Source organism: Chinchilla lanigera, unplaced genomic scaffold (assembly GCF_000276665.1).
Source record: "Chinchilla lanigera isolate Chin_1 unplaced genomic scaffold, ChiLan1.0 scaffold00022, whole genome shotgun sequence".
NCBI classification, from domain to species: domain Eukaryota; kingdom Metazoa; phylum Chordata; class Mammalia; order Rodentia; family Chinchillidae; genus Chinchilla; species Chinchilla lanigera.
The window spans coordinates 7,656,771-7,718,021 of record NW_004955423.1 but is presented as its reverse complement, the minus strand read 5'-3'; the positions used below and the strand labels follow the sequence as shown (position 1 = coordinate 7,718,021).

Here is a 61,251-nt window from a genome sequence, read left to right as displayed (position 1 = left end):
CTTTTCCTTTTGCATTTTGGATCATTTTGCTTATAATTTAATTCAGTTTATAGATTTGAAAAGCATGCTTCCTCTTGGGCTGCCATCTGATAAAAATGATGTCAAAATAAGTTTTTTCATAGATCATAAGAAATTGTGAAAGTAACTAAATGGGGACACTTCAGGCTTGGGGAATTATTGGTTAGGGCTCCTTTTGGTGAATAAAGGAACAGCTACCTGGGGGAAATCATATCCCAGCCTTTGTTCATTAATAGAAGGCCCCAATGATCTCCATAGCCTTATGGGAGATATCCCAATAAATGTTATTAAAAATGTATTACTGTCATGTGTTTACGCTGGTCATCACCAAAAGGTTAAGTTTTCTAAAAATGAGACAGCAAGGTTTTCTGATTTAAAGATGCTTCAGTGCAAAACTAAATTAAGAAACAAGATAAAATTATAATATTAATCTCACTGCACCCATTGCAATGTAGTGTCATTAACCTTCTCTTCTAGATGTTGAACACCTGAGGTTTGCAGACCAAAAACTAGAAAGATAGATGGGCTAAGAGGACAGCCAATATTTTGTCCAGGTCCTCCAAGGTCAATGAGGCCCCAGGACATAAGACAACCTCCTCTGGGACACTCTATAATGCAGTGAATTCCTGATCTTCTAACCAAGGAGGCTGTTGGACCACAGAGGAAGGAGATTAATGGTGTTTAGTGTGCCTAAGGAGAGTCACCAGCACAGAAAATTCTCCCAATCTTTCACAGAAAGCAACTTGGTCAAGCAATAGCCATGACTCATCCAGACAGCTGACATTGACAGGAGAACTAAGAGGTGCTGTATATGGTTCCAAGGTAAATCCTGAGGAGACTTAATTCACTTTTGAAAGATAACAAGAAATTAATTTTAATTAATACAGGTCTCACTTTAACTTGCACTTGAACATTCAGCAGTAAAATATAACCATGAAATATAGAAAACAATGCCATGGTAATATGCTAGCTATAAAAGAAACTCAAAGCACCAACGTCTTCTGACAATTTCCAGCTACACTGATAATTGACTATTGTTATGGGTTAATAAACTGTATAGAGTGAAATTGCTGAATGCAGGGACCTGAAATCTTTGGACTGGGAATTTTAGCCTAAATGAGTAAGCTCACTCAGAATGGAAAGTGTTCAAGAAGGAGAAGGTTTTCTGTGCAGTCTTCCAAACACAGCTTCTCCAACTCCTATTGACCATCACTTGCAACTACAAACAAAAAAATGAGCAGATGTGGGGAGTGGCTGAAGCTGAGGATTGATCACCCATGTGGGGCTAGAGCAAGGCCAGCCCCAAATGCACAGAGGGCCTGAGGCAAGCCAGGTGAACAAGTTGGTCCAGCTCCTAAGAACATGATTTGCCTAAGGTGGGTTAGGCAAACAAGTTGTTAGACGGAGGGGTTTCACCCATCATCAACCTGCCCAGTGTATAAATAAATGCACTGTAGTCCTTGGGTGGTTCTTTTCTCTAACCAAGAGAGAGGGCTCCATCTGACCTCAGCTTTTGGCATTTTCACTCTTGTCTTCACTTCTTCACAGTCCTCCCCTCAGGAGTTTCTCAACAGCTTCATTGGACTTGGCAGGTGATAGAATATTCAGGGTGGTCAACATGAGGCCCACCAGGTAAATATACAACAGATCAGCCAAAATGCTGGCTAGGGGAGGAAAACAGGTGACAAGGGAGGAACATCATAAATATCTATAATGGCCTTGGCACCAGCTGTCACAATGAGTGCTATAATTTATTTTAATATCTCTCCTGCCTTGTGTAATTTAGGAAACTGTGATTAGCCACCAATTTGAAGGAGATTCTATCAAAGATTTGACTTGCAACTTCTCTAAGGGAACAAGTGAGACACCTTGCACTCACCAAAACCAAAAGTAAACCCTACATTATAATATTGGAGCTAGATATGATAAGAAGTGAGTCTGAGCAATTCAAACAGTGATTCATCTTAATGAATGTATTAAACTCATCTTAGGAAACATCCTCTGATCTGGTTGGTCCCTCTGTCTATGAGAACCTCACCACCTCCATCATTATCCATTCGTTGAAGATGCAAGTGGTTCCACTGCCTGAGGCCAACCTGTCGTCCTCTGGAATCACTGGCTTTTCACATACCAAAGGTCATGAGGTCTCACTTTCCACCCAATTGATGGAGGGGCTAACTGATACAGACAGGAAGTCTAGGAGAATTAGCACCTATTCAAGATAAGAAGGAGCCAGAGTTGCCCTTTCCTCTCTCCAGTGGACAGCTCCAAGACATGGTTTCTTTTTCAGCCTTAGGAGAAAACTCCTGAGGGAAGATAGGTCCCTTGAAGGCTGATTTATTGAGTCTTTGTATTGTATAGCAGAGGCCGATTAATTAACACTTCTTTCATTGTCTCCTAGCCCTGCTGGCTCATTTTCCATTCTCTTTATTTTCTAGTTGTGGAATTAATTCTTAAATCAACCGCTAGCTTATAAGCTTGATTTAGGCTTTGTTTCCCAGGGAACTCAAATGAATAGGCATCTAGATACTTCTGAATCTAAATTTTAAAATTCAGTGTGTATAATAAATGTATTCATCTTTTTATATAAATGCATCTAGAGAACTACTTCATCATTTTGTACTTCATTTCAAAGCTTCCTTTTAATTATTGAAGGTTATGTTAGCCGTAAGTACTAATTTAATTTTATGAACCAGTGAATGTCAAAGAAAAGGGAAAGACAAGTTGAAATAGATGTTTACCACTACCTGAAGACAAAATTAAGTTTGGATAAGGGATATTTCCAAGTAGTTTGAATATAAGAAAGTGTGGGACCCATGTGGATTTTCATTTGAGCTCTGACAAACTTAAAAGTCTATGCAGTAGCTGAGAAGCCATAATTTATGTTCTGAAAGACATTTAATTTCAGCAAAATAAGTTAATGGTATTAATTTAAACTTGACTGACTGTTGGGGATGTAGAATAGGAAGAAGAGAGGGCTGATGAGGAAACTTGAGAGTTTCTTTTACAAAGTGGTATAGAAATTGTATCTTTTCTCTCAAATATAAGGTAATAGATACTATCAATATTACTTGCTAATGCTTCTCATGTGGGTGAGTTTTCTAAGGGGAACATCAAGAGCTGCTGAGCTTATGTCAGGCTCAATGAGGATAAAAATAAAGAAGACCATCAGTTATAATTAGATATTGAACATGCAAAAGTCAAGCCTCCGTTGGGTAGGGTTAGCAAGGGTTGTTGGTGTCACCGGGTGGGTCAGTTTCCCTGGGTGGACAAACATTTTTAAGTAAAGAGATCTTTCAGTGTGCTAGGCATTAGTATTTCCAGGGAATTGGGTGTGAGCTTCCCCACCCTTAACAAACATCTGGTACAGCCCGTGTATTCTTCTACACTGAAACACTTAAAATGTACACAACTTGACATTAAGCTATAGCTGTTTTCACACCAAAGACAAATGCAAAAATGAAACACTTACGTCAAGAGGTTAAAGTCCTGTGATAAATCACCTTTGATAAGTTGGGGAAATTGTGTGTATATTTTCATATATATAAGGGTAAGGAACATTGTCTCTCCCTAAGCAACATTGTCCCAAGTGAGACGCACAGCCATGGGATCATATAAGAGTTCTGTCTTCATCTTGGTCCTTCACCTTTTAGAAGGGGCCCTGAGCAATTCCCTCATTCAGCTGAATAACAATGGCTATGAAGGAATTGTCATTGCAATTGACCCCAATGTACCAGAAGATGAAGCACTCATTCAACAAATAAAGGTAAGTTCAAAGTGATGCTTACTATGCTTTGATAATGAGCAGTAGTAATGACCTTAACCGGCACAGTATTGTGACAGAACATAAATTCTCCAATTCTAGATACATGACGATGGCAAGTTATTTTTGTCTGAGTCTCAGTTTCTTCATCTGTAAAATGGAAATAATAACCCTTAATCATCATGGTTCTTGTGAGGGATAACGTGAACGCAACACACATAACTCGGAGTTAGTTCCATTGTTGGCATTTGAGAAGGATGTCTGTATTTACTGACTAGGATTATTTGACTGAAAATTACTGCATTCTACATTAATGCAGAGTCAGCTTAGTTTGCCAGGTACTGTGATATGCACAGGATAATTCCTTTGTCTGATTTCACCACAAGCACATATCAGGCTCTTTTTTTATTCTCTTAACTATAATCCCCCTCCCTGTGATACCAAATAGGAGCCCAGGATGCAAGCCCCAATTTAAGAACAACTCAGGCTTCCAGGAAAAGAAACTGCATTTTGTCAACCTAGAAGCAAGGATCCCCTCAGGACCGCTGAGGGGCAGCACCTCACCTTTTGTCCTCTTGCATGGGAGAAGGGAAAACAATATGCTTGGTGTTCTGGCAAAGGCGTCCAAATTCTTGTCAGGTTGGAGGGCTTAGAGGTTTTATACAACTGCAAACAGCTAAAAATATGAGCGAAAAGCCTTTTGAAAGATCACCCTAGAATGTGGCTGCAGCAGATCCAGAGGCAGAATTGCATAGAGTAAGAGTAATCTGTAAAATGGAAATGGTAAAAAGTAGGGCATCATGAGAATAGAATATAAAGACGCAAGCATATAAAGGGAAGTTGGTGAAAATTAAACAGGAAATCTGTGCAATTTTCTGCATGTCTTCTGCAAGTCTGAAATCATCTCAAAACTTTAAAAATAACTCTAAAATACATCATATATGTTGCTTTACAAGTGATATAGTCACGAGTCACATGTCCTAGTTTTACATCTCTAGATGGAAAGTGAATAGTACAAGGCTCAGAGATTCCTCCCCTAGAAATAAAACCAGAAAACTGGAGTTTCGAGAGAGAACTACTTCTACTTGTGAGGAGGTTCTTAGTCCTCAGCCCATGTTGTATGACATTCTGCACGTTCACTCACTGGTTCTTCTGAGCCTTCTTTGTTGGTTCCTTCTCTGCCCACCTGGAAATGTTAGAGTTCCCTTCCTTCCCCTGTCAACACTGCCAGTCCTGACAGACTCTCCCTCAACCCCCTTCACAGCAATAGTCTGTGTGACTCTGGCCAAAACCCATCTCAGCGTCTGCAAAGGCATTTAACACTGTGGCTCTTTCCTTTTAGAGAAATAAAGTTATGTGTAATTTAAAAATATTTAATGATGCCAACTCCTTGTACCTACCTCTTAGTACTATACTAAAAGTGAAGCCACCATAACATGCAACATTAAATTTAGTTTAATTTGGTATTAGATCCCAAAATTATTGCAAGACTTGGCAAGGGTCAAGGTCATACTCACTTAAACTTTCTCTCCACTACTCTTTGCTAAGCCTCAATTTCTTCCTGAAATGTGCATTGATCCCCAAGGGAAGACATGCAACAGAACTACTAGGTGAGATTTCATAAGCACTTACTTGTGCTAAGAAAGCACTATTCTTTGTGACTCACGTGTCTTATTTCATTTGTTCCTCTCTCCAACATTATCAGGTAGTCACTATATTTTCCATTTAATAAATGGGGTACTTAGGACTCTGGATTAGAGAGTGTCCAACAAGTGGTTAAGACATGATTAGTATCTGCTTCTAGCATCTGGAGTGCTCACCACTGTACTGTATTACAGAGCATGTGGGAAATGCTGAGGAAGCTTAGCTGCTATTATTAATAAAGTATGTCCACATTTGCCCTTCCTATCTGGTTTTTCCAAGGGTAAAATACAGGCATACATTTAAATGATTGGTGTCCTAGTCTATTTTCAGTCAAAATCCTTGTTTTGGGTTTGCCTTCTTTCTTCCTAGGACATGGTCACTGAGGCATCTCCATACTTGTTTGAAGCTACAGAGAAAAGATTTTATTTCAAAAGTGTTTCCATTCTGATTCCTGAAAACTGGAAGACAAAACCTGACTATGTGAAACCAAAACTTGAGACCTACAAAAATGTGAGCATATCACGTTCTTTTCTCAAAGTTATTTTTCTTCCGCGACCTAGATTTTTTTTAAGTCAAAATACTCCTGAATCAGATGGAATTGTTTGAAAATACTCCAGGATGGTTGCTGAAATGTTGTGATGATAAAAAACCTTTTGTGAAATTGCAGGCTGATGTTCTGGTTGAACCGAATCAACCCGGTAATGATGAGCCCTACACCGAGCAGGTCGGAAAGTGCGGAGAAAGGGGTGAAAAGATTCATTTCACTCCTGACTTCTTAGCGGGAAAGAAATTGGATCAATACGGACCGCAAGGTACTGACACGGATAAAACGTTCTACTATGTCACTCTTACTCCCATAATTGTATTTGCAAAGTGATTACATAATTGTATTATCTTTGTGAATTAGCCTGTGGAAGCTCAATAAACTGACAAAGCGTGGTTTTCCTCATGTAAAATTCAGGACAAAATGTTCCTCAGCTATAACGTATTATTTTGCATATATGTGTAAATGTAGTATTTTAATTTGGAAAACATCATAGTACCAGATAATAACCATAAAGTAATGTAATACACTGTGTAGTGTTAGGTTTCTACAGACCTGAGGAGATTCACCTAAATGAAACCTCCTGTCTGCAACTTAGGTGGTGGCCACCAGAGGGTGCAGACCCACGGTGCTTTCAGACTTTGCTTTCTTTGCAATTACAAACAGCTCATGTTAAAGGTGGACCCGGGCTCAAGAAGAGACCCGAGCTCCTGGATGGTGCTGAGACCCCTGGTCGATGTACCACCTCCCTGAGGAGCAGAGTATCCTTTGGCACTTAAAAGCCTGTTACCAAAAAAACGTCCAGTTTTCTTTTGCAAAGAAAGAACTTTATCTAGCAATAGCTCTATATGAGCTTTATCTAGCAATCTTTCAAGGAAGTGTTAAAATAAACAAGCAACGAGGTATGTATAACATACGCTATCCAAGTATAATCAAATGTTATTAGTTAATAAATAATTGCGAAGATTTATCTAGCTGGCTCATCTCACTTCCAGGCACGATAGTGAAGAAATTATACTCCCTGGCCTTACAAAGACGGGTGTCTGGCGTGGAAGACTAGCAAGGAAGCACCAACGACACCATTATCTAAGTGCCCTAGTAGATGTGAGAGCTCCAAGGAGGAGCACATGGCCTAGCCTGAGTATATCAGGAAAGGCTTTTAGGTAAACAGAAGCTGCATTTTGAAACAACAGTGGGAGCCTGGCAGAGATAGGGAGAAGGCATTCCACCAAGGGGAAGACTGTGAAAAGAACAGAGACGGACAAGAGGATGAGGTGGCTTAGAGGGCAGAAGTTTAAGAATTCATCTCAATTGTAGAGTTTCAGAAGTGGGTGGAGAAGAATGAGAAATAGGGCTGTAGAAAGGAGCAGGACCTGAAACATCAGGTACCTGGTCTCCTTTGCTGAAGAGTTGGACCGGGCACCATACATGTTTCCTCACACACCATGAGCTGTGTGGGAAAGGGCCACTGTTTCATCTTTGGGTGAATAACTGCCTGGCACTTACTACATGCCTGATTAACATTTGATAAACCAAAATGAGTGTTTATGCTTTACAGAAATGTACACTTGTCATATTAGATCATTCTAAGGGACTCAAACCTCTAATGTAAAAAAAAAAAAAAACAAACAAACACAAAAACAAGAAACTTATCTGGGCATGGTGGAGCATGCGTATAATCCCAGCACTCAGGAGGCTGAGGCAGGAGGATTGCAATGAGTTTGAGGCCATCCTGGGCTACATAGTGAGTAGACTAGCCTAGGCTACATAGTGAGACCCTGTCTCGAAAAAAAAAAAAAAATCTACTAAAACATAATAAACATTTGAAACAGTTGCTTCCTGTTCTTGTGAGGTTATCTTATCATTCTTATTCTACTCAGGTGTCCAAAATATTTTCTCACAGGCAGGGTCTTTGTCCATGAATGGGCTCATCTACAGTGGGGAGTATTTGATGAGTACAACAAGGATGAGAAATTCTACTTATCCAAAGGAAAACCCCAGGCAGTAAGGTATGTATATTTGTATTTCATCTTATCAAACTATTTTAAATTGTCTCCAGTTTCTTCTAGCATTTATTACTCTAAAAATCAGTCTTTTTATTTTTCTCTAATTCATTCTCATAGTGCATTTTTTTGACTTCTACAAGACTACCGCCTTGCATTCTTTCAAGCTCATTAAATTATCTACTTTTCAGCTATAAACCATTTGCCCCTTTTCAAAAAAAGAAAAATAGTGTGGGGACTATAATAAGTTCATGTGCAGCGTCTGTATTCCTGCTCCAGAATCAGTGATGTGAGAAGTGACAGGGCTCTCAAGACAATGTAACACTGTGTGGACTTTGTCAATATGAGCGGGTCTGGGGGCAACTGTGGAACTTACCTGAAAGACAATGCAGATATTAAAACAAAGCAAAATATCTCCACAGTTTGAATTAAACCCTGCATGATGTCAGAAAAAGAAAAAAAAAACTAAGTCACACTTGCAGAGTATTTTTAGCAGCCACAACTTTATGGGCAAGCTCTGGTGACCAGTAATTTCTTTGTATATAAACTGCATTAGTACAAACGTACCTGGTAGGAAACGCAGCAATTTCTTTAAAAGCTCGGATAATTCAGATACTAAAATTTGACAGATGAAGTGAAGAAACAAACTGTAGTTAAGGATCTCTAAAACAATGAGGATTTTCAAGGACAGGATAATAAGTTCTAGCTGGGAAAATTAAGGAAATAACCAACATAAAGACCTCATAGGATACTATCAGCAATCCCAAAATGTAATGTTAGGTAGGTGATATAGTACTTCAAGGAAAGGAAAAAAAATAAATGCGTATTCAAATAGTCTCAAAATCAACTTGACAAAACTGTACGTTTTTTCATGTATTAAAAAGCAGTAACTTCCCTTTAGAGAATAAAAGTTGGTACAACACCCTGTCTGCCTCCAGCCTTTCAGAACCAATGTTTCCTAAGGAAATATGCTCAGCTTCCTTCATTATTAGTCTTGACTTGGTACAGTCGTCACCAACGGTGGCTGCCCTGGGCCCAGTACTCAACCTGACCTCCCGCATGAATATTACTGTCCCCCATGTTTTGCTTTCAGTATTACATTCCAGCTCTTTCAACACTGTCCACTTCCATTACACCACCCTCACTGTTGGTTAAATGGACCCTAGGTACATTACCAACTCCCAGAGCCACGCACACTCTCTCAGATTCCTTCAGCTTGTATCCTTGGCATGACATGGCTCACAGCCCATGGTGGTTTCCCCGATATAATACATGCTGGCTGACCTTTCAAATTTCAGCCAATGGGCACTCTTCCAAAGCTGACATCTGCCGTCCTACTTCTCTTTTCTGAGCTTCTGCATAATGAAGATGCTGTGTCTTCTTTTGAAAGGCTGATTCATATATATTCCCTTTGGAGATATTCTAGAAAAACCCATACATCAGCATGTTCTTCCTTCCACAGAAACTATGTATACTACACTAGCAAAGCTGATATGATTGTCATGTCCTCTTAAAAAGAAATTTTATAGCACACTAATAATATGTATTGCTTCCTATCATCCAAACTTTTAAATTACTCTTTAGGCCTAGAAGCAATCACCAAAATGATAGTACTTCTTAAAATAAGAGGTTACTTCTTGAATATGACACAGAACATTTATGAAAGCCTAGGTACTTTACCAACTCCCAAGCCAAGTCTATAGCACATTTAATAAAGAAACACTAGACACATTCCCAGGAATAAGGGTGGACACTATGACCACAGTTATCCAAATTTGTTTAGGAAGCTGTAGTCAATGCAATAACACCGGAAACTTGGGAGGTACAAGGAAAAGAAAAAAATGCCTTTATGCAAATGGTATGTAGTCCATTTAGAAAGCTCGATGTAAATAAATTGAAATTAAAATCAAGGGAGCTGGGCACGGTGGCAAATGCCTGTAATCTCAATACTTGGGAAGCTAAGGCAGGACGACTGCTGTGAGTTCAAGGCCAGCCTGGGCTACATAGTGAGTTCAAGACCAGTTTGGGCTACATAGCAAGACCCTGTCTCAAAAATAAAGAAATGAATAATAAATAAATTCAACAGTTACAAAATGAACGGTCAAATTGCCTTTCAATATATTAGCAGTAATCACTTCAAAAACAATGGGAAAAATACTCCTCTAAGATAGCAATTCAGTAAAAGAACTCTTAGAAATATGAAAGACATATTTGAAGAAATTATTCTTTCTCAAACACTTGAATAAAAACCAAGGTAAAATTAATAAACTTTCAATTCACAGAAGATATACAATTTTCAATGAAAATTCATATGTAGGTTTTAGGAAACTTCAGTCAAAAGAATATCTGTTTTTATCTCCTTTGAAAAATCCTAAAGTTAATTTAACTGAGATAACTTTTGAAAAAGAAAATAAAGGGGACATTTACTTACAAAATTTTTATTATCCTATAAGAACTAAAAATAATATGAACTGACAGTCACTTACATATATGATTTACTATTTAATATAGTTTGAATTGCAAATCTGTGAGTAAAGAGAGGAATTCTGAAGATAGGAGGAACATTTTTGATTTGCATCTCTCAAATGACCAGGGTTGAACATTTTTTCATATACTCATTTGCTATTTGTATTTCTTCATCTGAAAAGTGCAGATTCATCTCAGATGCCCATTTTTGGATTGGGTCTTTGAATTGGAGAGTCTACTTATTTTCAATTCTTTTGTCTGAGGGACAATTGTCTAAAATTTTTTCCCACTCTGTTGGTTGTCTTTTCACTCTGTTGGTGATTTCTTTTAGATACGCAAAATCTTTTTAACAACACATGATCCCAGTTGTTGATTCTTGGAAGTATTTCTTGTGAGGTCTGGGTTTTGGTCGTGAACTCCCTGCCTATACCTATGTCTTGAAGATTTTTATCTACTTTCTCTTCCAGCAGATTTAGTGTTTCTGTTTTAATATTTAGATTTTGGTCCATTTTGATTTTAGTTTAGTGCATAATGATAGATATGGTTCTGGTTTTAGTTTTTAGCATTTGGAAAGCCAGATTTTCCAGCACCACTTATTAAAGAGGTTATCTTTCTTTGAGTGAACATGTTTGGCCTCTTTGTCAAAGAGAAAGTGGCTGAGTTGTGTTTACAGTTGTGTCTGCATCTTCTAATGTATTCCACTAATCCTCAGGTCTGGTTTTCTTTTTGTCTGTACCATACTGATTTTATCACAGTAGCTTTGTAGTATAATTCCAAATCATGGATTGAGATGCCCCATGCCTTACCTTTGTTGCCCAGAACTGCTTTTGCTATTCTAGGTTTCTTCTGTTTCCAAATGAATTTTAGGATGATTTTCTCTAGTTCTGTGAGGTGTGATAATGGTGTTTTGATTGGGATTGCATTAAATCTGTATAAAAATTTTGGGAGCATAGCCATTTCACTATGTTGGTTCTTCCTATCCATGAGCAAGTGATATCTTTCCATTTTATGATATCTTCTTCAATCTCCTTTTTTCAGTATATTGTAATTTTCAATGTATAAATCTTCAACTTCCTTTGTTGGATTGATTTCTAAGTATTTCATTTTGGGGGATGCTATTTTGAAAGATGTGGTTTCCTTAATTTCACTCTCTGTGAGTTTATTGTTTGTATACAGGAATGCTTTCAACTTTTGAACACTGACTTTGTATCTCACTACACTACTGAATTTGGATACTAAATCTAGAAGTGTTTTGGTGGAGTTTTTGGGGTCTTCTATGTAAAGTATCATGCCACCTGCAAATACTGATAATTTAACTTCTTCCTTTCATATCTTTGTTCTTTTTATTTTTTCTCTTGTCTAATTGCTCTGGCTAATATTTCCAGATCTAGACAGAATAGGAGCAGTGATAATGGACATTCTTGTAGCTGGTTTTAAACTGAAAGCTTTCAGGTTTTGACCATCTAGTATGTCAATAGCTGTTGGATGGCTTTTATCAGATTGAGGTATAGACTATCTATTCCAATTTTCTGTAGGGTTTTTATGATGAATGGGTATTGGACTTTTTCAAATGATTTCTTGGTCTCTATTGAAATGATTATGTGATTTTAGTCTTTAGCTCTGTTAATATGGTGTATTACATTTATTGATTTGCATATGTTGACTCATCCCTGCATCCCCGACATTAATCCTACGTGGTCATAGTGTATAATCTTGATGATTTGCTGTATTCAGTTTGCCAATATCTTATTGATGACTTTTGAATCTATATTCATTAGGGAGATTGGTCTGTAGTTTTCTTTTCTGGTTGGGTCCTTCTCTGGTTTAGGTATCAGAGTACTGCTTGCTTACTCATTAATTTTTTTAGTATTGACAAATTAGGGGAGAAATTAAATTAAATAAAGTGTGCTGAATTTACATTATGCGTAGTATCAATGGATAAATTATATAAAATACATTTTTGAAAGAATATTAAGTTATACATTAAAATCTATTTTAAAATTTACTAACATATAAAGATTTTTAAAAGCAGAGAACACTTGTGCAATATAATGTTGATATATAGAATGAGAAGAAAATGCTTCAACAGATTAACAGTGGTTTATTTCTGATAGTGAGACTTTTTCTTCTTGAACTCTACTTTCTTATTATACTTTTTGTGTTTTTTCCCAAATATGGTATAATATGTATTGGTTATATAATCAAAGTTATAATTGAAAAATAAAAGATGGGGAAAATAACTCCATTTATAACAACAAAATTGATAAGCTTTTAAAATACCCATGAACATAAAGGATCTATGAAAAACTGTATGAAATAAACCAATCAGAAAAAGCAAAAATAAACAGGACATGTCAGCACATCTTTTGGGAAAAACAAAGAGGGTTCCTGATTTTTGAGGAACTAGGACAGATTAGGAGGTGGCTAAAGACTTTGATCCCTATTAATGTTGATAGCAGCTATAGCTAGACTTTGGTGTCTGCTACATAAAAATAAACTCTGATATTTTCTAGCAAATGGAAAATGACTTCAATGAAAATTCAGTAATTTTGCTATGTAAAAGCATGCTTTTGTTTCTTGAATTATAAAAAGAAATCATAGACAAGCAATTTATCAGAAACTGAGCATAATCTGCCCCTTTGAAATGATTGCATCTCCTAACAGTGTAACCTTAACTTATTTTCAGATGTTCAAAAGATATTACTGGAGAACATACAGCACTTAAGTGCCAGGGAGGCAGCTGTTTTGAAGGAAAATGCAAATTCAACAAATTAACAGGATTGTATAATAAAGAATGTGAGTTCATACCACATAAGCAACAGACTGTGAAGACTTCCATAATGTTTGCACAAAGTATTGATTCTGTAAGTACCTTGGTTTTTTCCCCCAGACTCTTACCAGTTTAGTGAGGCTTTTCCCCAGTGCTCCAGAGAAGATCAAATTTTAGAGAAAATTTTGTAGAAACTATCAGCTTTAGGAAACAATCAACAGCTAATTTTCTGGGACAAGCTGAGAGCACAAAATCAGGGATAAAATCACAACCTCCCTTTATTCTGTCCTATGTCCATTCTTTCTTGTTCACCATCTTTCTTCCACTAGCTTTTAATTTTAAGTGTTTAGAATGACTTCAGATACTCTTAACTCCATGCAGGCATACAAACTTTTAAATGAGACATTTACACAGGAAGATGATAGGCTGTTCTTTTCATTAGGCAGGAATGAAAATAATGAACAGTAGTCCTTACTTTAACTTCAAAAGAACTCTTTTCTGCTTGCATATTTGCCTTTAATTGTTAACCAAAATTTCAATGATTTAAAGTTGTTAATACTCTTAAGGAGTTCTTTCATGGTTTTAATGGCTTTAAACAGTGTAAAAATACTTCTTACTGTTTAGTTTGACTTGATTTGGTTTGTTGAGATCAGGTTTTGCTAGGCTGACCTCACACCCCTGAGCCTTCTGCATCAGCTTCCTCTGAGTGCTGGGGTTACAGATGTGCACCACTGTGGCAAGTTTATTTTGTATTTTTGATAACCAATTGGTCATAAGTGAACTTCACTCTCCATATTAATGTTAAATGTATAGACTAGCAAATTTTCACCAGATAAAATGAAATGCATGAGCTGACTGAGTTTAGTGGGGAGCCCTCATCTTCCAGTAGCCTACATAAAATTAAGTTTTCCCATTGGAATAAAGGGCTAAGTAACTTACCAGAATATATCAATAATGATGTGATATAATTTAAAATGTTTGATGAACCATAGTTTACCAGGCCCACCTCTCAATCTATCTCTGCAGTCTACCCCCAAACCTATTAAGAAATTTTCAGGAAGTGTTCAGATAATGTACAGATACTCTTTAACTTATGGCTGGGTTAAGTATCCCAATAAGCCCATCTTAAGTTGAAAATACTGTAAGTTGAAAATTCATTTAATACTCCTAACTTATAAGGCACCATAACTTAGCAATGCAGAGCACCAGAGTGTGGGTTGTTTACCCTGTGGTGGACTGGGAGCTGTGGCTCACTGCCTCTCTCCCTTCATCATGAAAGGATGTCTAACTCAGGAAATTACTAAAATTCAAAGTGCAGCTTTTATTGATTGTCTCTTTTGCATCACCGAAGTTGAAGAACCCCAAGTTGTACCATTATCAGTCAAGAGCTATCTGTGTTTTAAATTAGCTACAGAGTTAAATTTGATGTACAGATTTGGGGAATTCTGGTTGAGGTTCACATAAAAGCTTTTCAGGTTTCTTTGTTAAAAATCAGCCATGCTGGCCAAGCATGGTGGCACATGCCTGAAACCCCAGCACTCAGGAGGCTGAGGCAGGAGGATCATTGTGAGTTTGAGAGCAGCCTGGGCTACAAAGTGAGCTCAACACCAGTCTGAACTGCATAACAAGACCCAGTCTTAAAAAAGAAAACAAAAAGAAAAAAAATCAGCCATACTAATAATATGGGAAAACTATCAAAATTTATGGGTTGGAAAATGCAAATAAAGAGAAAGTAAGTGTTTTACAAGTAATAGTTACTTTCTAAATTATTAGACTCCAAGATATTTAAGATTTTTAATGGAATAATAGTATACAGTCACTGAGATGAGGAATTAGATTACTTTCTTTGTATACTGTGTTTCCCTTTTTAGTTCCTCAAATGCTAGGGACATAAACACCAAGAAAGGAAGAAGGAACCATTTTTTATTCGCTGTTAGTGCTGACTCTATTGCATGTATTTTATATTACTCTTGCATAATAAATGCCATCATTTTGCAGACTAAAATATTGAGGAATAAAGGGGATAAGGTTACTCTAAAGGCAACAAATTTAACATTGACCTTGTATTATGTGTTAGACACAGGGCCAAATTTTGAGGTACTAAAATTTAATGAGAAAAGTTTCTTGTATGGATGGTTTTATAACCGAATGCATGCACCACAGTGTTAGAAGGACCTTCTTGAAGTTTCTATGTTGTACTATAAGACCACAAAGAGTTGATTAGAAATTCTCTGGAGAAGGACAGAGCCCACCAGCTCCATAACTCTACATGTTCATAAAAGAACTCATCACCTTTCTCCAACACTGCCCCTGCCCTGTGTGTGTTACCTAACTCACTGTCACTATGAAGCCTCCAGCTGCCCATATCTGGAAACTGGAAGTTTCCCTGCCTTCCTCTACAACTAAAAAATAACCAAAATCAATACATTTCACCAGTGGGACGTCCAAGTGGATTACAGAGAAAGCTGGAATGATGGGTGTTGAAAGTCAGAAGAAGTGTATTGGCCAAGGAGAGGGAAGTAAGGAAGTGAAGTTTACTCATGCAGGGAGTGGGGGAGAAGATGGTACCAGGAGAAGGGTGCTGAAAATGGTGGTGAGAGGAGAGTTGTGAGGACTTGGACCTGCAAGTCTGAGGATTAGACCAAAGCCACCTGCAGTAGGTAAATGGATTTCTGAGGAGCTCTGTGGGTACAGCGAAGTTCAAGACATGGTGTGAGGAAACATCTCCAAATGAAGGCTAAGACATTCCCCCAGAATCCTCTGTAGTAGTTGTGGTGGTGAGCCACAGTATAGGTTAGCAAGGCGGACTGGGAAAAAAGATGGGAATTTAAACTATGAGCTATTTGAATAAGTACTTTACTGTTCACTATATTATTTTACTGACAATTTCAGGTGGTTGGGTTCTGTACCAAAAAAAACCACAATAAAGAAGCCCCAAACATGCAAAACCAAAAATGCAATCTCCAGAGCACATGGGAAGTGATCAGCAACTCTGAAGACTTTAAGAAAACCACGCCTATGACAACAAACCCACCCAACCCCACCTTCTCCTTGCTGCAGATTGGACAAAGGGTCGTGTGTTTGGTCCTTGATAAATCTGGAAGCATGGTGGTATGTTGACTGAGCCTTGTCTTCTCTATACCTCTCATAAATATGTGTATGGTACGCTCTGGAACACAGCTTTGAACTGGCTGGGAAAAAATGCTAATGCAGAATTAGAATAATCACAGTAACATTACCATCAGAAATGCCCCCTTTACTTCATTCCACAGAGATTTGGCATCAACTGTTTCATTTTCCAAATTAAATTAGCTTTAATTCGTGAGCAAAGATCTGCTAAGTGACATAAACTCAATTTTTTAATGTTTCACTGACATTATCTAGATCTACAGGACTAAAATTCTATGTAGGACTAATCTAGAGCTATCACTAAAGCATTGTACTTTAATGGTTGTGTTATCTGGTTTTATCTTTTACTATTTATGCAAAGGTTCTAAAATTCTACCCAAAGATGCTGCTAAACGTAAGTGGAAAATTTCCACCATAAGATAGGCCTCAAGCAAGTTTCTTGTTATTCACTCTATCTGAAGGCAGCCACCTCAGAATACCCTCTAGCTTGTTCAATAATTAATCTGTTCATTTAAACCTGACCTCAATGCTTTCTTTTTGCTTTTCCATCCAGAATGGTGACCGCCTTAACCGCATGAATCAAGCAGGCAAGCTTTTCCTGCTGCAGACTGTGGAGGACCGGACCTGGGTTGGGCTGGTGACATTTGACAGTAGGGCCCAAGTACAAAGTGAACTGAGACAGATAACAAGCAGCACGGACAGAGATGCACTCTCCAAAAGGTTACCCACCATAGCTTCCGGAGGAACGTCCATCTGCACTGGCCTTCGATCAGCATTTACTGTGAGACATGTTCCGCGATTGTGGTTTGCCAAGTTTGCAATTTTTTTTCCTAAGAAATGTTTCCAGTGTTTCCATATATGGCTAGTATCTAACTGAATGAGACAACCAAGAGCAAGGCAATGCTTCAGATGATGCAAAGACATAGGCCCCCAACACTATTATTAACTAATTTATTCATGGTTTTGTGCTTTTCTGCATCTGTACAGTTATGCTTTTTTCTGCACGCATGCTTGCGCTCACAGTATTTGTGGAGGCCTTCTACATGCCAGGCATTGGGCTGGGCACTAAGGGTACCATGAAAACCTGGGTGAGATTCATTATATTAGTAACACACATAGCTGTTTACTCCTGGGGCTGGGGATTAAGCTCAGCAGCAAAAGCGCCTGCCTGGCAAGCGCAAGGTCGTGAGTTCGGTTCCTGGTACTGGAGAAAAAACCAAAAACAAAAAAAAGCTGTTTACTCCTGAGCTGTAATGAGCTCTGCGAAGGAAAGGTATACAAGGGGCAGTAGTATCTTCTGTGGCCATAAATAGTACCTTCTATTCCATAAAGTATCTTCTATGGAAAAAAAAATCTATAAATACGGTGAAATTCTGAGGCAGCTGGGCACTCCAAAGGCCATCTTGTTGGGGAAGAAGATGACTTGTTGAAGCAGCAGCTTTAGGAACTGTAAATTGTATTGGGTTATATCCAAAGATCTCACATACTGATCCAGTTACCTCAGTTAGATCCAGTTATATCCCTCAGTTAGACATCAGTGTCTCCTCATTTTCAAGAAAATTTGGTATAAATTCTTCTAATATTTAAGATCTTTCATTATAAATCTACTACCTGCTTTTCCAGGCTAAGCACCATGGCCTCTTCCTAGTATCCTGCGTGTAAATAAATCGAATCACCTGTCCTTCAGAGCATCCACACCTTTGGCAAGCTAGCTCCTCACCCAGAGTAGGTTCTTCTCCTTTCTTCTCAGATCATACCTACTTTCAGCAAACCATCACAGGCGTCCTGTACTTCCTGGCATCTTTCCTGATCTTTTCATCTGTATAGGAGTATCTCTTCCTGAATCTTACAACTATTTTTTTATTTAAAAACATCTCTTAAGACTTCTGGACCCCTCTGTCTTATTATCTAATCATGTATTTCAACCAAGAAAAACTTCCTTAGAGGTAGGACTTAATCTTTTTTACCTCTCAGTCTGTTGACATGCTATCATTTAGACAGGAAGTTCTTTGTAAATAAAATTTAACCGAGTTATTTGATACACTACTAACACTTAATGTTTAATTACTCCAAGTAATCTATAGTTATGGAGGGGGTATTTAGCCATATGAAACAGAACAGCAGGCTGACTGAGTTGGGCTGGCCTAATGCTTCAGAACCTCACAACTCCTTGGGCGTGTCTGCCCTCTGCCTACTCTTTAGGCATAACACACATATTGGAGGGTGACAGGGATGTCACAGCTCTGAAATAGGCAGCAGGAATATGTATTTCCCAGCTCACATAGTTAGCTGTGGACACTGGACATGACCATTTCCTCAGTGTTGTCTGTCCCTTTGGCCCTTTTACTCTATCTTGAAGATCAGTTCCCTAAAAGTACTTTATACTGTATATATAGTCAGCAGCAAAGCCCTCCTCCAGGCCAGGAGCATGGATCCTGTACACACCTGGGTTCTGCCTCTGCCACCACCCAAGCGTCGATTAAAAGACTGATGGAGGGAATAACACTGACAATGAAAGATGGGAGAGAAAGAGTGCAAGGAATGCAACTGGAATTTACAAGGCTCCTCTTCCTGGTGGAGGCCGGGTGTGGGCTGCAGGATTTATACGACTTTATGTGAGGAGGCAAAGGGCCTGGGAGCCTTGGAGCCCTGTCGTCCAGATCCCTGCTGGTCCATGCTGTAGAACCTGGTCAGGTCTGTCCTCGCCTCCTGCAGTGGTGCTTGCAGGGGTGGTAAGAGGACCTGTTCACTTTCCAGGTGTGACCATGGCCCAGTGGTCCTCGCTGGCTGGCTCCACTACCACAGTTGGGACAGCCCATGTCCTCCACTGGGTCCCATCCAGGCTGCACATGCCTCAGAGGATCGCCTTCTGTTACCTTCTGACTCTCCACTCAGCCTTCCTTATGCAGGTGTGGGAAAATCTTCCTATTTTCCCTGAAACACAGCATTGATGAGGGCATGAGACAAGAGAGTCCAAACTGACCATTTCTTCTCTATTCTCTCAGGCCCTGAGCTTGGTCAGACCAAGGCACAACTGCAGCTGGCCCACTCTGCGGCCCTGTCTCCTTCCCATGGCCACAGTCCCAGTTCTGCTCTCTCCCTGTGTCCTCACTGCTGCTGTGTGTGTCCTCCTCCGGCCTCTTCTCAGAGCTCAAATAGGGAGGGAGAGAGAAGGTTCCTGTCCTCAGCTTTCCCTTCAACCTTCTGAGGTTCTCATCCAGAGTGGGGTTTCAGCACTTAGGCCTGATTGCTGGTTTTCCCTACTTCTGGGTCTTTCCTTTCACTCATTTAGGGGACCTATGGACTCCTGCCTTCCTTTTCTTAAGTAGATAACATATTCTTTATCTAACTTTCCTTCCATCATAATCTTTTCCAATGTTGGCAGAAGGAGTGTCCTCTCTATCATATATACATGTATATATTTATAAAATCCAAGTCTACCAAGGATAGTTGAGACAAAACCATCATAGGACAACTAGGAACTGGGGACTAATAGGAACAAAATGCTTTGCTTTAATTAAAGGACTAGGAAAAATTTTAATTTCCTGTAATCTGGAAATAACCAGTCAGAACCAACACCAGCCATACATAGCTAGTTATCATCAGAGTAGTAAATACCATACAAGTTAAAATCTTCCCTGGGTCCAATATCCTGAAATATCTCCTACCTTGAGGGTATTTTCTGAAGGCATCCTGGAACCTCTGGAAGTCCATCAAGGAGAGATCAGGTAAAGAAAATGAGAAAGTCCTTTGTTGTTTCTCCAGTGCTGTCCATCCCCAGAAGTGTCTGCACCCCACAGCACCCCTTTCTGTAGGAGGCCAACCAAGGGAAAGATAATGGCTAAATTCCATAAAGCCAGGCTTATAGTTGGTGGTACCCAACTATACTCCCAGAACTCTGAGAGGCTGAGGCTGGAGGATCACAAGTCTGATCCCTGCCTGGGCAGCTTAGTGACTTGTCTCAAAATAAAATATTAGGGGAGGCTGGGGATGTAACTTAATGTGAAGGCCTGGATTCAGGAGAGAGAAGAAGAGAGAGAGAGATTGATTCATGATGTTGGTGCTATAAAATCATATCATATGATGAATGTGAACATTATGTATATCAAGAATGTACCATTTATATTAATTTTAAAAAGGAAAAAGCAAACAAGAAAAGCACACCCCGAAACACTCCCACATGGTGACACACCTCCAAACACTCCCACGTAGCTCTGTTTATTCCCCCAGAGCTGCTCTCTTTGTCTGGTGTAAAAATGGTTTTTACACACTGGTAACGCATGTTCTGAATTATGTCCTTAGGTGATTAGGAAGAAATACCCAACAGATGGCTCTGAGATTGTGCTGCTGACAGATGGGGAGGACAACACTATCAGCGGGTGCTTTAATGAGGTGAAGCAAAGTGGAGCCATAATCCACACAGTCGCCCTAGGGCCCTCGGCAGCTAAAGAGCTGGAGCAGCTGGCTCAAATGACAGGTGAGAGATGACCGATTGGGTAAGACCCACTGCACTATCCTTCCCACTGGACTGAGAACTCCATGAACTGGACAGGAGCAGGAATTGGGGTGAAGAGAGATGGGAGTGGTCTCCTTACCATGAAAATGAGCTCCATCCACTTATTTTAAGACCTTGGTCTAGGAATAGGGCAGTCTGGAGAAGACAGGTCAAACATGCTGCCTTAGTGAGGAGTCAGGCCTGCTTTCTTTCCAGGCACCTTATAAGAACTAAGAGGACTCTAATGCATTAACCAGGGGCCACTTACGTTCATTTGACAGTGACCAAAAGACACAGGGGAGACAAGTAACAAGCCACTGACTGCATACTACCGTGATGTAAGTGTTATATTAGCAATAGAAAGTACTACAAGGCACAGAGAAGGGAGAATTTAACCTTTCCTGGGGAAGGAAGTCCTGGGAAGCAGAGCAAGCAGTAGCAGGGAAGGGCAAAGAGCCTCATGAACAGAACGAAGCAGAGGTTTGCTCCACAATGTAGTGTATAATGCAGTTTCTCTATAAAACATTCATGTACCATATATCTAATTCCCACAAACAGATGGGTTAACTAGATCCCACAGGTCTCTGGCTACTTTAGCAGAGTAGGGGAGCACAATCTGTTTCTTTATATTACTTAGGTAGGGATGGTATGCAGCTTATAAATTATTATCTTGAGCTGCCTTTTGGGGCAACTTGGATGGCATTTTAATAGTTTAAATATAATTTCACATTAACTGGGTTAGTTATACTCATTCTAAATAGCCCAAAATTGTCAAGCTTGGTGTACAATCTTGTTTTTACTAGGTATCCTACTCTCTATAACTGTTCTTTTGTGTGCTGTTATTTCTTGCTGTGGTCACCTACATGTCTTAGTTGAGTTAGAAGAAAACTGAAGAGCTAAGTGTGATAGAATTATATCTCAAGCATAAACCAATCACCAATGAAAGATGCAACAGCAATACAGAAGGTGTCCTTCTTGCCTCAAGGTGAGACCACCTTGGTCCCACCGTGATTCACTTCCTGATGCAGAGACCCCTGGGCCAGCTTTCTGCTAGACTCCAAATTTAGCTTCTCCCCTGATCTTTCCATCCCTTCCTGCTCCCTTTTTATTTGAGAACTTTCTTTCCCTAATCACATGTGCCCAAATGCCTGAGAGAGGCTTAATGAATTTGCTCATGTCCAACTACACGATTTTTAAAATTAGGTTTTATAATATTAATTTTAGCTTCTGAGAGAGTCAAGCTAATATGCACACAGTTGAAGCAGCCCGATAGGTGACAGAGTTATTGCTAAAGCTTTAATTACTAGGATTAAAAATTTAGTATCACCTTCCGAGTTAATCTGTGCATACATTTGATGTTGATCTATTTTTACCGTAATAACACAATGGAATATTTATTGTATGTATTCTGCCATTTTAGCAACAGCTAAAGTGTTGCAAACACTTGCGTTCTGGAAAATAACCTCTGATGATGTAATTGCATTTTAGGAGGTTTGCAGACATATGCTTCCGATCAAGCTCAAAACAATGGCCTCATTGATGCTTTTGGGGCCCTTTCCTCAGGAAATGGAGCCGTCTCTCAGCGCTCCATCCAGGTAGGAGTTTTTCCTCCTTGTTTTTATTTATTTATTTATTTAGTGTGTATGTATATACATGCATGTGTTTATACCTAATCATGGCCAAGGTACAAAATTTAATGGTTAAAAATTTTAAATTCTATATTCCTCTAATATTGCATTAAAATGAAAATAAAAGATTCAATCTAATATTAGTTATTATTCCTAAAATGCAACACTACTCATCTAAATGAGGCAATTAATTTTTACTTGTTTAGAAATAAAACTTAGTGAATTCCTCTAGAAATCAGCAACATAAAATATAATGGGTCCAAGAATTCTTAACATCTGCTAACAAGCACCCGTAACAATATAATTGGCTCAGAATTTTCTTCAGAGTAGATCATCTCAATTACAAATTTTCTGGGATACGTGTTCAGGGATTACTAGCTCTATTTTTCCATTACCTCAAATCTCTAATATTTGCCAGGATTGTTATAGAACACAGGGAAGCACTTTGCACTGTGGGAAAGTCTATGCTGTCCTTTCAGCTGCCTGGACTTCAGTCCTCAGTCTGTCATTAACTCTGACCATAAGCAAAACCTATCTAGGTACGAACCAGAAAATGTCCATGACCCCATCTGGTTCCAAAATTTATAGAAAATCAAATTGTCTTCCAAAATTCTTGGGACTATTTTTAAGAGAACAAATGCATTTAAAATGCTCTTTTGTGACAGCTGCAGATATTACACAAGAATTTTTAAACTACAGAGAGTAAACAATCACTAATGACATTAGTGCAAATTATAAGTTTTATTATAAAAGTTTGGGTAGATGTAAAAGAATACAGGAATGTCCAAGCCTAAATGTCACATTTCAAAACCATAGGCTTTTGGGTCTACTAATAAGGGCGCTGGCCTAGGACCACCAGTCTCCTTCTCAGGGACATAGGACAGGATAAAACATGGACAAGATTTTTTTTAGTTACAAGGGTCACTGGGATGGTCAGAGCCCAGTAAGACACAGTGTGGTGTCCTCGGCCTTTATTAGGTGCCCCGCTTGATTGGGGGATGTGCTGGTGGGCTGCAAGAAAGAATGAGGGTGAACTGCTGACATGGCCAAGTTTCAAGAATTGAGGAACAATGCATTTATGGAAAAACACACAGGAGCAGATCATGGGTAACTAGTAACCTGACTGTCTGCTAATGGCAGCTACTGAGCTATTCAAGTCTTCAGCTGCCGTGGTATCTTGCTTTGAGTTGCCAGAACTTCACAGGCTGTTTGCTAGCCTCAGTTCTGGCCATTGGCTTAAAATTATTCTGTCTTTCAGCAAGCTGAGGGTCTCACCACAAGTTATGCAGGCCTAGGGCAGACTCTCAATTTATTTTTGTGCCAGTTTATTCATGCTAATTATTGTCTGCTCTGTATGACATCAAGCTGGTCCTCAGCATCTACTGATATAGCATTAATTAAATCTAGGAAAATAGTGACCATACCTGTCTGGGTTATCCTAGATCAGATTTAGAAAATTAAACTCAAGAGTCTGGTTTGAAAATGAAAGGAATATGTGGGAGGAAAGCAGTTAAACTGATGAAATGACAAACTCACTGGCAGTTTCTAGGAACTGTTTTTATATAAAGAAACCAAAGAGGTAGAGAGATGGAGAATGGAAGGACTTACTTACCTACCTGCCACAGAATCAGATCTAAGAGCCTGTCATTTGCAGATCATTTGTAATCTACCTGTGAAACTAGGACAACTGGCTCCATGACTAGGCCACTCTGTCTTCTCACAGGCATCACCTTGAGGACAATTAATATCTAGCACATAATCCTCAAAGTCATTTTCTACATAAGGCTGATTAATCCTTCCCCACTTCAATCCCTGCTCTGTAGCTCCTCTACTCCAAAAAACAAATTCACCGTGGTCATCAACATATTTCATCTACCTTCATAGGGACGTTGGGCATGCTCAGCCTAGCAGTTATCTGTAATTCAAATAATCTATGTGTGGGTAAAAAATAAGTCACAGCAAATCCTTTAAGGTTTATAGTTTAGTGATGAGCCATGTCCCTTCATAACTCTAAGATAAGTACAGTGTGATGAACACTGGGTAAAGGTAAAAGAATACAGGAATGTCTAAGCCTAAATGTCACATTTCAAAACCATAAATGGTCACAACTAGAGACCATACTCATAAGTGAAATAAATCAAACATACATGTGCAAGCACCACATTGTTTCACTAGTGTAAAACCTGAAAGAGTTAATTTGAACTAGGAGATATGATAGACATTGTGAATTGATAGGAAAGCACTCAAAGGTAAAGGGCAACTGGGATGTGGGAAAAGAGAAGGGAAAGAAGGAGAAATTTTGTACGTATGTATATGCAGGATAGTTAACATGGCTGCTCTACTGTCTTGTATTTCTTTGCTGAAAGAAACTGTCAATGAGTCCTTGGTTGATCAGCATTGCATGTCTATATCTGTTTTCATGAGAAACCACTTTGAAGATATCAATATGTAATACAACAAGCATTGTTAATTCCCTACCACTTTGTTTGTAACTCTGTACTGTCTGTACTGTTCTTTTGCTATTTTGTAAAATGTTGTCTGTCTGTTAATATTTTCCTCCTTTTAGTTTTAAAATTTAAAAAAAGGGCTGGGGATTTAGCTCAGCGGCAAAGCGCCTGCCTGGCAAGCGCAAGGTCGTGAGTTCGGTTCCCAGTACTGGAGAAAAACCATTAAAAAAAAAAAGTTCTGCTTATAAAAAAAAAAAAAAAAAAAACCATAGGCTTTTGGGTCTACTTATCAGGGCCCTGGCCTAGGACCACTAATCTCTATCAGTGAACTAATAGAAATAAAATTCTATAAGAGTTCACAGGAAGGAAAGATATTGTTTCAGTAATAAATGAAGAACATAAAAGAAAGTTTCATGGACAAAGTGATCAAGGGAGTTACTGGGGATTGAACTCAATCTTAGGTCTTAGCACTAAGCTATATCCCCAGCCATGTTTTCTTTTTCCTGAGACACGGTCTTGCTAAATCACTACATTGTCCAGGTTGGGCTTGAATTAATAATCCTCCTACCTCAGCTTCCCAGAGTGTTGAGCTTACAGGCTTGTGCCAGCATGCCCAGCTGAGAAAGCGAGAGTTGAACTCAATTTTTAAGGATGAGTAAGATTTAGAAAAGTGGAGAGAAATATAAACACTTCTAGGAAAATAGACAGTGAAAGAAAGTCATAGATTTATAAAAGTTAGAGATTGACTGAATTTAGGGATTTAGTAAAGTCAGGGATTCATAAGGATTCTTTGAGAAAGTGGTCTTGTTTCAGCAGAAAATTGTGTAAGCTAAGGCTAGAAAGGTAATTTAGATCTGGATCATAATAGTTGCAAGCACCAAATCAGGACTCATGCATTACTGATGGTTTTGTACTTGGAAGTGGGAGGAGTGGAAAAGATAATTCAGTGTGAGCTGTGTTCTGCAGAAGGTAAAGAGTTGTTTTCTTAACAGCTGGAGAGTAAGGGATCAACCCTCAAGAACCTTCAGTGGATGAATGGCACAGTGACTGTGGATAGCACAGTAGGAAAGGACACTTTGTTTCTTATCACCTGGACAACGCAGCAGCCCCAAATTTTTCTCTGGGACCCCAGTGGAACGAGACAGAATGGTTTTGTAGTGGACACAGCCACCAAAATGGCCTACCTCCAAGTCCCAGACATTGCGAAGGTATGGAGTCAGGTTTTTTTTCTTTCCTTCTTATAACCTGACAAGATAAAACAAAATTTAAACAAAATAATTGTGGCTTTAAAAATGTTGGTAGGTGTTAAAAGGAGAGTAAGTACTGAATCAAGAAGAAAATGATGGAAAAATCTCCATCCAATGGAAAATCGCTCTGTTTGCCAGCAGATGGAAAGGAAATTGATGATGTTTTCTCAGATATTAAAGGGAGAATCTTCAATTACATAGCACGGAAGATGCAAAACAACTCTTGAAGTTTTGACAACACAAAAGAGGTTCCTTCTACCTCAGAAATCCATCCCTTAGGAAACCAAGGCAATGATAAATGAAGGCATGGCTTTCAGACCTCATTTTCTGATTGGGATCTTCTCAACTATGGGAAACATGTAGTCTGTTCGAACACTCTGAAAATTGCCCTGGCTAACAAAGTGTCAGTGACACCCACATCTTAGATGTGCTTGCAGCACACTTGTGTCAGGCAGCCTTTTCCTATAGGCGACACTGAAGGTAAGCCTTTGTCACACAGTTATTTATTGGAAATGTCTGCATCTATTTTGACCAGGTTGGCAATTGGAAATACAGTCTGCAAGCAAGCTCACAAACTGTCACTCTAACTGTCACCTCTCGTGCATCAAGTGCTACCCTGCCTCCAATTACAGTGACCTCCAGAATGAACAAAGACACAGGCAGATTCCCCAGTCCTATGGTAGTCTATGCAAATATTCGCCAGGGAAACTCACCAATTCTCAGGGCCAGTGTCACAGCTGTGATTGAATCAGCAAATGGAAAAACAGATACCTTGGAATTACTGGATAATGGAGCAGGTAACCATCCAAGAAATTGGAAAATATATTTTTGTTTTTCCAAGAAGCAACCAGGGAATGGCAGGATATGGGTCTGGTGAAAGAGCCCAGTATTGGATGGCTGGCTGAAAGAATCCTCTCTCCCCATAACTCCTGTACTCCAAAATGTTGGAAAACATGAAGAAAGAGCTTTCCTTAGCTTTTCCAAAACCAAAATGCATCGGCTCAATAGACTCGGTAGACTCTAGGGAGTTTTCAGACCAAACTAAAAGAAGATAAACTAATAGCTTATTTTGTGTTATTCTCCCCAATACACACTTCCCTCTCTTCCTCTCTCTCCCCTTTTCTGTCCACACACACACACACACACACTGCACAGTTGTGTGTATATGTATACAAAAGCATACATACAAAGATATATAGATGTATAGCTTCATTTTTATGTTTACCATTCATTTTTAGACATTATTATCCTTCCATTACAGTGAATAAGTGAAGGCTTTCATATCTCAAAAACAGCAGCAATGTATCCCAGCACACTTCTCATGATTCCTATGTCTGTGCAGACTTGATGTTAGCTTTCTCCCAAAGTGAAATCTCTGCCCATTATTCTTGTATTCAAGAAAATTATCAGAGAGTGAAAAAGAATTCTACATTTCTTTCCAGAAGGAATATGTCTGCTTACTAGGATGCAAATATCCTCATTAGAATGAATTTCCCAGCTAAAGCTACCTTGGGGAGAAGTCAGAAATTTTATTAAATAATTATATAACACATTTTCTTCCCAGTCACATACAGTAATTCAACTCTGGCTGAATACATACTTATGAAATAGTTACCTTGTGCTATGTTGGATGTAACAGAGACACAGGACCTGATCTCTGATTTCAAAAAGAATGAATAATTCAAGCAAAGATAGATACATATAAAACTATACACAGATAGTGGTAAAATAAGAAGCAGGCCTCTTCCTGAGCATAATAAAATCTTAAGGTCTTTTGGAAATAATGCTGAATTTCTTTTTGCTGTGAGAAATGCTAACCTATATATGAATGTCCAGATGCCTTTAACACATTCATTATTTCCTTTATTTCCTTGTCCAGGTGCTGATGCTACTAAGAATGATGGTGTCTACTCGAGGTATTTTACAGCTTATGATACAAATGGAAGATACAGTGTGAAAATATGGGCCCTGGGAGGAATTAATACAGCTGGACAGAGGGCAGTGCCCCAGCCAAATGGAGCCATGTATATGCCTGGCTGGATTGAGAATGGTAAGTAATCTGGCTAGAGTAAAAGGCTTGGGAGCAGCAGGAAACCATTAAGCCTGTGACGCAGGGTGATTCAGGATGGACTGAGGGTTTATCGACCTTGGTACTATTGGTATTTTGGGCCGGACAGCCTTTTGCTGTAGGGCGCACTGTGCTGAGTATTATAGATTGTTTAGCAACATCCTCGGCCTCCTCTCATCAAGAGGTCAGGAGCGGGGGCTGGGGGTTTAGCTCAGCGGCAAAGCGCCTGCCTGGCAAGTGCAAGGTCGTGAGTTCAGTTCCCGGTACCAGAGAAAAACCAAAACCAAAAAAAAAAAAAAAAAGAGGTCAGGAGCCTCCCTCAGTAATGACAATAAAAAATGTCCCAGATACCATCCATTGTCCTCTCAGGAGGCAAACTAGTTGAAAACCACTTGACAAAATGTAACTTTTGACTGTCTTGGTATAAATCCTAGCCCTCTATCAAATAAAATGTAAAATTTACTTTTGCTTCACTTTTCTCTGTTGTAGAGATAATAATAATAATGCCTCATTTGATGGTAGTGAGGAATAAATAGGGAAATATATCTAGTACATTGCTGCTAGAAATTATTGTTTAATAAGCTTTTTTATTTTTAAAAAACATTAAAATAATGTTGTAATGAAGCTCATTTCACTGATATTAACATTACCACAAAGTGAAAATATAAATTAGAACATGTTATCTACATCAGTACTTCCATAAGCCCACTCTCTCCCTATCCTCCCTTCTTCACCATTTCCTCCTGTGGCTCAGACCGAGGAGGACAGTAGACTAGTCTGATACTGGCCAGCACATTGAGCCCACATGTAACCAGATGGCAAAATGATGTCTATGAAATAGGTAATTCTCTACCACTCTTGTTACAATATCCTGCCCTGGACAAGTGCAGGAATTGGGACAAAGACTGAGTCTAACAGGTTCCAGGACTTGCTTTCAATCCATCTCCACTGTGCTTTGGGCAGACCTCATCTTTTCACTCAAGTGGAGAATAAAGACCTTGTCTCTTTTCCTGGGTGAAGGAGGATTCTGGGATATATGGTGTCCTCTCAGCAAAGATGATTTTAGGAAAAACATGCTTTAAAAGATACCTACCTTAGTTACTTTCTTCTAGCTGGAACAGAATATCCAACAGCCATAAGTTAAAAAAGGAAAGGTTTATTTAACTCACACTTTGTAGCTAAAAGGTGGCTCCAAGTCATGTTGGCATGGAAGAAGGACATGGTAGAGAAGCAATCCATGGCAGGGCAGGTAGCAGACAGCAACTTCCCTTCTTCTTTCCCTTTTTATTCCACCTGAGCTATAACCCTATTGGTTAGTACCTCCCAAACTCAGGGTGAGTCTTCCCTCTTCAGGGAGTCCATCTCCCTTACTTGGAACTGTGTTAAGCCAGTAAGTGGACAAATCCAGTAACGCACACCCATGATTCAAAGCCCCACCTACAAGTACATATAGCTTTGAGGGGACATCTAGATACAAGCCATAACAACACCATTCCCCCTAAGATTCTTTCATATAGTTCAGCTTATTTTATTCTTTTTTCTTCTTGAGTTAGGGTGAAAATGTAGGAGAGGAGAGGTTCGGTGACTAACTTTAGCCTTTACCCCTTTCACAGAGGAATAGAGGATAGAGAGGCTATTAGTCCATTGATAATAGTAATAAAATCTTATGTGGTGCTGGGAAGCGGTCTTCTTCTCTCTATTCCTTGACAAGCCTTAGTAGTGAGGAGAAGTCTCTGTTGATAAACCAAATACATGAACCTACCAAAGCATCCACTTCATCTTTGCTGAAGATGTAGTTAGTAGGTATATAGATAAATCTGTCTTTATAGAGAAAAATATGAGAGGTAAAGAAGTAGAGTTTAAGAGAAAGTAAATTCTGAGTAATGCCATTTTAGGTTATAGTAATATTTTCATTAAAAAGATAGTCTGAGTACCCCAATGAAGAGGCTAGAGTATTTGTTTGAATCCAAAGATTACTTTTATACCACAAGAAGAGTGTGATAGAGTCTTTCATACCACAAGAATTGGGATTGCTGCAAGAACAAAGTTCCCACGAGTTCATTAAGCAAAGTCTTTCAGAAGTATAAGATTTTGGAATTCTTAACATAAAACATTTAATGAGAATATGTAATCAAACAAGAAAAATAAAACACAAATATGGAGAAAGTGAAAGAAAAATGCTTAGAATAAACGACCAAGGGAATTCTCGAAGGCCTAGATGATTCAATGTTAAATAAACGGGAAAGATCATGAAGCTTACAGTATGTTTATCTGGATGATAAAGATGTCTTAAGGGAATCTGAGGTGTAAGATAGAGGCAGCATTTAGACTGACTTTGTGGAAGGGTAAAACCAAGATAGTCAGAGAATGAAAAAGAGATAATTCCAGGGCAAATGTTATTAAAGCAAATTGCAAAAGGCTATTCACTAAATCTCCTGAAAATATCTGCAATATTAAAAAATCATTCTTTTTTTCCTCTCTGATGCAACCTGATTTGAAGTCTTATACCTGAGCTGCTAAAGTGAGCACAGACTTGGCGTCTTGTCATCAGACATTTAATATGAATGTCGTGTGTGGGAGGAAAGAAAAGTCAGAAGAGGGTTATCCAATAAAAAAGAAAGAGAGGCATAGCCATTTAGTGGTGTTGCTTACTATATTTTGAATAATCTTTTAATGCAGGTAAAATAAAATTGAATCCACCAAGACTTGAAAATAATAAGACTGATGTTCAAAAGAAACAAGTGTGTTTCAGCAGAACATCGTCAGGAGGTTCGTTTGTGGCCTCCAATGTCCCCAAAGCTCCCATCCCTGACCTCTTCCCACCTTGTCAAATCACCGACCTGAAGGCAAAGCTCCATGGGTACAGCCTCATCAACCTGACTTGGACAGCTCCTGGTGATGATTATGATCATGGACAAGGTAAGCTGAGTACAGTGTGGACCCTGACAAGCATTTAACAGCCAAGCAGAGGTGTAGACGGAAGTGAGGAAGGAAGGTGTGTGGGAATGCAGGGTAAGACAGAAGGCATGAGATTCTTAAATATCCTCTGAAATAAAATGTAAAGGGCTTTAAATGAGAGGGTTAGAATCTGAAAAGCTAGCCTTCTTGAGGAACACGATGTAAAAGAGAAGAGCTTTATTTTGACACCGTTTCAAAGGTTTCAGCCCATGGTTGGCAGGCTCCATGGCAGAGTCCACATGGTGGAAGAGTCTGCCACACAGGAAGGTTGCTCAAGTCATGGTGGCCAAGAAGCACAGGGAGAAGAGAGGAGCCAGGGAGAGAGACACACGCTTCCGGCTCGAGTCACCAGCGATCCGCCTCTTTGAAGAAGGTCGCACCTCTTAACAGCACATTCACCTCTATTCCTGACAGCAGCCTCATGATCACTTTCCAAACTCATGAAGATTTTGGGACCATTTTAGATCTGAGCCATAACAGGAAGGAAGAGGCTTCATCCAGGACAGGCAAACCTTGGGTTTTTTCTCAACTCTTGCCAAATTATCTTGGGATACTCCATTTTTCAGTAGTGATTTCTGGAGAAGGACTGGGAATAGAATAGAATATTTATGGAGAAGAAACGTCTTTTGGAAGAAATCTCAGGCCCTGCTGGATTTTGCTCAGAAAATGTTATCTTCTATGTGTAGCAGTGTAGGCAACACAGGGGTACTTGCTAGAAATGTAGAACCCCCAGCCCCACTCCAGATCTCATGAACTAAAGCCTGCATTTTAAGATCTCTGGGTGATTGTTACACACATTAATGTTTGAGAAGCCTTGGTATCACAATCTCCTCTATAAATAATAAAACAATAAGCAGTAATTAAACACCTTCTTCTCTTAGAACTTTTGAACAAGGTTTTTATGTCATGACCCATCCAATTTTACATGTATCGTTTTGTCAGGAAATATTAATCCTTGTCAATATGAACCATTGATTCCATGGATCCATTGGAACTTTATGGTGTGGTGATGTAATTTCTAATAGACTGAACAATTAAGATGTGAGAATGACAAGTCGCATCGCTTTTCTCTTTTTCTTTTCAGCTTCCAAGTATATCATTCGAATAAGTACAAGTATTCTTGATCTCAGAGACAAGTTCAATGACTCAGTTCAAGTAAACACGACAGATCTCATTCCAAAGGAGGCCAACTCTGAGGAAATCTTTGTGTTTGAACCAGAAAACATTCCTTTTGAAAATGGCACGGATCTTTTCATTGCTATTAAGGCTGTTGACAAGGCCAATCTGGAATCCGAAATATCCAACATTGCCCAAGTGTCTTTGTTTATCCCTCCTGCTCCAGAGACACCTAGTCCTGATGCTTCTACTGTTCCTTATCCTAATATTAGTATCAACAGCACCATTCCTGGCATTCACATTTTAAAAATCATGTGGAAGTGGCTAGGGGAATTGCAGCTGACGCTGGCCTAACACTGAATTTTCATGAGACAAGGAAAATAAATGATCATGCTAGTGATTAGAACCTTTTCTAAAATCTACTTCAGGCTTCCTGCAGGGGGCGATATAACAAAACGCTAAACAACTAGGAACACAAGTATATGTATGCATTCTCTCCCTTGAAATCCAAATGTTTAATCATTGTTAGGTCTTTTAAAAATGATTTTGAATTCTAGATAAAAGAAGCATTTTTATCAATGTAAGAGGCTATCTTTTAAATCAGTTTTAAGAAGCTTTGCCTGCTAAAAAGGACATGCAATTGCTGTTAATCTAATGAGTAGCTAAACGATTTTGTTTTCATTTAAACGATGCCAGAAATGCCCAAGCTAAATTATATAAAGCATGACTTGTAATATATGAGATTAGGAATGTGTCTTCATGTTTCCAGATCTGAGCAAGGATACTACCTGTAAGGAAGGGTTTTGCAATATAGAAAGAGATAACAGCATGAAGGTTCCACACACATGTATGCTACATGCATGAAATTACAAGTCAGTGATGCTTAAAAACACAGTGGCAAGCGATGCGGTGGGAAAGGTCCTCCAGGCCAGGAGGGAAGAGAACGTGTTTGAGAAATAAACATTTATGTGTGCCTTGTACCAAGTGCTCTGTTAATTGCTCTATGTACATTAGATTATTTAATGCAACTCAAATCATTCAACAAATGTCCATCGGCAGCCAACTATATTCCAGGCCTGTGTGAGGCTCCAAGGATAGAAAGGGAAGTAAGAGTTGACCTTTATCCTGAAAGCAGTGAAGAACTTTTGAGGATTTACTTCTAAAATCAAGAGGCAGATATGATCAGGACTGTGATTGAGAAAGGGACTTTTGAGGACCCCAGGAGTGACTGTAAAAAGGTGGGAGAAGCTAGAAGCATGGCAGATGAAAGGAAAGGAGAAGGAAAGGAAAAAGGAAGGTAAATACAGAAATAGTAATGGGGCATTCCCAGTGCTCCCAAGGGCTGATATTCTTCTGAAAGTGTTTCACATTCTCTGTCCATTAGCATAATGAGTTTAAGATATGGGTGGCTCTCTGCATGACTGAAAACAAAATATTTAGGATATTGTTTCTACCTAGATCCAAAATTTATTTATTTATTTATTTATGTACAGACCTTTTTTATTTCAAAACAGGATTTGAGGCACCTTAGAGATATATACAATAAGAAAAACAAAAATATTTATTTATTTATTTATGTACAGACCTTTTTTATTTCAAAACAGGATTTGAGGCACCTTAGAGATATATACAATAAGAAAAACAAAAACATGGAGTGAAGAAATATATAACAGAAACTAAAGGCCAGGTGTTGAGTGTATACCTATAGTTCCAGAACTCAAGAGGCTGAGGCAGGAAGATCATAAGTTGGAGGACAACCTGGAAATTTAGAGAGTTCAAGGCCAGCCTGGACTACATAGCAAGACATGATCTCAAAAACAAAAACACAACAATAGGAAGGCTCACACATCCAGTGCATAATATAATGTTCTGCAAAAGGAAATGATACTTAAACTTTTACAATGTTTGGCCATAAGTATAAAGAGGAGAGAAAAGCGATAGAAAAGAAGCTAAACAACCCATCCATTTCACCAAATATTACTGTAACTTCTAATTAGTCATGTTGGGCAGATACCTTGCTAGACACACTTTGAAATGACAATGGGGACTTAATTATTTCATTTACCTGAGCATAATATGGTGACATCAACAATAGCAAAAGAATGAGACTGCAAGACAGGAAGGGGGCAGAAAAAGAAAGAGCTAGAGAGAGAAAAAAAGGGAGAGGGAGAGAGAGAATATAAGTAATAATATGTTTTTGGAAATTATAATTTTAAAAATCTACCTGACATATGGCCTCAGCGGATTTCACTTGTGTCCAAATAATTCTATGTGGTTTGAAAATTTGGAAGAAATCTTTTCAAAGCAACACCTTTTCTAAGCATGTTTGTTAGAATGAGTCATTAAACCAAAGAAAGAAAAGACAAAACACAAAATAGAGTTCAAGGGGCTCACAGAGAAATTCCATATTTCAAGCAGAATGATTCTAGTGAGAAGGAAATAATGAGGATAGGATAGTTCTCATTAGAAAGGCTGAGCAATGCACTTTATGTGATGGAGTCAAATGTATTCATCCCAGTTCCTAGAACTCACCTGCCCAAACGGAAACACAATAAATAGTTCTTCCTATTTTAACTGCCACTAGAGATATATCTTTTCCTAAATTTCAGAGGGGATTCCAAATCAGTAAGGTATGGAAGAGGATAAACTATGATGAACTGTAGAGTGGAAAACACAACTCCAGCTCCAGAGGAAATAGTAAGTTACCACACAGGGTCCAGCCAGGCACAAAATGCAGCTAGCTGATCCTACTGGGAGGGCAGGAGTTGGGTAGAGCATGAAGGTGGGATCCAGGCCACTGATCCATTTATTTATTTATTTATTTTGGTACCAGGAGTCGAACTCAGGACCTTGCACTTGCCAGGCAGGCGCCTGTGGCACTGAGCTATATCCCCAGCCCCACTGATCCATTTAGAGCAAGGCCTTACTACCTGAGGGTAAGAAAGTGGAAGACTACCACTACCATTATCACCCCACTGGCTAGGCCAAGGGGCAGGGAAGAGTTGAGCAGGGTTTCAAAATCTTGACCAAGAAGAGAACCACGTGATGTTCTTGTTATCATTACTCATTATTTTATCTGATAACAATAATAGTCACCATTCCTGGATGTCTACTAAGTGCCGGGTACTAAGTGCTGTACATGCTCACACCCAGCTCCTCTTGTAAAATTTGAGGCTCCTGGGGCAAGAGTACATACGATCCAGATATTGTGTGCTAAGTATAAATCATTATAAATTAAGATAACAAGCTCATAATGCTGGCAAATATACCTTCATACTGACCTGGAAAGCCAGGCTCACGATGTCATACAGGAACATGGCAGCTCTGGAGATGAACACGAGGTACCTGTTTTCTTCCAACTCTTCTCCCACCCACAGTCCAAATCCCCAGGGCTTCATGCCCATGAGTGTGGCCCCTTCAGGTCACACACCTTACCAACAGCTGTCCTTTGCCATCTTTCCAGTCTGGAGGTGCACACACAATTGACCCTGTTTGCCCCAGGGAGAACCGATCCTGGTACCAAAGTCAGCTCTGGCCTAGGCAGAACACAGAATGCGGGTCAGTTACCTGTGTGGGAACTGCAGTTCAAGTATGAGAAGTGTGTTTTATAAGGGCGGTCACTCAAGGGTGGGCACAACAACTTAGCCCTGTGCATTCACCCTGTGTCCTCCTTTATCAAAGGAGGACAAAGCTTGAGGGGCCTTATGCAAAATGAAACTACAAGACCTCTTGATCAAATGGTAGAATAATAGTATCATGAAAGCTAACGTGGTATAGAATTTTTTTTATTTCTTCCACAGTGCTTTTCTGGCCATGGTTGTTTGGTTTTATCAACCACTTAATATTGTTTTTTTTTTTTTTTTTTTTTTTGTTTTTCTCCGGTACCGGGAACCGAACTCACGACCTTGCGCTTGCCAGGCAGGCGCTTTGCCGCTGAGCTAAATCCCCAGCCCCAACCACTTAATATTGTTCTAAGAAAATAAAAATTATGATTTTAAAGAATCATACAAATTTCACCACTCATTTTATATTATGCAATGAAAGTTTTAAATACAGATGTAAGAGCACTTAACTTGTATGATGAATATCCATGCAACAGGCATTTTCTAGATTGTACCTGCCTGTGTGCTTTGCTTTGCCAGAACAGTGAAAGCATAGCATAAAACTGACGAGCGCTTTCATTTCACTGCATCTCATTCTACCACTTCTCCCTACTTTTGGCTTACTGGTGAGTTAGGAAGGGCTGGCTGTAAAGGGAAGCATGGTTCTTCCTATCTTTCTATTTCCATCTATCTCTTAATTTTCATAGGTAGTTGGCTGATATAGCGGAGGAACAACAAGAAAAGAGAATTCTTTGCTGTTCGTGGTTCTTAGAATGTCACTGCATTCTTTTTGTATGTGAAGAAAGTTCTTGTTTGAACTGAAAGTGTGGTATTTCTGTCTGTCAGGGAGCCTGTTTTTCTATCCGGAATCTGATGTGCTTGCCTTATACTGTTTAAGTCTCTGAACCCCCAGGCACTGTGGGGTCACCTGAATTCTGGGCACAAGTACCATCAGAAACCTGTTTATGATGGCACAACAAGGAACAGCAAATGACATATATGTCTGTCTTCTCCACTTACATTCTCCATGGTCCCATAGCACTTTCCTTATAAATGACAACTGCAACAATAAAGTTACTAAGAATTTCAAGACAACCACAGCAGAGCATTACAACAAGCACAGGACCCATCTTGGTTGGGGCCCATTTGTGACAGCCCAGGTCTGTTGTCCAGAAAGCCAGTCCTGGAGGAGGCACAGCCAATAAAGGGACAGAGCCCTCTAAAGAGAGGGAATGTCCTATCAAAAAGCTGTACAGTTGGGCAACTAAGCTTAGATCTGAATAACCTGTCTGTAATCTCATTGGTCTGTAAGTGATGGAAACTATATTATCTCTCTGGAAACAAAAGCCCAGTCACGTAACACGGGCCAACATTGTACACAGCTCAGATTCTCAGTTGTTCTAGTCCTCCTAGACAAGAAACATTTTCAGGTTAATTCATCGACAGGCTGGCTCCAGAAACATAGTTACAATGACACTAGCCCCATACACAAGACGCTGGCTTGATGAAGCCAGCAACTATACTAGTAATAATGATTATAGTATTTAGAATAAACATATTTATTGTTACTAATAAGAATAGCTAGTATTTACTGAGCATGTACTATGTGGCAGGTGATCCCCTAAGAGCTTCGATTGAATATTTTATTTTTCTTCACAGAAACTCTGAGGTCAGCATATTTTTATGCACACTTAACAAATCCAGAAGCTGAGGCAAAGAGTGGCTCAACAAATTGAGTCAGACCATACAACTAGTTACTGACAAAGTCAACTTGTTCAACCCAGGCAGTTCTGCTACTTTGAATCATCTCTCTACATGGATGATTTCTATGCTAGCAAGGTCTGCCCGTAGGCGAGCAGAAATAAAGTAACTGGTCCAGAAAGGATAATCAGTAGCCATTTCTAGAATATTTCAACCAGGAATTTTAATAACATTTTAATTTATCTGTTGTAAATAACTAAACTCATATCAGCCACTTTTTCTTGTATTTTACTTTTCAGAAGAGTTTTTAAGTACTATCATTATAGATCTAATTTCCATTGTGTAACCAAAATTCCATATGCGGGAAACATTTCACGCAGTTCCATATGAGGAAACATCTTGTATTTGCCTGGATATCCTGTGTACCTTCCTTATCTACACTTAAGATATAGGCAGGAACCAGGAAATAAAGGGAAAATTCCATTGATTCACAGAAGAAATTGTTCTCAACATAGCTATTGACTTTAGCATTGTGTGTCAATCAAATTTTCTAACTTGATATACATGGTTAGTTGTCTAGCTTGCTTGTTTGTTCTGTTTCCAGTTTGTATGCTAGATAATGTGCTCATGAAACTTGCTGCTTTAGCACAGCGTAGTTAATCTAGCTTGCTTTGTTGCTGTTTTATTTCTGGATTGGATCAGATTTATGAGGAAACTCATGCACCCAATGTACCTATACCCAGTAGTGAATCAGTGGCCTGGAGTTATAAGCAGTGACAAAGGTAACCAAGAATGACAAACAAACAGAAAATCCTAAGGATTAGGATTGGTGCTTATCAGTTTTTATATGAGTATGAGAGTGTCTCTTAGTCTATTTTCTGTACTCTATGAGAAATCTCGGAGACTGGGAACAATGCCAACAAAATCCACGTTACCAAAATAAATTGTTTTCATTTTTCAAACTAACAAAAGTATCTTCAAATGTTAATACCAATAAGTGCAGTGAGGTGTATGCTGTCATATGCTATCTCACGGACTGTAAATAAGCACTATCTTTCTATAAAAAGAACTGATAATTGTAAGGGCCATAAAAATGTTTACTTCTTGATGTATCAGTTTGTATCCAGATATAGTCTTAAAGAAGTAACTAAATTTACTAACAAAGGCATTCTTAGCATTATTTTAAAGATGCTAAATTCAAAATGATCTTAATATTTGATAAGAGTAAATTATGTTCATGTGATGAAATTCTACTCATTCATATAAAATGGATTTCATTAACTATAATAAAATGTTTAAAAATATATATCCACTCTCTAGTTATGTAATATTAGGGAAGTTAACTTCTTTCTATATATAATATATTTCTCTGTGCTTGGTACAGAGGAAATACTAAGTCATTGTTAATTATTTTATCACCTCTTTCATCATCGTCATTCTCATTTCAAAATAGTTTTTGGTGGGCTTCTTAAAACATCCAGTTTTTAAATTTTTGAATATACAGTTTGATCTTAATGGTTTAAGAAATACTGTGTGGGCATGTGTGTGTGTGTGTGTGTGTGTGTGTGTAAGTATAATATAACAGATAATTAAAAATCTCTTCTTTAAAGCTTAAAATAGTTTCCATTTTTTAACAATAAACATTATCTATTATCAGAACAAAAGTTTTTCAATATAACAAAGACAATGTGCATAATGCAAAAGCCAAAATACGTTAAGAAAGGATTTATTCTACTCAGTATATTCTCTTCCAGAAAGATAGCCATGAAAATAGCTAAAATTAGGCTTTCAGGGTAAATGAGTAACACCACACTATCTGTAATATTCGCCGACATTATTTATTCCTGATTAATGCCAGACAATGAGAGTACAAAGAGTAACAAGAGATATCAGATTGTCTGAGACTTCTTTATTCTGAACAGCCTATATCACAGCCTGAGGCTTGATATCTAGGTGTTTTTACCATACCGAACTTCAGGAAATTACCTCCTGAAAGGTCCCAGAATTTTGTCTGGATTGAAAAATTATGTTAAAAAAAAAAAAGCAAAAAAACCCTAATTCTATATTGGTTTCTGAATGATCTGTAGTCTGGGCTAGTTCTGAGTTCTCTCAGGGACTTAGTTTCTGAAAGAGAAACAATTTAGTTACTTTCTGCACATCTTTAGACCAATAAAGAGAGCCTTTGGCTACTCTAATTTCAATGCAATTCAAATGCGTAGTTTGGACTTTGGAAACAATCCAACCATGTATTCTGAAAGGAAAAGGAAAATTCTTCAATGCATAGGCTTACCAAGCTATATCCCTTTAAATTACTGCATGAGATGGCAGCTCATATAACAATCCAACCAAGCCCAATAGGATTCATTTCTTCAGTCTGTCTGTTGCACCAGGGCGCCTCCTTCTTTCATTTCTCACTTCCTCTGAGATGCACTATGAGTCATAGACGCCATGGCACACAGACAGGAGAAGAGGAGAATCTGCTGGGACTCACCTAACAGGACTGACGGCCCTTCCGCAAGCATTAGCATTGCTTTACTAAGTAGCATGAAGTGAGAAACCCAAAGCATAAATAATTTAAAGGGCAAAAGAAAAGATAGATGATGAGAAACAGGGAAGTAGATCTGGTGAAGATGGGAAGGGCATCTGGGGGGGATGGGGGTGAAGGAGGGAGATGGAGAGAAATTAAAGGGGAAGTAAAAGAGATCAAGATGTGATAAGCACACGCACCAATCCCCATGGTTGCTACAGGTACTGTGTATTGCCAACATACTAATAAAAACAATAAAGCAGCAAAAAGCATCTGCTATTTGTAAGAGCTTTCAATAGGCCAAATGTACACTCTCTCATTTGTCAGCGTAGAAGTTTTCTCATTACCTAAATGCAAACACCTCTCAGTTCTCCATTTTTCTTTGTGTATAAATGAATCCTCCAAAAATTCTTCTGGATTTAGCACTTATTAGCCTAATTGGTTCTATTTTCTTGTGTATGAAGATATTAAATAAATTTATTTTAAAGACATGATTCTCAAATCAGGAGACCCAGTATCTTGTTAAATCCTTGTCATTGTAGGCTACATGGTTTAAGAACCAAATGATACTTTGTATCTGAATCCTGAAAGTGATTTCAGATACTTTAAATCTTTATGCCTGTTTTAAAAGAAAAAAAATCTAAAATGATTTAAACCATTAACCCAAAAAATAACACTACTAAAAAAATTATCGTGTTTTGATTTAATCCATCAAGAATAAGTAGCATAAACAACCACTCTGTAAAAAGTCAATAGTCCATTGGAACTGTGTTCTATCCTTTGGGAGCTGGGCAATCAACATTTGTTTTGACTAGTAACAAAAATACAGCCGAATGTCTTAAAAAGTCTTGATACACAGAGAAGATAAAAAGAATGATTAATTCTTGGAAATATTTCTTACACTCCACTGAAGAAATTCTTTGGCGTCAAAAAGCATTTTCTAGTTCTCACCTGGAATTCAACAGAAGAGAAGATTGGTAAATATAAGAGACCTGTTACTAACTTGATATGCAAATACAGTCTTGCCTTTGTTCTTTCCAGAAAAACTCACACAACATTGAGTACAACCTAGTACAGGGGATCCAAAGTCTTACATGTGCTGACAAGTTGACACAGGTTACTCTTATACAAGCCCAGAAGTGTAGATCCCACCATACGACCATCCCAGGAGTTTTCATGGTCAGTGTCTAACTGTTCTATCAGGATCATCCAGGGAGAACATAATGAGAGTGAGACCCAGGGGAAATGAGACGTTGGTATAGAAATGGGGATTTCCAGGAGCTAGTACTAAATCTCTGGTGTTTGAGATAAGAGAAAGTGTATTTGTTGTAAAAGTGATAAAGGAAGTTGAAATGTCTATTGATTTGCTTATGTGGAAAACTGTCCCAGAGAAAAATAATGGATATTTCTTTGTGAAATTTTTTCAAAAAGAACATTCTAAAAATTTTCATAATATTTTACTTAAGATCATCTTGTAAGTATATACTTCCTGCTACAACTTAAAACTAGTGCTAGTTTTCCCAGCCTCAGAAGAAATAAGAGAATAGCTATTTCTGGTTAATGCATCCCCTACTTCTCAAACTTGAATGTGTACACAAATCACTTGAACACCAGTTAAAATGTAGCTTCTAGTTTAGTAGATTCAGGGGGCTAGGATTTTGCATTTTGAAGGAACCACCACAGAGGATGCCAAGGACCTCACCTTGAGAAGCAAGGACTGAGATCACCCCCTACTCCAGTACATTTGCTAATCTGGCCTCACCTTTCAGGCTACAGTTGATCCACCCAGGGTAGGTACCTGACTCAGGCAGATTAGAGTCTTCTCTTGATTACAGCTGATTCATTCCTTGAGGATGGGCATCTGACTCAGAACAGGTTTGTCACTGTTCTTCTCCAGGACCTTTTGAACCATAAACAGAGGATATCAATGTCTCTGTGGCAACAAAGGTATGTGTTATGATGTTCAAGGTTAGAGTCTGCATATTTTTCCTGCTGAAAAAGAAAAGCTGATAGAGAAGATGAGGCCAGTCAGTCAAAAGATGGGCAGAAAGTTGGCTACATCTATTTTCCTAGTTTCCCCAGTTCCCACTGAACCTGAGCTCTGGGGGCAGCCTTGCCTTTGCTGTGCTATGTGTGACTTGCTCCATATTCTTTATGCACAAGGTATGATTGAAAAGCTACAGTGAATGTTTAAATCTTTAAAAAATTTATTACTGTAAAAGGCAAGTTGCCATTAATTCCCCTCAAAGATCCCTCCTCACTTTGAAGACACTTATGCAATCATTCTCGGCACTTTCTGAGGCATCTCAGAACATCTTCCTCCATGAGTCTTCCTTTAATCGTATTTTTGTAGTTACCTTGGTGTTCCAAATGTACCCTTTGGGGTCATTTTGACTTTGAAGAAGAGCCCGAAGTTGCATGGTGTTAGATCTGGTGAACAAAGTGGTTGATGACACCCTATAATGTTTTTACAAGCTGATCTTTCTATTGCATGGCACTCAGTAGCACCATTTGCCCTGTTGTTTAACCTCATCTTGTAAAAACACTCATGAAAGAGGACTTCTAGAACTGCTTCAGAAAGTGGCAAGAACAATGGGAGAAGTATTTCACAGTTAGGAGGAGTATTATGAGGGACATTACTGTAATAGATTCTTTAAATTTAAGCATTCATCATGTATTTTAATCATACCTTGTATACATAAATTTCTTGGAATTGGTTTTCTATCACACACAACCCGAGTGCCACCTAAATACAACACCCATACGATGCACTTATTATTAAAAAAAGTTTAATTCCTTTTTTCCTTGGGTTAGATTAATCATGCATTGAAACTTTATACACAGAATCTATTTCCTAAATTTTTATTTACTACCTCTTGATTGAGTCCACCACTGTCTAGCACCTGAAATATGCTATCTGTAGACAAATTTATTTTTCATTGAGCACAATTTGTACTATACAGGAGATACCATGTTCCATATGATTGCTCTTTCATATGATCGCTGCCCTTGCAGTGGCTGATGGTTTAGTAGGGGAGACAGACAAATTAACAAAGTAATTTAATATGATGTGATATATGACAGGAGCATAAAGGAGAGAACATCGTTGAAGAGGTGGCATCTTATCTCTAAGTCTTAAAGGATAACTAAAGAACAAAGAAATTCCAGGTAGAAAGAACCAAAGAGGCAAAAGCATAGAAATAAAAGATGAAATTTTCCATTCAGAAAAGTGCAAATGTTCTGGCCCAAAGAAGAGAAGACAGGAAGGTAACAAGTAAGGTGATAATGGAAAAGTAGTCAGGCTACAGATCAAGGAGTAATGTGAATAACGTGTCAAAAAAGGTTGAACTTTATCCTGTAGGCATTGCATAACAATCATGGGAAACAATAAGATCATGTTTGTTTTGAGAGACTGTGCTGAAAATATACTGGGGAAAACCAGTAGAGAGTTCTGTTAGGACAGACTGTAATCTTTCCGCAGTGAACTACTGTGTAAAGGTAATAAAAAAATTTTCTACAGTATCAACAGTTATTCCCTGTTACAAATAGCCCTCCTTTCTCAATGTATTTTGTGCATATGTAATTTTGGAATTGTTATAACATTGTCCTTTTACATGCATCTCTGTGGTCAACATATTTTTGCATCTTCTAAAAATCTAAGCAGAGAGTCTCTGCCTTATTAAAAGTCAATTTAAACCAATTTGTACAGGTTTGTGAATTATTATTTTTGTCATCTTCTTTCACATTTTTCATTTTATGGATTACCTTTTTTGTTTTTTCCATTTCTCTACTTCCCTAACTTCTACTGGATAGCTTGAATTTTACTCTGCTAGTTTGAAATTTAGACAATATAATTTTATTCTTCTTTCTCAGTTTATAGCCTACTGTCATATTTATTACTCATTCATTTATTTCCATACTAATAGAATTCTAAAACTTGACAAAGGCTGTATTTTACTCGCTCCATTCATTCCTAATAGAAATGCTTTAATGAACTCTTGTTTCTCAGCAGACTTCAATATTTACTTGTCTCATGTTGGTTTTTTCCTACAGTTTAAACCATTCATAGAATTATTCAATAGATTTTTTGTTACTAGTTGCTTCTCTAGATAATATATTTTAAAAATTACTAACAAGAATATTTTTAAATTATTTACTGAAGCTTATTTCCAATATTTTCTTGGTTCTTAGACTTATATTGCTTCTTACTGGAAAATTCCCTTCAATCATACTTTCAACACATCTGTTAGGTGGTCTGAAGCCTAGCATTTCTGACATTATTTGTACCTCACTTTCATAGAGATATGCCTCATTTAACAAGTGTGTGGATTTATGACAAAAGTGTGCTGTTCAGACTTACAACCTACCACTTGAATTTACAACCTGTCTTTTTGGGTATAGTTCTATGTATCTTTTTTATAAGATCTCAATATCCTTTTCTGTACAGCACATTTTGTTTATACACCACTGTACATTTTACCGATTGTACTGTACAGTACAGGACTATAGTCTTATGCTCTGTTATATATTACAATACTGCATGTAAGAGTTATACAAATAAAGGCAAAGTCTTCAAATTGGAGTTACCCTTGAACATGTCTTTGTTCTGAATATTGTAGTGTACATACTATCTACAGTTCCTCATTTAGCAACCTATTTGCTTAATGGTCCAGGAGCAGAATGTAGCCCAGTTGTGTAATTAAGAATGTCTGTGTTTAAGTTATAATTAAAGATACCAAGTTTCACTCTTTCTTTTGACATTAGTCCAATGCTTCTTGGACCTAGGATCAAGGCTGGGATGTGTGCTTGGGCGTCCTCAGCATCCAGAGGATAACTGAAGCCATGTGCAGAGGTGAGATCACCAACTGGAACAGGGAAAGGGAGAAGATGGGGAGCCAAGAACAAGCTGTCTAAAAAAAGAGAATAAGCTGCTGAGAAGAGCCAAAGTTTAAGGTGGGGGTAAAGAAAGAGACACTGTGAACCAGATTGGAAAAGGACAGCCAGAGAATTGCAAATATAATCAGGAATGTGTCATGCAAACCAAAAAAGAAGACAATTTAAAGAAAGAAGTGACCTCAACATCAAATATTACAAGGAAGTCAAATAAGGTAAATATGCCAAATTGTTCACTGCACAAAACAATGAATTCATTTACTAGGTTTTTTTTTAAGATGAGAAAAATTTTTACCATTTTCAGATGCTAGTGACAGGCTATAGAGAGAAGGAGGAAGCCAGGAGGGAAGAAGATACAAATGGAGAGGAAGAATTCATGTGTCTCCAAGATACTGGATAATAACAGAAGATAAAGAGTACAAGTACATGGAGATTAACCTTTAAAGTGGTAATATGGCCAGATGTGGTGGCACTCACGTGTAATTCCAGCACTCGGGAATAGTGCTAATAGTGAGTTTGAGCCCAGCCCTGACAATTTAATGACTTACAGAGACCCTGTCTAAAAAATAAAAGTTAAAATGGAGCAGATGGTATAGCTCAGAGCAAAGGTTCCATCTCCAGTACTGGAAAAAAGTAGTATAATCATGCTTGAGGAAAGAACCAGTACATATAAAGATAGATTTGTGCATGCGCATTAAAGTATTTAGAGGAGAGTTGATATCCAGGAGTTTCTTTTCTTTGTGAAGTAGGAACAAAGGAATCTACTGACAGGTAAGAAATGAGGTGAGTTAATGCCACAGTAACCAAAGTATTGTAACTATTAATAATACCAGTCAATAGTAGTAGTAACATTAGTCCACTTGCACCAGGGGTATTGGACATTCTTTCAGAGTAGACCAAATAACAGAAATATTTGCCTAAAGCAAATAATTGGATATGTTCCTTTATTCCACAGAGCCAAAACAAAAATAGGTTGAAGAGAAGAAATGTTGCTTCAATTTCTTTCCAGTTATATAACAGAATATATTGCTTCACATGCACTGTTAAGGACCTATTACACTTTCCTTTTAATGTTATGAGAAGGAAAAACATTTGATGAGGCACTGTTAAGAATGTAAAAGTCGAAGAAAATTTTGGTCTCAACTCAGATTTTGTAACTCTAAGCTCTACAATTAAGATTCAGAAAACTGTCTGAGAACGTTTTAAAGGTTAAAGAATGATGTAGCAGCAAAATTTTGGTCCTTATATTAACTTTCTAGGGCGGCCATACAAAATACCACAAACTGAGTGGAAGGAAGGCATGGTTCTAGGACTGGAGACTAGAAGTCCAAGATTTAAGTGTGGGCGGGTTTGTTCCTTTCGAAGGCTGTGAGGAAGAGTCTGTACCACGCCCCTCTCTTGAACCTTCTGGTGGTTTGCCCACAATCATTGGCATTCTTTGGCCTGTAGATACATCACCGTCTCTCACCTCCAGATTTTTATAAGTATTTTTCTTTTTTGAGGGCGTTTATTTAAAGTTTTTCTTTATATAAAGACATTGATCTTACTGGAATACCCCCTACCCCATGCTAGCATGATTTCATCTTAACTAATTACATGTGTAATGGCCCTATTTCCAAATAAGGCCATATTCTGAGGTACTAAGTGTTTTGGTTTAACCTATCAGTTTTGGGAAAGAACATGATTTAACTCATACAATACTATTTTAGACTTTTTTTTTTCTTTTTATTTTAAAGAGAGTAGTACATGAGAAATAAACTACAACAGCAAAATAGACCAGTAGCAGCATACCAGTATCACGAACATAAACAAATCGAAGCAAGAACATTCAAAGTGATACAGGGTCTCAAGACAAATTAATATAAATCAACAGTGGTTGTTACATTGCATATCGCTATCCTCAGCTACATTGCTCAGATTATCAGATGTAAGAATGAAAGATTGCTCAAACCATTCAAGAGAATAAGAAAATAATTCTTCAATAAAACATTAGAGATAATACAGAGTTTGACTAGACAAGATGGTAGGAGTTCACCATTGTAATTCCATTGCATATTGTTACCTTCAGATCAGTTGCTCAGACCACCAGACACAAGCATGCAAAGTCAATCAGAACATAAAAAATTGTGAGCTATATCTGTTCATTTCAATACACCATCAGACAGCAGCAATATAGTCATCGCAGCTATTCATATATATATTTATGTTTTGCCTTCCTTCTTTCTTTTTCCTTCTTTCCCTCATCCCAGTTGTTCCTTCCTTTGAGCAATTTCTTTCCCTTTCTTGTCATCTACTGTACATTTTGAGTTTTGCCTAGTCTTTCATGTAATGGAGTATTACTCAGCTATTAAAAAAGATAAACTCGAGGCTTTTGTAGGTAAATGGATGCAACTAGAGACCATACTCATAAGTGAAATAAATCGGACCCACATATGTAAACATCGTATTGTCTCCTTTTTTACACTTTTAAAGGAGTTTCCCCAAACCATTTCCAAACGAATGATTTCAAAACTTTTCAAATAGTAAAAAGTTACCTGTGGGATTTCAAACTTGCAGTCCTTCATTGCTAACTTTGTTTTTCTTTCCAATTTTTTCCATTTTCTTCTAATAATGGGAAGGAGAGCAAAGATGAGTAGGAGATGAGCTGTGTATGAGCTCATCTCATAGGATGAGCAGGAGATGAGCTGTGTATGCAAACACCTGGAAGAAAGGTGCTGGAAGCCTGAAGGAGAGAGATGTGAACAGAATTCTTGGCTACACAAGATGGAGTCTGAGATGGAACATCATGTTGAGGAGTGTGTGATGAAGCAAGGTTGCTCACCTCACAGCAGGCAGGAAGCAAAGAGAGAAAGAGGAAGGGACCAGAGTGACAACATCTCCCTCCAGGGCACAGCCACAGTGACCTAGCTTCCTTCTACCTGGGCCCTCATTTTAAAGGTTCCACCATCTCCCTGTGGTGCCACATGCTGTTCACCAAGCCTTTACCACATGGCCTTGGAGAGACCATTTCAGATCCAAACTGTAATGTTATATGTTGCATTGCACTAAGCAGCATTTTTCTCCATGTGTGTTTTTCATGCTAATCTATGACCTCTCTAAAGTCAAGGGCTGTCATGTTTTGGGGGATATTTTGCAAGGGGAGCAATATAATACAGGACACATATTTTGTAAGATTATTTATAGTAGTCATCCAAAGAATCATATACAAGTGAGTGCAGGAAGTCTGTCCATACACTATAGACCAAGAATTCAGCTGAGGGCCTGGATCCCGCAATAATGCCCTGCATGAGTCCAGCTGAAGACCTAGAGTCCATAACAATGCCTCCCACAGATCCAACTGGAGGCCCAGAGCCCATGACAATGTTTCATGCAGTCCTGTTTCTTGGATCTGTGCTGGGAAGACCCAAAGGTCAGTAGTAGAATCTAGAAAGTCTGCGCCAGCAGGATGAAGGATCTGTGCTAGCAGGCTGTGGGATCTACACTGGATCCAGGAAGTGATGCTCAAAATAAGAACCAAAGCTCCCCTGAAAGGTACCACAGCCATCCTTAGCAATAGTGAGATTCCAAGCTTCTCCAGGAGACTGGAAGTTCATCTTCCCTTTGGAGCCAGGAAGTGATGCTCAAAGTGAGGACCAGAGCTTCCCCAAAGTGAATTCCCAAAAAAGCGATTCTCAGTGCCAACAAGGTGAATTCCCCAGAGTGAATTCCCCAAAGCGATTCTCAGTGCCAACAAGGTACCGAGCTCCTCAGAGGATAAAAACAGCTAAGTTCATCAGGAAAGCCAGCATGACGAGTTCCTCCAAAAGAACCAACAGGTCCTTACAGCCTCTGCCAGCTCCCAACAGCCTTCTTTCCTCTTCTCCAGTTCTGCCTCTCTGCTGCTGGCAACAGTCTCCAGGTGGGCCTCCCATACCCAGCACCATGCTTACTCAGTTCATCTGGGTGTTACAAGTTGACCATTAGTTGTCAATCCACCACAAGGGCTATATTTAGTTTGCTTTTGTACCACTAAAAATTATCATCATGTCTCATTTATAGTGAGTATGGGCTCAACAAATGTATGTTGAATTACTGGAGTTCCAATACCTAATGCCAACTTATGTAACGAGACCAAAGTAGTGAGTGCCAAACTCATTAACATGAACATGTCAGGTAATACAAAAATGTTAAACATTCATCGCCTCAAGTTCTTGATTAGTCTCATTATTGCAAAATATATATAACAAAATTTACCTTTTAAATGATTTTATGTGCGCAGTTTAAGGGCATTAAACCTTAGACTACCAGGAAGATGGCAAAGTGGTGAGCAGCAAAGAAAGAGTTTCTCCAAGATTTGGTGTTCAGACAATGGAAGGTAGCAATGTGAGGAGGAGAAGAAGGAGGGAGCTGGGTCCCTGGGACCCAGGAAGGATCTGAAGAGAGAAATGGAGCCTTCAGGGAGACCAAGGAGAGAGAGTTTAAAGAAGATGGGGAAGGTGGCAGGCAACGCTTTCTCCCTGAGCCTGGAATCACTACATGGGAGGGACGGTTTGAAGCTGCAGACCCACAGTGACCACTGGTGACCTCAGAGGCATTCACTGAGAAACACACTAGTGGAACAGAGCAGCGGACATAGCATGCTGCAGCGGCTGGTGAGTTATTCTGGTCCAGATGTGCCCCAGGAGAGGGAGATTGGTTGGGAGCTATTTGCAGAGGGGACAACTGGGCTCGGAACTCAGAGCACCTGCTGGCTCCATCTAACAGCTCCCAATGTTGGGGTCTGGAAACTGAGTTCAAAGCAGTAAGAGATTAGGGAGACAAATTTGAGCTGGCAGGGAGCCAAGTTCAAGTCAGCAGGATACACATAGACTGCTGCAGGCTAAAGGGGTCTGGTTCTAGCCTCGTAGCCAGAAACCAGCCTGGACTTCGTGGAACTAAAGGTACAAGCTTGCTGGGATTATCCACTACCCTGTTGTAAAGTTGCAGGTGGCTTGCTGGGGTTAATCAGCTCAGATCTGTACTATGTCTGCCCAGGTTGTCTACCAGTGATAGCAGAGACACTTTAAAGTCGGCTTCTTTTCTTATTTTTTCTCTTTGTTCTTTCTCTCTTACTTGTTTTATTTTGTTTTGCTTTTTCTTCTTTGTTCTAGTTTTTTACACGAATGTGAACATGGTTTCCAGCTTTGTTATTGCTGTTGTTCTATTCTGTTCCTGTGTTTAATTCTTCCTTCTCTCTTTCCCTACTGTCTTTTAGCAGTCTCCCAAAATTGTATGACCTTCCCTTGTCCACCAACCTTGCTTCTAATCTCTTTCTCTTCTTCTATTTCTCTATTTTTGTCATAACTTCTTTTAAATTTTCTCCTCTGAAAGTAAAAATCACTATATTGAGGGCTTATTTACTGCAATCTTGTTCACTCTAGATTTTATATATAACAACAAATCTAATTCATATGTTTAAAGGTGGAAAATTAATAGTTATCTCAGTTTATCATTTTCTAAGCTGTGTTTGGTGCTATTATTACTAATTGTACCACCTTAGCCAAAGTGACATAATTTTCTAATGAGTTGTTCTTCTTCGTATACCAAGACTAAGATTGCCTAAGCATCATAAAAAATAGTATAGGCTAGTGCCAAAGATCCAGAGCCTGGCTCAAGTAGGAAGAAGCTTCTCATCCCCAATAAACTGAAGAGATAGGATCTTGCAACAGGTTCAAAACGTAAAAGCCAGCTATGCCTGGAAGACACCTCTGAGACTAGTCACTAACCTGGGGTTCTAAATACTAGCAATAAAGCTACTCTCCATAGGCAATTTATAAGCGTCAACTCAGGAATTAAACAAAAAAAGAAACATAGAAGGTTGGAAGACACTTAAACGAGACGCAACCCCAGTGTTTTACCTCACCAAAGACAAACCCAGGAGGGCGATGAGATGTAAAATACAAAAGCCACCCACCTGGACACTCTGAAGTGGTAACAGTAAAAGTAACAAAGCAGATGAACAAGGCTCTACAAAAAAATCAAATCAGAAATAATTTCTCAGATAACTACAGAGATGGTGACCATACTGAAAGACATGCTTAGTGACTCATGCAGATATAGATAAAAATAGAGGAGCCTAGGAAAATGATGGAAAACTTGAATGATCAACATAAGCAAGAACTGAAATTCATGAAACAGATTTGAGCAGCTGTCCAGATTAAAAATTCTATTGAAAGTATGCAGAGCAGAATGAGCCGATGTGAGGACAGAATCTCAATACTGCAGACAGGATTGGGGTTAGTGGTGATGAAAAGAAATATCTCTTAAAAATAGCAAGAGACCATGAAAAATCAATCCAGAAGCTGCTAGATGATGCAAAGAAGAATAGCATAAATTCATCAGAGTCAATGAAAAAGCAGGAGATAGTGAAAAAGACATAAAAAACCTGTACACAGAAGTAATGGCTGAAAAGTTCCCAAGCAAAGAAAAAGAATTTGACATACAGTAAGCAAGGTGTATAAAATGTCAATTAGCTGTGATGGAAAAAAAAAGTACACCAAGGCATATAATACTTAATATTCCAGAAATTTAACATAAGAACAGAATATTTAAAGCTGTTAGACCAAAGAAACAAGTCATCTATAACAGAAAGCCCATCAGAATCACAGGACACTTTACACAAACCACTCAAGTCATGAATAGCTAGGAGTGAAGTATTTCAAGCCCTAGAAGGAAACAGCTCTCAACTGAGAAGTCATTGGTAATAATGTATTTGCATGCAAGTCAAACTAGCAAAGTCATTGTGTAATAACTATGGTCAATATGATAAACACCAGTGCTTCTCAAAATGTAATGTGCATATGAATTGCTTGAGAATCCTATTAAAATGTAGACTCTGATTCATTAGGGCTAAGGTAGTCCCTGACAGCTGTATTTCTAATAAGCTCCCATGTGATACAAATGCAGCTGCTTTTAATGGACCATGGACCATGCTTTTAATAGCATGATAAACACAATAAAATATGGAAAATTAGACAGAAATTGAAATCTTCTGGGGATTTTGGTAAAAGTTTTTCTTTTCTAATGAAAGAACAGACATTGTTGGGTTCCCGATTTTCCTCTACTTAAAAGCATGTACACAGTGCCCATGACTGCAGCAGTCAGCTATGCTCATGAGTAAAAATCCTTCAATCCAAAGTTGGTGGAAAGGGCTGGGGATTCAGCTCAGCGGCACAGTGCCTGCCTGGCAAGCACAAGGTTGTGAGTTTGATTCCCGGTACCAAACAAACAAACAAACAAACAAAAAACAAACAAAGTTGGTGGAAGAAAATTATAAGAAGACCAGTGGCCTTGATGCCATCACTAACCACTCCACCATCCTTGGGCTACACTGTAGAGAGAATATACTCACATTTGATTAAGCTACTGTTAGTCAAACTTTATAAATGAAAGCACTCTGATAAATATGTGTAGGGTGGTGGTACTAATGTGTGACAAAAAAGCTAGCAAGATAGGGAGAACAAGAAAGAGTAAAGGCTTGTGCCCACCATCATAGAGTATTTTTAGTGCTCTAAAAATCTTCTGTGTCTGACTATTCATTCTTCCCTTGATTCAAATCTGGATCCAACTAATGGTTTTACTTTCTCAAAAATGTTGGCTCTTTCTGAATGCCAAACATCTGGACTATACAGTATATATATCTTATCAGTATCAGTATGTATAGTTTTGTAGTTGTCATACAGTACTTGGATTTTTTTTCTTTCTTTCTTCTTTTTTGAGACAAGGTATCTCTATGCAGTTCAGACTGGCCTTGCACTCACTGTGGAGCCCAGGTTGGCCCCAAATGCATGACAATCTTCCTGCTTCAGCCTTTTGAGTGTTGTCATTACAGGCATGTGCCACCACAGCCAGCAGTACTTAGATATTCTGTTGGGTTTTTGTTTTGTTTTTAGTCTTCATTGTCATTGGTTTTCAGTTTTGGAGGTTTGTATTTATAAAGCCTTGAACCCAGAGATTCTTTACTCCATTTTGTCTAGTCTGCTAATAGGAGTTTTTATTTCAGTTACCATATTTCTATCTTTAGCACTTCTTCTCTGTTCTTTCTTAGAATTTCCCTTCTCATTATGTTGTTCATTTGTACATAATGTCTATATTATTGATTGGAGCCTACAGTATACTAATCACTGTTGTTTTAAATTCCTCATCTGACAATTCCAATATTCTTGCTACGTGTAGTTCTGAGGCTTTCTCTGTCACGTTAAATTATTTTATGACTTTTAATGTGCCTCGTAATATTTTCTTAAGAGCTGGGCGTGAAGTACTACATAAAAGAAATGGCAGGAAATGGATGTTCAGTTACACATCAGTAAGATGTATAAAAAGAGATGTATAAAGGAAGAAAATGTTCTCTACTTTAAAATTCAGTTTCACCTTTACGTGAGCCTGTTTATGCCTCTGAACTGTGACTACATGAATATCTCAGGTTTTTTCTCCCTCCTCAGGTGGGACAGGATGACTTGAGTGACCTGGCTTGGGCATTTTCCTTAGACTAGAGATCCAAAGAGTTTGGTATTTCCCTTTCCCCAAGTGAGTTAAGGCTCTGATAATCTTGCAGCAGGTTAGTCTCTGGTTAACTAGTTTCTTCCAAGAGTAGTCTTTGTTAAGAATTGGGTTCTCTGGAATATTTCAAAATGGTTCTGCTTTCCTTCCCCTCCACCTATTAGAAGCATAAGTGTTTTTGTTTTGTTTTGTTTTGGTTCGTTTTGGTTGGTTGGTTGGTTGGTTTTTTTCCAGTATTCACTAGTAGAATTTTGTCAGGATCTTCAAGGTAAAACACAAAAGTATGGGCTCCCTCATAACTAGGTCACCCTGGAGTTTTAAGTTCTCAGACTTGTCTGCACTGAGCCTCCACGACTTCAGCAATCATACTTTAGATTTACCTAGCTTGGCACAGGTTCCCATAGCAGTTTATGCTCACATTTCTGCCCTGGTAAATACTTCCTGTGTTCTCCAGTCTGTCTCTCCCTTCTTGGGGACAGCAGTTTTCCCCATGTTCCCCTCTGTCTTATACATCCAAGAAGAGTCACTGATTTTCCAGTCTGTTTAGCATTTTACTTGTTAGGACAGAGTGATAATTCCCAAACTCCTTACATACAGAACCCAAACAGAAGTTAATATCAAGCTTTTTAAGAAATAATCCACTGATTTTTTAAAAGTAAAATATGTTAGGATATCCTTCCCTGACTCATGTACAAAAACTGATATTTGCTGAGCAATTATCATATGTCAATCAGTAGTCTAAGTGTCCTCCATTTAATTCACTTATCTCTTACACGTCTTTGAAGACTTTCAAGTTTTATTATCTCTACTCTACTGAGGAAATTAAGGCACAGAGAGATGAACCATGTTCATCTACACCGTAAGTGACAAAGATAATGTGTGACTTCAAACAGCAAAACTTCAAACACTATGCCCTCAACTGTTTTGTCTTATTGTTGTCCTCCAAGATAAGAATTCTTGTACTAGTAGCTTGGAAAAACAGTGTACATATGCATATTGATTTGAATTCCCATCTCAGTGAATTTGAGTTTCCCAGGGCACTTCCTTCAGGGATTAGAAATCACTCTCCTTTACCCAGTGTCATTATTAATATTTCCAACTTTTCATTTATATATTAGAAACATTTGAAAAATTGAAACTTCAGTTTTAGCCTCATATTTAATATAGCCATGAATAGATACAAATATTGCTTGAAGCAAAACATTCTGGGAGGTGTGATGGAACCCAGGGCCTCATGCACGTTAGACAAGTGCTATACCACTGAATTACATATCTAGCTAATCATATTCAGTTATTATAATCTGTTCCCTTTTATTTATGCTTACACCATATTACAGCATATGAGGTACGTTAAAAAAACTGTGGACAATGTTTAATTTTTTTTAAGTGATTGCAGTAAAAGACACTGCCATTAATCCTCCTTAAAATGCTCCCCCTTGCTTTGAACATCCCTAGCCCATCAGTCCTGCCACTTTCTGAAGCAGTTCTGGAAAGCTTTTTTCATGAATGCCTTTCATTGTACTGTCTGGCTGCCCTGGTGTCCTGAAAAGTTTAAAATGTTTAAACTTTGGTCATTGTCAGTTTGAATTTGGGGAAGAGCCAAAAGTCACACAGTGTCAAATCTCATAAAAAAAAGTGGAAGAAGACAGACCATAATGTTTTTGCAAGCTGGCCTTCCTTTTGGATGGGACTTCTCAGAAGCATTCACTGTATTTTTATCATGCTTTAAAATGGCATTCATGAAAAAGGCCTTCCACACACGGGCTGGGGATATAGCTCAGCAGCACAGCACCTACCTGGCAAGTGCAAGATCGTGAGTTTGATTCTTGGTAAAAAACAAAAAAAAAAAAAAACAGAAATTTATTTAGGAACAAGTGGGATGAAGGAAAGAAGAAAAAAGAAAGAAGGAATGCAAAATGTAAATATATATATAAATAGCTGCAATAACTGTATTGCTAATGTCTGATGGTGTATGGAAGTGAACAGTTAATGCTCACAATGTTTTATGTTCTGATCAACTTTGCATGCTTGTGTCTGGTGGTCTGAGCAACTGATTTGAAGGTAACAATGTGCAGTGGAATTACCGTGGTGAACTCCTACCATCTTGTCTAGTGAAACTCTGTATTATCTCTAATGTTTTATCAAAGAATTATTTTCTTATTCCTTATAAAGTTTTGAGCAATCTTTCATTCTTACATCTGGTAATCCAAGCAATGTAGCTGAGGAAAGCAATATGTAATGTAACAACCACTGTTGATTCATATCAATTTGTCTTGAGACCCTGTATCACTTTGAATGTTCTTGCTTTGATTTGTTTATGTTCGTGATACTGGTATGCTGCTACTGTTTTATTTCTTTGTTTCTCATTTGCTACCCTCTTTAAAATAAAAAAAAAAGAAAAAGGGCTTCCACAACTGCTTCAGAAAGTAGCAAGCCAAAAGAATAAGTGTGTTCAAGGTGAGGAGTATTTTAAGAAGGATCAATGGCAATGTATCCTTGACTCTATATTTTTTTCACCATATACTTTTATCACCCCTCATAATTATAAAATAAGCCTGAGTCATTTTAAAGACTATAGTAGCTTTACTCACTCAGTCAATCAGAGAAAGAAGCACTGCTATCATGTCCACCAGAGCAAGTGCTTGAGGATCTAGCTCTTTATGGTAGAATTTTAATTAGAAGTAGAGCTATCGGCCACTTTCTACCTCTGTGAATTGGCCACTCTTTCAAGCACAATTCTGACATGTGTTCTCCTTAATAAAATAATGAGATAAACTAGAGTAATAAAATACTAGAATAAAATAAAATATCAAAATCCTGTATATTCTTAAAAACCCAGTTTAAAGGACATCGCTTCTCAAATCTACCACTAGCCCTGACTCACTCTTGGAATCACTAACATGTGAGTTGCCGTTCCATTTTTGGTGCCATTGCATACTTTTATTACAGCAGTCATCTGATTATATGATTGGCCTTCACAGGTATGTCCCCTTCTCTAAATTGCAGATTGCTTGAAGGAAAACCTTTTTATCTTCTGAGGCTGTAATGTCTGATCCATAAATATTCACGGGATTAAGTGTAAAGACTATATGAGCTATTATGCATTTCCCACAGAAAATACTTCTACTTCTCCATAATTATGGAAATTTAGATCTTCTGGATAAGGAAGAGAAAATTGTAAAATATGTGAGAATTGGATTTTGCACTGGAAATTTAATAGTTTGTCTTTAATATTTTTCCTCAAATAGAAGATAGACCAACTGTGAATTGGATCTCTTCCAGGGGAAATGATGTGTCCTCAAGGAATGTAGCATAAAATTTATTATGAAGGTAACTTGGAATGTAGCATAAGGGTTATGAAGGTGACTCAGGGGAAGTCTAGAGTTTCCATTTGATTCTGACACTTACAGACCGAGTTATTTCAAGTAAACTATTAAGGCTAAATTTTCTCATTTGTGAAATGAAAAATGTTATCCACTTAGGGAGTTATGAAGATAAAATGAGTTAATACATATAAACAAAGCCACATAGTGCTTGGCACACAGTAAGTGCTTAATGTTATATTATTTGATAAATTAAGACATGATGTCCCATGTTAGGTTGCATTCACAGGAAGCAGGCTCTGAGACAAGGATTTGTGTATATCCAACTTACAAAGGAAGTTCTGAGGAAGAAATGGTAAAGGTGTAATGGGGAAAGCACAGCAAAAGAGAAGCAGCCAAGCTGGGATGTTATTTAGGCAAAGTTCCATGGAAGCAGTGTCAGACTGATTATCAGGTCCCTCTCTTACATCTTAAAACTTGTCCTAACCTGAAGTAAAAGCACTTTTACATATCTCTGCACTGTCAGTCTTTGGCTCAGGACAGCTCCACATATAAACTAACTTCCAGCTCTCTGTGTGAATCAGCTTCAGTTGCTTGAGGACCATCTTCTAAAGAAGAGTTGCAGGTATGGGTCATTGGAAGCAAAAGTATGTCTAAGCAAAGATCTCTAATAAGCACAAAAGAAGAATAAAATGGATAGAAGAGGATTTGTATTTGGCCAGATATAATATAACTGCCCATACCATGGTGTAGAGAAAAATAAACATAGGTTCTTATATCTTTCCTTTTCCTGGTAATATGAACTTGGATAATGTAACATCTCCATGTCTGTTTCACAATTTACGGAAAGGAGATGTTTCAAAGAATGATTATAAAAACTAAAGGAGTTAATAATGTAAAGTAAGTATGATTACCTGACCCTCAGTAAATACTAATTCCAATACTTGTAGAATCTCCTATTTATTGCACACCTACTGGTGTACAATAAGAAAAGAGCAAAGTCTCTGACATCATCCTGGTTCATAAAACCTGCTTCAATAAATGCAAAAGAATCAAAATCACCCTATGTATACTTTCAGGTCATTGCTCATTGACACTAAAATCAATAAGGAAAGAAATCACAGGAAGTTTTATAAACACCTTGACACACACTCCTAAACATTCACTGTTGCAGAAGAAATCAGAGAAGAAATTAAATAGTTCCTACAATCAAGTGACAATGTGAGTACAACACATCTAGCAGAAAATGTTGGCAGCAATTTCTCAAACAGAGGACTAATATCTAGAATATATGAAGAATTTTTAAAAATTCAATTCTTCAAAATAAAGACCTAACAAAAACATGGGCAAATGAAATGAATAGACACTTAACTGAACAAGTACACATGGTCAATAAATACATAAAGCAATGCTCAACATCACCGGCCATTAGCTAAATGCAAATTAAAACAACACTGAGATTCCATGTTACCCCCAGAAAGGTATACATACATATATGTGGCTATTTTGGAGAAAGATCCACTGCTGTTGAGAAGAATATGTACTCTATTGTTGTTGCATGGAATATTCTATAGATATTCACTAAGTCCATGTGCTCAAAGGTGTAGTTCAGTTCTGATATTTCTTCATTACACTTTTGTTTGGTTGATCTATCTCTACATTTAAGTGGAGTTTTGAAGTACCCCACTATGACTGTATTGGGGTTTACTTGATCTTTTATGTCCAACAGTGTTTGTTCTCTGATATTAAGTATGCTGATTTTCAGTGCATATTTATATTTATTACCTCTTCTTGTTGAATTATTCCCTTAACCAATATGTAGTGACCATCTTTGTCTCTTCTGATCTGTTTTAGCTTGAAGTTTATTTCTGAGAATAAAATTGCTATCCTGTTTTGTTTTTTTTTTTTCAGACTCCTGGTCTATGTAACATCATTTCCCTCCTTTGATTTTTAGCCTATAAAATTCTTCTGTATTAGATGAGTTTCTTAAATGCAACATACTGTTGGATTCTTTTTTATTTAAATCCAGCTATCAATATGTATCTTTCATTGGGGAATTGAGGACATTTACATTGAGATTTATTGCTGAAAGGTGTTGGCTTTTTCCTATCATTTCCTTTTTTTTCTGTTATTGACTCCTTTATTTTTCCTTTTGTGCTTAACTACTCACCTTGCTTAATATACTAAGTTTTTTGAGTGCTGGTTTGATATTAATGTATCTCACAAGCTGTTCTTTTTTGTGGAATATCCTTATTTCTTCATAATTTTGAAAGATAATTTTACAGAATATTTTAGTCTTGATTAGAAGTTATTTATTTATAGGGCTTGAAACTTTACTTCTGACCTTTAAAGATTTTTTTGAGAAGTGTGTTGTAATACTAATGGGCTTACATTTATATATGGTTTTTGCTTTTCTCTGACAGTTTTTAAGGTTATATCTGTTTTGTTGGACATCTGGAATTATAACTATTGTGGGTCATGGGGAGCTTTCTTTTCAACTTAGTTATTTGGTGTTCTCTAAGTCTTGCTTGGCTGTATGTTGAAATATTTCCTCATACTTGATAAGCTTTCTGTTATGATTTCTACAAATAGATTTTTTATTACATGTGCGTTGTCTTCTAATTTCTAGCAACAATTATCCTTACATTAGTCTTATTAGCATTGTCTAGTAGCCGTTGGGAGAATTTTTCTTGTTCTATCATTTTGAAGGCTTCTCTGAATAAATTGCCATGAATTTCCACTTTGTCCTCAATTTCTGAAACCCTGCCTTCATACTGGCTATTTTTGCTTTTAATAAATTTTATACAGTTATTTTTTTCTTTGGGATTTCTGTTTGGAATTTTGTTGTGGAATCTATATCTTTGGTACATTTGCAATTCATATTTTGAAATATTTTGGTCACCTTTTCCAATTTTTTATTTGTTTCTCCCATATCCACATTGATCAGTTTGTTCAGTGCAGTATCTTTTGGGGTTTTTGTTTTTTTTTTTTTTGCTTCTTTAATCATTTCATACAGCTAGGCTAACTGGTGTTTGCTTTCCTTTCAATCAGTGCCCCTTAGATCATCTGTTTTTTGTAGAGTTGGGAGTCTTTGAGAGCATTTTGTTGCCTTGGTTTTCATCTTTTTTGTGCTGAGGGTTGAGGTAAAATATAATGAAGAGTTTGTGGTTGATATGAGAATCTCTTCATTTAGGATCTGCTTTCCAGTGTTGTATTTTTGGGATTATAGGATTTGCCCAGAGATATTTTCCACCCCTTCAAACCATGCAAATTAATTGGATTGAACCCTGTCACATATTCTCCAGCAACTCCACAACTAGGCATTTATCTTTTGTGGGAATCCTTAGTTCTGCATTCATGAAAGTCGAAGCAACAGCTTTTTGCCATCATGTCAGACAGTTTTTTATTCAAGATCATAGATAATCTATCAAAGATCTACTTAGCAATTTGTCAGAATGCTTCAACAGAGGCTGCCCCTTAGACACAAATCTAGGAGGCCTATAAGGCTGTCAGACTGAGCCTTTGGTACATCTTCAACTGCTGCTACTTCTTTAATATTGGTACTTGGCTGCAGTTGGTCTTGGTAAACTCATACCCACGAAGCAAATGCCTTTCCTGTCAAAGCCCATGACTCCAAAGCCCTGGAGTGGTGATTGTGTCTGCAGCCTTAAACATATCCAAAGACAAAAAATTGGGGAGTACCCTGGGTCCCAGGAAGTGACGGCAGAACAGTTAAGACCACTGCCAACCAAGAAATTCTTTAATAATCTTGTGATAAATATTTTTGTAGCATAGGGTCAGCTTATACCTGCTAAGAATAAACTGGTGCCCTAAGCTCAGGATATAGGGATTGTAACAAAAAGAGATAGAATAATAGCCAGAGAGAATCCAGAAGACCTGTTGCAGCATTAGTTAGTAGGAAGTCAAGACGGGAGGTCACAGTGTACTAAAAATCAGGGACCTTCAGTTCAGGTCTTGCCATTACTTGCTTTACTTGGACATCACTGTTCTCAACTCTAAATCTGTGGTTGTCGCTAAGAAACTTTCTAGAGACAAATTCTCAAAATTCTAAAATTCTGTTAAGTGGCTATTCAAAACATTAACTCTTAATCCAGAGGATTTCCTGTGTGGAAAAACCCCTTTCTGGTATAAAGGGTAGAGAAGTCCAGAAAAGAGAAATGTGAAGTTGGATTGCTAAGGGAAGGCTTCAACAAGAAGTAAGCACCATTAGAAAACTGAGTGTGTTTAAGGATATAATAGCAGAAAGTAAAACTAATTTTTCACAAAACATAAATAGGTCACTTCAGCAAGAGGGTAAGTTGTATTATAAGAAGTACCTTGAGATAAAACCAGAAATGGTAAGTAGGAACCAGATTGTGATGAGTTATAAAT

General features: G+C 38.2%; 1 protein-coding gene across 1 annotated transcript; it reads left to right on the top strand.

Moving 5' to 3' along the window:
- The first annotated feature begins 3,583 nt into the window (after positions 1-3,583).
- On the top strand, positions 3,584-33,281 carry Clca1 (chloride channel accessory 1). The gene is made up of 14 exons (XM_005385128.2): positions 3,584-3,784; positions 5,795-5,935; positions 6,093-6,237; positions 7,873-7,978; positions 13,125-13,302; positions 16,101-16,319; positions 16,891-17,118; positions 20,640-20,814; positions 22,321-22,427; positions 25,900-26,115; positions 26,690-26,951; positions 28,034-28,204; positions 30,902-31,141; positions 32,265-33,281. Exons 1-14 carry the CDS (start codon positions 3,623-3,625, stop codon positions 32,648-32,650), a joined length of 2,736 nt encoding a protein of 911 aa, XP_005385185.1. The 5' UTR covers positions 3,584-3,622; the 3' UTR covers positions 32,651-33,281.
- Positions 33,282-61,251: the final 27,970 nt, after the last annotated feature.

Bases quoted from the DNA above. Each gene is read 5' to 3' on its own strand.
- Clca1 (XM_005385128.2), top strand. From the start codon at position 3,623: ATGGGATCATATAAGAGTTCTGTCTTCATCTTGGTCCTTCACCTTTTA. The intron at 7,979-13,124 runs GTATGTATATTT...ACTTATTTTCAG, and splicing joins GGAAAACCCCAGGCAGTAAG to ATGTTCAAAAGATATTACTG. The intron at 16,320-16,890 runs GTATGTTGACTG...TTTTCCATCCAG, and splicing joins ATAAATCTGGAAGCATGGTG to AATGGTGACCGCCTTAACCG.